The sequence below is a fragment of the Stomoxys calcitrans genome, chromosome 1, assembly GCF_963082655.1.
Source record: "Stomoxys calcitrans chromosome 1, idStoCalc2.1, whole genome shotgun sequence".
Classification (NCBI taxonomy): domain Eukaryota; kingdom Metazoa; phylum Arthropoda; class Insecta; order Diptera; family Muscidae; genus Stomoxys; species Stomoxys calcitrans.
In genome coordinates, this window is record NC_081552.1 from 52189801 (window position 1) to 52261889 (window position 72089).

Here is a 72089-nt window from a genome sequence, read left to right on the forward strand (position 1 = left end):
GCCAAGTATGGTTCAAATCGGTGCATAGCCTGATATAGCTGTCATATAAACCGATCTTGGGTCTTGACTTCTTGAGCCTCTAGAGTGCGCAATTCTTATCCGATTTTGCTGAAATTTTGTACGACGGATGACCATCAACATACGTGTTTATTATGATCTGAATCGGTCTATAGCCCGATACAGCTCCCATATAAATCGATCTCTCTATTTTACCTTTTGAGCCCCCAAAGGGCGCAATTCTTATTCGAATTGGCTGACATTTTACACAGGTCTCCAACATACAATAATATAATAATAGCAGAGCAAATCTTTTCTTATATCCTTTTTTGCCTAAGAAGAGATGCCGGGAGAAGAACTCGGCAAATGCGATCCATGGTGGAGGGTATCTAAGATTCGGCCCGGCCGAACTTAGCACGCTTTTACTTATTAAAGACTGTAGCGTGATTTCAATAGACAGACGGGCAGACATGGCTAGATCGCCTTAGATTTTTGGATGGATATTTCGATGTGTTGCAAACGGAATGATAAAATAAAATGAATATATCCCCATCCAAGATTCTTTACAACTTTCTACTGCAAAAGTATTTTCAATATACCAATTTCATTTTTCCCATTTAAACAGTTCATTTCTAAATGTTTGTTAACATATATTTTACTTGTGAATAGCTAGTGTGTACTATAGAAACAATATTTACAATGGTTACCACAAATAATGAAAACAGCAACGCAATCAATAACTTTGGCTCAACGATAGCCAGATAGAACTCAAGCAAAAACAGAAATAACATTAGGGGATTTCATTTGAAATACAAAACAAGTAAAAGCGTGCTAAGTTCGGCCGGGCCGAATCTTATATTCCCTCCACTAGATCGCATTTGGCGAGTTCTTTTCAAGGTATCTCGTTTTAGGCAAACAAAGGTTAAAAGAAAAAAATTGCGAGCTGTATCAAGTTATGGTCCGATTCGGACCGTAATTGAATTGGTTGTTGGAGACCATAGTAAATGTCATTGTGTTAAATTTCGGCCTATTCGAATAAGAATTGCACGCCTTAGGGGCTCAAGAAGCAAAATAGGGAGATCGGTTTATATGGGAACTGAATGGAGCTATAGACCGATTCATATTGAAGGACTAGCCGTTGTAAAAATTTTCAGATCGATTTTCGAGTATATGACAGGTATATCAGGTTATCGACCGATTTCAAGCATACTTAGTAAGTTGGAAACCATAACAAAACACGTCATGCAAAATTTCAGCCAAATATGTTAAGAATTGCGACCTCTAGTGACTTAAGAAGTCAAGATCCAAGATTAGTTTATATGGCAACTAATTGAAAATATGGACCGATATTGCCCATTTACACTCCCAACCTACCTGCACTAATAAGAAGTATTTGTGCAAAATTTCGAAAGTTAGCATGCTTTCGACAGACAGACGGACGGACACGGATAGATCGATTTAAAATGTCATGATGATCAAGAATATTTATACTTATGAGACGAATATTTCGAGGAGTTACAAACGGAACGACGCAATTAGTATAACCCCTTCATATGGTGGAGAGTGTTAAAATAACAACAGCAGCTACACCACCAGAGCCGATGACCATAACAAAAGAGGATTTGAAACCCAAAAGTATTTTTGGCAGGCTGACTACAGCTACTGTATAGGGATTTAAAAAAATCACACATCACCTTGCCATATTTGTATTCTCGAACATCCCAATAATCATGCAGCCAGCTACCCATCCGTTCAACCATTCGCACTTAAACGTAATTCCATGTGTCAACAAATAAAATGAAACCACTTGAGTTTTGTTCAAAGTTTAGGCATCCAATAGCAGGGGCTACATTTTGTATTGCGTAATTGTCATTAGAATCAATGCATACTGTAATCCCCTATATGTTAAGGGTATGAATGAATTCTTCAATTCCGGATTTCTCACAATGTGACGTAGGTTATTTAATTTCATACATCTGCATACGAAATATTATGAGGCCTTAATAACAATGGCAAATATTTGCAGTTATGATTAGTTTACATAATTTACTAGCCGAACCGGGCCCGCTCCGCTGCGCCATCTTTTACTTTGTATGAAACAAAATTATCCTTTGAATATTTATTTTCGACAATTAAAGAGCTTCTAGTGAAATACCATACTACGAAAATAGTATATGTATATCGCAAAAGCATAACAATAGAAATGCCTTTATCTGAATCCCATATGATCCTTACTGGTCTATGAACTCGCTCGAAGGGTTTTGGGTCATTAACGTTTGGGTGTTAGATATACTCCATTATCAAAAGTCTTTATTTCAGCTCGATTTTGTCATGATGTCCGACTTAGGGGGGTTTTCGGGGGTGAGGAGGTCCCTTAGACTCTTGGCCCAGAAAAAAATATCTGCATCGTGCTCTTCTCTCAAATACCATTTATTTAAACCCCATATTGCCATTGGTTTAAGGGGAGTTAATGGGATGAGGCGTCCTCAAATATTTGGCCCCAAAATTTGTACTCTTTGGGGGATGTTTTGGAAAAGGGGCGGTGCCCCAAATACATGGTCCCACATTTGGATATCAGATTCGCATTCTACTCTCAAATACCTTTATTTGAGCGCCATATTGCGATGGTCAGTAAATTATTCTTGTTTCTGGGGTGTTTTAGGGAAGGGGTAGATCCCCAATACCTTCTATTTCAGCCCCACATTGACGTGGTTGGTAAATATGCCCGATTTAGTGGTGTTTTGGGGAGAGGGATGGTCCCTTAGACTCTTTGTCCAGAAAAAAATATCTGCATCGTGCTCTTCTCTCAAATATCATTTATTTGAACTCCATATTGCCATTGGCCTCATAATCTCGTTTTATAATCTCAAATACCTTTCATTTAAACACCACTGGCTCCACACAAACTCGCTCCACTGAGCTTTCGCTTTCAAAACGTAGAAAACTGTCACCTCTGTAACGTAACCTACTATAACCTACTACTACCTACTACAAAAGCTCTGATTCTGTGTACGTTCGTTGAGCCTTCCGTTCTAACAGTTTAACACAAACTTGGATATTCGCACTAAATTCCAAATATTCGCACTCTACTAAATAAATTTTTATACCCTCCACCATAGGATAGGGGGTATACTAATTTCGTCATTCTGTTTGTAACTACTCGAAATATTCGTCTGAGACCCCATAAAGTATATATATTCTTCATCGTCGCGACATTTTATGTCGATCTAGCCATGTCCGTCCGTCTGTCTGTCGAAAGCAAGCTAACTTCCGAAGGAGTAGAGCAAGCGGCTTGAAATATTGCACAAATACTTCTTAACAACTGTGCCAAGTAGGGTTCAAATCGGTCCATAACCTGATATAGCTGTCATATAAACAGATCTAGGGACTTGACTTCTTGAGCTTCTAGAGGGCGAAATTCCTATCCGATTTGGCTGAAATTTTTCATGACGTATTTTATTCTTACTTTTAACAACCATGTCAAATAAAATTCAAATCGGTCTATAACCTGATATAGCTGCCATATAAACCCATCTGGGATTTTGACTTCTTGAGCCTCTAGAGGTCGCCAATATTATCCGATTTGCCTGAAATGTTGTACCACGTATTCTCTCATGACCACCAGCATACGTGTTTATTATGGCCTGAATCGGTCTATAGCCCGATACAGCTCCCATGTAAATCGATCTCTCTATTTTACATCTTGAGCCCCCAAAGGGTGCAATTCTTATTCGAATTGGCTGACATTTTACACAGGTCTCCAACATATAATTTTATTGTTTTCACTTTATATTTTTTAAAGGTTTCGGTCATTTAATATGGAATTTTGAGCATATTTTCTTCAATATATTAAAGTAGCCGAACCGGCCGCGCACCGCTACGCCTTCTTTAACTCTCTTATATCTTTTTTGGGTGGGAACACTTCGCCCTGAATGCGGATATCGAATTCGTGCCATTGTAGCCCATGACGCTGAACGGGTATTTGAACCCAAATTTTAATACCATATTCGCGTTCTGGTCTCCAATGCCTTTCATTTGATACCCTTATTGTGCCCATCGGACCACTTCCGGATATTGGTGGCGTTTTTGGGGTAAAGGGGAGGGTCCGCCTCCACCCGATATCTAAAAATTATATAGACTATGTTACCTTCCAGACAAACATACATAATCTATGAATATTTTAAGAAAATCGGTTCAGCCAAGTATCATATAGTCAAAATGAGTCTAATAGGGTTTTTGAGGTGTGGCATGACCCCCTATGCCTCGATCTGATTTTATATGCCAGATTCGAAATTTTAAATTTACCTTTCTTTGAGCCCCATATTGATATGAACATCCAATATGTCTGTTTGGGGGAGTTTTGGGGTTGGGGCGGCCCGGTGGGTACTTAGACTCAAGTCTTTATACCCTATTCGTATTTTACTCTCCAATAAATTTCATTTGATGCCTATATTGTCCCAATAGGTCTACTTTTGATTTTGGGTTTTGTTTTTGGCATAAGGGGGAGGGTCCGTCCTCCTTCCGATAGCGAAAAATTATAAAGCCTATGTTTCCTTCCAGACCAACCTACGCAATATGCGAAAATTTCGAGAAAATCGGTTCTGCCATTTTTCAGTCTATACGAAACAAACAAACCGAGTCCCATATATCCGTGATTGGCTAATCTGCCCATTTTGGGCCTTTTTGTGGGGGTGAGGTAACCGACATGAATTTGTATGCCAGATTCGTTATCTACTCCCGCATACTTTTCATTTGATACCCATATTGTCCTTATCGGTATACTTTTGGTTTTGAGTGGTGTTTTCGGGGTAACAAGGGAGGGTCCGCCCCCTTCCGTTCTAAATAAATTATAATTCCCATTCCTACTTCCTGAGAATATTCGTAATTTACTCCCGAATACCTTTCATTTGAATCCTATATTGTCATGATCGTCACGATCATGGGGCTGGGGTGGTCCCCAGGTACTTGGACCCTAATTTTATTATGAAATTCGTACTCTACTCTTGAATGCCTTTCATTTGAATTCCATATTGCCTCGATCGGTTAATTTTTATTTTTGGATAGTACTTTGTGTGTAAAGGGGAGGGTCCGCCCCCCCTCCCGATATCAAAAAATTATAAAGCCTATGTTTCCTTACAGACCAACCTACACAATATGTGAAAATATCAAGGTAATCGTTTGAGTCTATACGGAACAAACAAACAAATACAAATTGAATTTTATATGTAAGACTAGCTGGACAGGGCCCGCTCCGCTGCGCTTTCTTTCACTCTCTTATTTATGTAAGCCCTATACGGTCACGTCAGGGAATAAGTCCTGTTTGAGGGTACTGGTACGGCCTTTCAGATATTTCGCGCCAATGTGGATATGCCCAAATGTGGGTTGCCCAAAAAGTAATTGCGGATTTTTAAAAGAAAGTAAATGCATTTTTAATAAAACTTAGAATGGACTTTAATCAAATATACTTTTTTTACACTTTTTTTCTAAAGCAAGCTAAAAGTAACAGCTGAAAGAATGCAATTACAGAGTCACAAGCCGTTAAAAAAATTTGTCAACGCCGACTATATGAAAAATCCGCAATTACTTTTTGGGCAACCCAATATATTGGTGCTCTTCTCCCAAATACCTTTCATTGGAGCCTTATATTGCTATGGTCGGTAAATATGTGCGGTACGGGGGTATTTTGGGTGTGAGCCGGATCCTCATATATCAGATTCGTGCTCTAGCCTCATGTACTTTTGATTTGAGTCCCATATTGTCAGTATTGGTTTATATATCATTTGGCTGGTGGCTTTGGAGGTGGGGCAGCCCCCTAGAAATCCCACCCTATTATTATATTTTATTATTATTATAAACGAACTAAATTTCGCTTAAATCGCCCCACCCATCTAGATCTGGCGTTTTTGAAAATAGGGTATCATTCTCTTGGATTTGGTGGTGGATTGGAGTAGCCAAACTCTTTGCCCCGAAAGTGGATATCTGATTCATATTCCACTCCCAAAAACCACATTGAAGCTGCATATTGCTATAGTCGGATAAATGTGTGGTTTAGGGGGAGTTAATGAGTTGAGGCGTCCCTGAAACATTTGGCCATGAAATAGATACAGATTTCAGCCCCTTTTTGACATAATCCAGTTTGAGGGGTATGCAGGGTGGGGCGGCCACCATGTACTTAGCCCTGAAAAATATCAGCATCGTGCTCTACTCTCAAATTTCTTTGACTTGAGCCCCAATTGCCATTGGTTTAGGGGGACTTTATGAGCTTACACGACCCCCAAACATTTGGCTTTAAAATTGGTTATCAAATTCGATTTCTACTACTAAAAAGTGTACTCTACTACCAGAGCCTTTTATTTCTGTCGTATTCTATCCTGATCGGCCTTCATATATTATGTAATACTATTTACATATTATTATACCCTCCATAGGATGGGGGTATACTAATTTCGTCATTCTGTTTGTAACTCCCCGAAATATTCATAAAGTATGTATATTCTGGATCGTCATGACATTTCGCAATTCTTACCAGATTTGTCTGAAATTTTATACAAAGACTTCTACTATGGTCTCCAATATTTAGTTCAATTATGGTCCGAAATGAACCATAACTTCATATTGTTCCAATAGCATAGCAATTATTTTCTTTTATCCTTTGTTTGCCTAAAAAGAGATACCGTGGCAAGAGCTCGACAAATGCGATCCATGGTGGAGTGTGTATAAGATTCGGCCCGACCGAAATCAGCAAGCTTTTATTTGTTTTTAATTCCTTTTTATACCCTCCACCATTGGATGGGGGTATACTAATTTCATCATTATGTTTGTAACACCTCGAAATAAGCGTCTGAGACCCCATAAAGTATATATATTCTTGGTCGTCATGTAATTTTTAGTCGATTTACCATGTCCGTCCGTCCGTTTGTCCGTCTGTCCGTCCGTCTGTCTGTCGAAAGCACGTGTACTTTCGAAGGAGTAAAGCTAGCCGCTTGAAATTTTGCACAAATTCTTCCTATTAGTGTAGCTCGGTTGGGATTGTAAATGGGCCATATCGGTCCATGTTTTGATATAGCTGCCATATAAACCGATCTTGGGTATTGACTTCTTCAGCATCTAGAAGGCGCAATTCTTATCCCATTGGAATGAAATTTTGCACGACGTGTTTTGTTACGATATCCAACAACTGAGTTTAGAATGGCGCAAATCGGTCCATAACCTGATATAGCTGCCATATAAACCGATCTTGGGTCTTGACTTCTAGAGTGCGCAATTCTTATCCGATTGGAATAAAATTTTGAACGACGTGTTTTTGTTATGACATCCAACAACTGTGCCGAGTATGGTTCAAATCGGTTCATAATCTGATATAGCTGCCATATAAACCGATCTTGAGTCTTGACTTCTTGAGCCTCTAGAGTGCGCAATTCTTATCCGATTGGAATGAAATTTCGCACGACGTGTTTTGTTATGATATCCAACAACTGTGCCAAGCATGGTTCAAATCGGTTCATAATCTGATATAGCTGCCATATAAACCGATCTTGGGTCTTGACTTCTTGAGCCTCTACAGTGCGCAATTCTTAACCGATTGGAATGAAATTTCGCACGACGTGTTTTGTTATGATATCCAACAACTGTGCCAAGCATGGTTCTAATCGGTTCATAATCTGATATAGCAGCCATACAAACCGATCTGGGATCTTGACTTCTTGAGCCTTTAGAGGGCGCATATCTCATCCGATTTGAATGAATTTTTGCACATAGTATTTGGTTATTATACCTTCAACATTTGTGCCAACTATGGTTCAAATCGGTTAATAACCTGATATAACTGTCATATAAACCGATCTTGGGACTTGTCTTCTTGAGCCCCTAGAGGTCGCAAATATTATACGATTATGGTCTGAATCGGTCCAAATTTTAAGCGCCAAGCTTTATACCTTCAAAATCTAGCGTGCTTTCAACAAATGGACGGACTTGGCTCAAATGACTTAGAAGGTCAAGACGATCACAAATATATATATTTCGTTGTGTCTTAGATTAATATTTCATTATGTTACAAGCAGAACAATAATACTTTGTGGATTGTTATCATAAAAATCAATTTTTAATTTTGTTAAGAATTCTTCAGTTCTCCAATCCTCTTAAGCAGGATTTCAGCTACTTATTTTAATTCCATAAAAAAATTATCCATGGCCGTTTCATTAATATAACCAAATTTCCATTTTTGCTGTATTCTAGTCAAATCACAATAATTTACAAAAATCTCCCTGGTCTTGCTATCCACCTCCAAACAGCGTTGTGTATACTCCTTCTCACCCTGTATCAACATTTGAGTGGTTCGATCATAATACCACCATTGATTACCGCCACTATTGTGACAAGGCCACAACCAAATGGGGGCATGAGAACCCCAGGCTTGTACCTCCAAGCAATTGCCATGGTGTTGCAAATCCCTACGAAAGCCCAAATACCATTTTTGAGAGTCATAGGGATATTTTAGATCAGGGGAGCAGGGTCTTAATACATCCTCAAGCTTAAGGCGAGTTTTCTTATTATCAACATCCAAACAGTAATCTGGAAGAGCTAAACTTTTAATGGCACCACTGGCAAAATCTGGAGGCTTTATAGGGGGATAGATCTTTAGCAAATCAAAGGCAATATGCTCCATGAACCATTTGAAGGGTTTGCATTGCAGCCGTTGTCTCAGCAATTTTTGCTTGGTTAGATCGCCAGCTTCAATTTGATTGAGTTTGGGTATGTGCTCATATAGGAAATCCTTGTACTCATCCATCCAGACCTCAGCTACTCGTTTGTAATTCTGAGAATGTAATCGAAAAGCTTAGAAATTGTAAAATTGCATTCTGTTAAAAATGTTCATTACCTTTGATATGAAATCATCCTTGCGTTTCGTATAACTCACAGCAAATTCGGGAGACCTATACAAATGACCTATACGGGAGCAGGGGACTTCCAGTAGTTTCCCACCACATAACCATATTTTAAAGCTTAGCTCATATTGTTCGGCACCCCAAATCTCCAGACCTTCATCATAAGCACCCAAATGCCAAAAGAATTTTTTCGTAATGGCAAATAAGCCGCCATTCATAACAGGATTATTATGAGGCCTGGGGATGAGTCGCTCCTCTTCCTTGAGCAAAGGCAGTTGAACATAATTAAATTGCCAATTGAAACCCCCTCTGGAAGGCATGGCTCCCTGATACTCAAAGGTATCATATTTTATGATATCTATTATAGGAGTAGTTGAGGTTGTGGAATCCTTAACTATGGGTGCCAGTAAGGGGGGTAACCAATTAACATTGACTTCAATATGGGCATCTAAGAATACCAAAACCTCTGCTTTGGCTCTTCGCGCACCTTCCAAACGAGCTCTTATCAAGCCTTCTCTCTGCTTAAGGTGTACCATTTGTATTTTGTCTCCGAAATTGTTTTTCATATAAATTTGTAGCCCTTCATCATCATCTTGAGGATCACTATAATCATCGACTAAAATGATCTCTTCCAGCAATTTCTCAGGTGTTCTGTCCAGGAGACTGTGTAAAGTTCGTAAGAGGACAGACGCTTGTTCATTGCGATAAACTACAATTATGCTACATTTTGGTAAAAGGGATGGGTAACGCATACGTTGGCATCTGAAACGGAAGAGGAAGCATTATTGTTAATTTTTTCCAGACAGTTAAATTTTTTTTTTTAATTCTAGGGGTTTGAATCAAATCCTAAGATTTTCAACTTCTTCCCAAAGAGGTGTCGCACAGCGGCACGCCGTTCGGACTAGGGTAAAAAGGAGGCCCCTTATCATTCATTTAAACTTGAAACGGACAGCACTCATTGATATGTGGGAAGTTTGCCTTAGTTCCTTAGTGGAATGTTCATGGGCCAATTTGCATTTGTGAGATTTTCAACTATTCCAGGGATTTTCAAGACGTTATGGAATTTTTGAAAAAATGCTGCATTTTTAACACGTGATTAGCAAATCTTTGGATTCTAATTAATTTTGTTTTTTATGTATTTTTTTATTTTCTGGAAATCTCCAAAAATTTAAAATTTTTTAAAATTCTGAGATTTTTAAATAATTCTCCATTTTTTTTGTCAAAATTATGAAATTTTTAACAAATTCTTGAATATTTGACTTATTCTGGTATTTTTAACATATTCCAAGATTCCTGCAATTTCAAACAAATCCTAGGATTATTAAAAAATTTTGGGATTTAAAAAAAAAATTGAGACTGTTTACAAATTTTCTGGGTCTTTTGATAGATCACAAAAATTTAAAAATTTTTCAAAAATTCCGAGATTTCAACCAGTTATGGGACTTTTAATATAAAAATTCGGCGATTGTTACAAAATTCTGGAATATTTAAAACAAGTAAAAGCGTGCTAAGTTCGGCCGGGCCGAATCTTATATACCCTCCACCATGGATCGCATTTGTCGAGTTCTTTTCCCGGCATCTCTTCTTAAACGATATCAAGATATAGTCCGGTTCGGACCACAATTAAATTATATGTTGGAGACCTGTGTAAAATTTCAGCCAATACGTATAAGAATTGCGCCCATTGGGGCTCACGAAGTAAAATAGAGAGAACGATTTATATGAGATCTGTATCGGGCTAAAGACCGATTCAGACCATAATAAACACGTTTGTTGATGGTCATGAGAGGATCCGTCGTACAAAATTTCAGGCATATCGGATAATAACTGCGACCTCTAGGGGTCAAGAAGTCAAGATCCCAGATCGGTTTACATGGCAGCTATATCAGGTTATGAACCGATTTGAACCTTATTTGACACAGTTGTTGAAAGTAAAAATAAAATACGTCATGCAAAATTTCAGCCAAATCGGATAGGAATTGCGCCCTCTAGAAGCTCAAGAAGTCAAATCCCCAGATCTGTTTATATGACAGCTATATCAGGTTATGGACCGATTTCAACCATACTTGGCACAGTTGTTTAATATCATAACGAAATACCTCGTGCAAAAATTCATTCAAATCGGATAAGGATTGTGCCCTCTAGAGGCTCAAGAAGTCAAGACCCAAGATCGGTTTATATGGCAGCTATATCAGGTTATGAACCGATTTAAACCATACTTGGCATAGTTGTTGAATATCATAACAAAACACGTCGTGCGAAATTCCATTCCATTCGGATAAGAATTGCGCACTCTAGAGGCTCAAGAAGTCAAGACCCAAAATCGGTTTATATGGCAGCTATATCAGGTTATGGACCGATTTGAACCATACTTGGCACAGTTGTTGGATATAATAACAAAACACGTCGTGCAAAATTTCATTTTAATCGGATAAGAATTGCGCACTCTAGATGCTCAAGAAGTCAAGACCCAAGATCGGTTTATATGGCAGCTATATCAGGTTATGGACCGATTTGATCTATACTTGACAGAGTTGTTGGATATCATAGCAGAACACGTCGTGCAAAATTTTATTCCAATCGGATAAGAATTGCGCACTATAGAGGCTCAAGAAGTCAAGACCCAAGATCGGTTTATATGGCAGCTATATCAAAACATGGACCGATATGGCCCATTAACAATACCAACCGACCTACACTAATAAGAAGTATTTGTGCAAAATTTCAAGCGGCTAGCTTTACTCCTTCGGAAGGTAGCGTGCTTTCGACAGACAGACGGACGGACGGACGGACAGACGGACGGACATGGCTAGATCGACATATGGGGTCTCAGACGAATATTTCGAGTAGTTACAAACAGAATGACGAAATTGGTATACCCCCCATCTTTTCGTGAAGGGTATAAAAATTGTGGGATTTTCATCTTCCTTAGATTTGTATACCCACCACCGAAGGATGGGGGTATATTCATTGTACCCACCACCGAAGGATGGGGGTATATTCATTTTGTCATTCCGTTTGCAACACATCGAAATATCCATTTCCGACCCTATAAAGTATATATATTCTTGATCAGCGTAAAAATCTAAGACGATCTAGACATGTCCGTCCGTCTGTCCGTCTGTCTGTTGAAATCAAGCTACAGTCTTTAAAAATTGAGATATTGAGCTGAAATTTTGCACAGATTCTTTTTTTGTCCATAAGCAGGTTAAGTTCGAAGATGGGCTATATCGGGCTATATCTTGATATAGCCCCCATATAGACCGATCCGCCGATTTAGGGATTTCTATGGGATTTCTAAAAAAAAACTGAGAGTTTAAACTAATTCTGGAATTCCAGGAACCCTTGGCAAATTCAGATTTTTTTAAACTAATTCTAGGATTTTTTTAATCAAATTCTGCGAATTTTTAGAAAAATTTAGGATTTTCTACAAATTCTGAGAATTTCAAAATTTAACAAATATTTTTACACCTTCTGGGATTTTTAACAAATCCCTGCTTTTTTTAGACATGCTGGGATTTATCAGAAATCCTCGGATATAGCCTGGAATTTTTTACAAAATTTTTGGAGTTTACACAAATCCTGGGTTTTTAAAAATTATGCTATTTTTTAGAAATCATGGATTTTCCAGATGTCATGTGAGTTTCCAGAAGTCATGGCATTTTGAACTAATTCTGAGATTTTTAACCAATCCTGGTATTCCTGGAACCCTTGACAAATTAAGATTTTGTTTTTTAAATTCTGGTAGTTTTTTTTTATCAAAGTCTGCGTATTTTTACAAAAACTTCGGCTTTTTAAAAAAACTGGGTTAATTAACAAATACTGGTATTATAGCATCTTTTAGGATTTTTCAGAATTACTGGGATTTTTCAGGAATCCCGAAATTTTTCCGAAATACTGGAATTTCTAACAAATCATGTGATTTTTGGGATTTCATGGGATTTTTTAGAAATCATTGGATTTTTAGCAAATCATGGGAGTTTGAACAAATCCGAATGTATTTGGAAGCTTTGGGAAATTTCTTGTTTGTGTTTCATAATTTTTGATGGTATCATTGAATCACGTCCAAGTTTTTTCGTCAACAATGATTTATTTATAATTGCATTCTCTTTAAGACGACAAAGCAAAGAGTCTTTCATTGGTATGACTACAAAGTGGTTAATCAATTATCACGTTTTATGGAGTATCACCTCAACGCCATTCTGATGATGGGCCGAATTTAGATTTTTCATGCATAAACAATGTTTGCCATAACAAGTAAAAGCGTGCTAAGTTCGGCCGGGCCGAATCTTATATACCCTCCACCATGGATCGCATTTGTCGAGTTCTTTTCCCGGCATCTCTTCTTAGGCAAAAAAGGATATAAGAAAAGATTTGCTCTGCTATTAGAGCGATATCAAAATATGGTCCGGTTTGGACCACAATTAAATTATATGTTGGAGACCTGTGTAAAATGTCAGCCAATTCGAATAAGAACTGCGCCCATAGAGAGAACGATTTATATGGGAGCTGTATCGGGCTATACACCGATTCAGACCATAATAAACACGTTTGTTGATGGTCATGAGAGGATCCGTCGTACAAATTTCAAGCAAATCGGATAATAATTGCGACCTTTAGGATCAAGAAGTCAAGATCCCAGATCGGTTTATATGTCAGCTATATCAGGTTATGGACCGATTTAAACCATACTTAACAGTTGTTGGATGTCATCACGAAATACTTCGTGCAAAAATTTATTCACATCCGATAAGAATTGTACCCTCTAGAGGCTCAAGAAGTCAAGACCCCAGATCGGTTTATATGGCAGCTATATCAGGTTATAAACCGATTTGAACCATACGTGGCAGTTGTTGGGTATCATAACAAAATACTTCGTGCAAAATTCCATTCCAATCGGATAAGAATTGCGCACTCTAGAGGCTCAAGAATTCAAGATCCCAGATCGGTTTATATGGCAGCTATATCAGGTTATGGTCCGATTTGAACCATACTTGGCACAGTTGTTGTATATCATAACAAAACACGTCGTGCAAAATTTCATTCCAATCGGATAAGAATTGCGCACTCTAGAGGCTCAAGAATTCAAGACCCAAGATCGGTTTGTATGGCAGCTATATCAAAACATGGACCGATATAGCCCATTTGCAATACCAACCGACCTACACTAATAAGAAGTACTTGTGCAAAATTTCAAGCGGCTAGCTTTACTCCTTCGGAAGTTAGCGTGCTTTCGACAGACAGACGGACGGACGGACGGACAGACGGACGGACGGACATGGCTAGATCGACATAAAATGTCACGACGATCGAGAATATATATACTTTATGGGGTCTCAGACGAATATTTCGAGTAGTTACAAACAGAATGACGAAATTAGTATACCCCCCATCTTATGGTGGAGGGTATAAAAAGTGCATTAAAATAGAATTCACGTTGCACTTGGAGGGGGCTGTAATATGTTTTGTCTCTGTAATTCCTAGCACGATTTTATTAAAAATACAACAAACTTGGCACCTCTTGACTTATATTGCAAAAACACGCAAACAGATTGATGCCAACACCAACCCAGTCAACATGCTCCTATTGTTATTTAAACGCTTACTTACTTTTTATGTCGAGTATCGGGAAGTGAACGCTGCAGCGGTAACCCCCGTGAAATGTTGACATTAAAACCGGTTAAACGCAGACCATGTTCGCTGTTACCGCCAATAAACTCAGGCTGCAAGTTATTCGTTGTGGCCCTCTGACCAATTTCATCCACACCTTCTGGCCCCTTATGCCAATCACGTAGCTGACGATTTGTGCTAACGGCGATGTGTTCTTTCAATGAGTTCTCGCTAATTTGTCGTTTGAAAAATTTTAAGACGGCAACATTTTTTTGACTGATAATGCCGTGCCCATAAAGAATAATCAGTCCAATGCTGAGGCCACACAAAGAGAGTAATAGCAGCAGCAATTGATACGTCACTTTATTGTTAAATTGATAACGCAGTAGAGAGTAAGAGTGTTTGGAGCGAACCATAACGCAAGACTGATTGTTGGTGGCAATGCATATGAGAGAAGATAGCAAAAGATTAAAGCCATTTATGGCATTTTGGTTGCTGCAAGCAGAGACAATTTGAAAAAAAGCTTTTTTAAATGCAGCCTCCAAAAAAAGTTCAAGCGATGTTTGTTGTAGAAAATTTGTGGAATAAAACTTTTCTACTTTTAACCGTTAAATTTTAAACGAATCGCATTGGGAAGTGTGAAATAAATCGCTATGACAAAATTTTCAAGAAATTTTTGACAAGTATTTTTATACCCTCCACCATAGGATGGGGGGTATACTAATTTCGTCATTCTGTTTGTAACTACTCGAAATATTCGTCTGAGACCCCATAAAGTATATATATTCTTGATCGTCGTAACATTTTATGTCGATCTAGCCATGTCAGTCCGTCTGTCTGTCGAAAGCACGCTAACTTCCGAAGGAGTAAAGCTAGCCGCTTGAAATTTTGCACAAATACTTCTTATTAGTGTTGGTCGGTTGGTATTGTAAATGGGCCATATCGGTCCATGTTTTGATATAGCTGCCATACAAACCGATCTTGGGTCTTGACTTCTTCAGCCTCTAGAGTGCGCAATTCTTATCCGTTTGGGATGAAATTTTGCACGACGTGTTTAGTTATGATATCCAACAATTGTGCTAAGAATGGTTCAAATCGGTCCATGTTTTGATATAGCTGCCATATAAACCGATCTGGGGTCTTGACTTCTTGAGCCGCTAGAGTGCGCAATTCCTATCCGATTGGAATGAAATTTTGCACGAAGTATTTTGTTATGATATCCAATAACTGTGCCAAGTATGGTTCAAATCGGTTCATAACCGGATATAGCTGTCATATAAACAGATCTGGCGACTTGACTTCTTGAGTTTCTTGAGGGTGCAATTCCCATCCGATTTGTCTGAAATTTTGCAAGACGTATTTTATTCTTACTTTCAACAACTATGTCAAATAATGTTCAAATCGGTTCATAACCTGATATAGATGCCATATAAACCGATCTGGGGACTTGACTTCTTGAGCCCCTAGAGGTCGCAAATATTATACGATTATGGTCTGAATCGGTCTATAGCCCGATACAGCTCCCATATAAATCGATCTCTCTATTTTACTTTTAGAGCCCCCGAAGAGCGCAATTCTTTTTCGAACTGGCTGACATTCTACACAGGTATCCAACATATAATTTAATTGTGGTCTAAACCGGATCATATCTTTATATCGCTCTAATAGCAGAGCAAATCTTTTCTTATATAACTTTTTGCCTAAGAAGAGATGTCGGGAAAAGAACTCGACAAATGCGCTCCATGGTGGAGGGTATATAAGATTCGGCCCGGCCGAACTTAGCACGCTTTTACTTTTTCTTTTTTTTAATCTAGAAAACATTTTGGCTAAGTTTCTTTTTATATTATAAAAATATTCTTTTGACAACATTTATAAAAATTAAATGTTGGCAACATTTTCGATGAGATATCGATGAGATTTTATCAATGAATTTTGGTGCTGTACGTACGCACAGCTATAAGTACGGTTTAACATGTTGACAAAATTTTCTACTCACAAAAAAAAAAAAATAAAATTAAGACAAAATTTTTCATAGAACTAAAACGTTCACAGAATGCTCAAATTTAGATTTTGACAAAATTTTCTAAAGAAATGAATTTTCGACGTAAACTCAGACCTTTATGCAAGGAAGTTTTCTTAATGACTATCGGAATTTCGTTAGCACCCCAGAGAGTGCCAGACATCAGAAATCATAAATATGTTTACGAAATATCCGGCTCCTGCTGCCTTGTTGTTCTTTAGTCGGGTCTCCACTACTTGGACCTCATTCTGACTAGGAGGTAAACATTCTATACCATCATCATTGATTGGATCTAAGGTATCTCTCTAAGGATCTCTTCGCCGCCAACGTCAGACAGGAGCAGTTGGGTAAAATGTTCTTTCCATATCCTCATCATGCTATCTGTGTCAGTTACCTGATTTCCTTCTTTGTTTCTGCAGAAGGATGTGCCTGCACCAAAGCCATCGGTTTTATGGTTCATTCTTTGGTAGAATTTCCTCCTCTCTCCTTTTCTCCCGATACCTCGCCTTCATCTGGCGCGTTGCTACTGATTGCAGGGTTGCTCTATATACCGCATTGTAGACTTCAGTAGCATCTCGACACTCTTGGTCGTAACATGGGTTCTTGGAGGAGGCTTTCGGTACCCAAGTACGGATTTCGCGGCAACAAGGTAATGATCCGAATCTATTGGTTGCCCAAAAAGTAATTGCGGATTTTTTAAAAGAAAGTAAATGCATTATTAATAAAACTTAGAATGAACTTTAATCATATATACTTTTTTTACACTTTTTTTCTAAAGCAAGCTAAAAGTAACAGTTGATAACTGACAGAAGAAAGAATGCAATTACAGAGTCACAAGCTGTGAAAATATTTGTCAACGCCGACTATATGAAAAATCCGCAAATACTTTTTGGGCAACTCAATATATTCGCTCCACGGATCTATCGTACATCTAACACGCTGGATGAATGCCTTCCATCTGGTAATCGAAGCACGCTACCAACTCGGCTACATTGGTGCCTTGTTATATCTACCATACAAACCGATCTCGGATCTTGATTTCTTAAGCCTCTAGAGGGCGGAATTCTTATCCGATATTGCTGAAATTTTGGAATATGTCGTCTCCTTCAACATACGTGTCCAATATGGTCGGCATTGATTTATAGCCTGATACAGCTCCCATATAAGCCGATCTCTCGATTATGCTTCTTGAGCTCCTACAAGGCACAATTCTTAACTGAATGAACTGAAATATAACTCAATGACTTTTCCTACAGTCTTCAACATTCAATTCACTTATGTTACGAATCGGACTATAACTTGATATATCTCCAATAGCATTACAATTCTTATCCATTATTCTTAGTTTGTCTAAAAGGAGATACCGCTCAAAGAACTCTACAAATGCGATCCATGGCGGAGGATATACAAGATTCGGCCCGGCCGAACTACGATCGCTCTTACTTGTTCACTTTTAAATATTTTATTTTGCTTGCAATTTCCATTTTTTTTTAAAATATTCACCTTATTGGGGAAATTTTATAAGTAAAATGAGTATATTTATATTTTAAACATTTTTTCATAACTTTCCAAATATATCTTCTTCGGTGAGACCATGTAGTGCCAAATATTTTCTAGACCAGTTATCAATTTGTGCCTGTAATGCGGGGGACATTTCGTCTCTATACGAACCCACTATGCCACGACGCATGAATCTGCAATAAAGTAAAGTATTGTATTAAATATTTTAAGTCATTTTGAAAATTTTAAATTTAAAAAATCTCACTGAAAATCTTCACTTATGGTGGGTACTTGTTCTCTCATCAAAAAGGTGATATTGGTTTGTCTATTTTCTAACAAAGCAATCCATTAAAAATGTTAAAACAAATAAAAATGAAAATTTACCCTTCATTTTATCAAAGGATAAATGAATTTTTATATTTTCCATTTCCAAATTTGTCAGCTGAGGTCTTCCCAAAAATTGGCATAGCTCCCTTATGACTGCTGGCAAATCTCTTTGCATTTCTTCATAGGTGGTAAAGAATACAAAAGGCTCCTGACGCATCTTCCAATAGTCCACCACATGGGACCAAAAACTGGTATACATCACTTCGTTATTCATAAAATCCTGTGCGAATTCCTCTAGACTACTGCCACGCCACGAGCCAAGTTTTTTTGTAAAATGATATGAAGATATGACCACATCTTTACAATTGCGGGCCACATAAATGATCTGAAATATAATTTTGTTGTTGTTATGATTGTTTGTTGATAGATAAAATAAAATGGTATTTACAATACATTCATGGTATTTACAATATATTCATTGCTAGATTTACCTTTGTTTTGTTTTTCCATAGTTGAGGCGGCAATAAATTTGGGGGCATATGGGTTTTTATCACTCGTGGGCTGGATAGCGTCTTACACAACTTAATGGCGTTGGGGGCGGTTACATTGAAGCCATGATTACTTTAAAAAAAAGATAAGAAAATTTCAAATTTGTTTATTTTTTATTGCCTGGAAAATTTTCTTACTCCAAAAATGGACTTCTATCCCATATATGCACATTTTTGCTTTTCTCAAAATCCAAATTGTTCAGTAGCAGCCATACAGCCTCTTGCATCCAAGTGGTGCCACATTTTATAAAGGTGATTATGAAAACATCTTCATGCCTTATCTCCATATCCAATAATTCCACCAGTACCTTATCAAACTCTTGCGACAATGTACACCAAGATTCGGACCAGTTTTTCTTAAGGGGTATATTCAAACCTTCGGTGGCAAATTGTTTCATTTGAAATAATTGTCGCTTTTTGGCAGTTTCTGTATCAAGGGGTCTTGACCTGAGCATTCTGTTGAGCACTTCTACTATGTTATGATCTTTCTACTCTAAACTATTTTTGTCGACTAAATTGCAATATGTCACTTAATAAAACTTTCCAAAGATAAACCTGCACAATTTAATTGAATACAAATGCAAATTAAGACGCCAATATCAACAAAACATTTGCATTGGGGGAGATATGGAGAGAGGGTGAGAGAGAGCTTTTAAAAGTTTAAGATCATCAAAATGCATTATTGCAACATCGCAATTCTCTTACCCTATAAAGTAAACATACTCTTGATCGTAATTATACAGTTGAACCTCGAGTATCCGGCTCGCTCGGGACCGAGCTTAGCTCGGAAAATCGAAAACAATAATGAATGAAAATTGTTCTTTAACTTCATTATTTGGGCATTTTTATTGATTTCTTCTAATACCATACATAGTTCCTATGATTTCATATAAATCGGTATATAGAAAGATCGGGACCGAGCTTAGTTCGGAAAATCGAAAACAATAATGAATGAAGGTTGTTCTTTAATTTCATTATTTGGGCATTTCTATTGATTTCTCCTAATACCATACATAGTTCCTATGATTTCATATAAATCGGTATATAGAAAGCTTTTTAAAATACATAACACAATGTTGCAAAATATTTATAAAATTTATTTGTTTTTGCTCGTTTATTGTTTTTTATACCCTCCACCATGTTATGGGGGGTATACTAATTTCTTCATTCCGTTTATAACCAAAAAGTAATTGCGGATTTTTCATATAGTCGGCGTTGACAAATTTTTTCACAGCTTGTGACTCTGTAATTGCATTCTTTCTTCTGTCAGTTATCAGCTGTTACTTTTAGCTTGCTTTAGAAAAAAAGTGTAAAAAAAGTATATTTGATTAAAGTTCATTCTAAGTTTTATTAAAAATGCATTTACTTTCTTTTAAAAAATCTTTTAAAAAATTACTTTTTGGGCAACCCAATATTTATATTCTTGATCGTCTTGACATTTTAAGTCGACCTAGCCATGTCCGTCCGTCCGTCCGTGCAGGTCAGTTGGTATTGTAAATGGGCCAAATCGGTCTCTGTTTTAATATAGCTGCCATATAAACCAATTTTGGATCTTGACTTCTTCAGCTTTTAGAGGGCTCAATTGTTATCCGATGTTCCCGATTAGACTTCTTGGAGGGGATTTATTACTCAATAACTTGATATAGCTCGTTTGCATTTGAAAAAGTCATTCAAAGAACTGGACAACTGCGATCCATGGTGGAGGGTATATAATAGAGCTGGCAAACTATCGATAGTCGCAACATTTGATATATTCGATAGAGTTATTTATAAATCTAGTTTCCCATCATCTTTATTTCAAATGGAAATGAGAAGGAAAAATCTGGAGATCGATTTATAAAGAAGCAATATTAATGCACAGACCAAATGAAACCAAGATTAAAAATATCAGTTGGAAGTCATAAATCTAAGGAGCAAAGTCTTAAAGGATATATTCAGTGCAGAGCTGGCAACATATTTGTGGCACTATCGATACTAACGATATTTTATTTTTGAGTGAATATCGATTGATATGTTTCCGATGGATACTATAGGAATAGTTAATTTTTTTGCAACGATGCATTGCACCTACAGAGGGCGCAATTTTCATCCGATTAGATAAAAATTTTGTACAATGATTTCTCTCATGGCTTACAACTGTCTATATTAATTTTGGTTTTATTTGGTCTGAGCATTGTTAATCTTATATATAAGAAGTAAAAGCGTGCTAAGTTCGGCCGGGCCGAATCTTATATACCCTCCACCAAGAATCGCATTTGTCGAGTTCTTTTCCCGGCATCTCCTCTTAGGCAAAAAAGAATATAAGAAACATGTAAAAGCATGCTAAGTTCGGCCGGGCCGAATCTTACATACCCTCCACCATGGATCGCATTTGCCGAGTTCTTCTCACGGCATCTCTTCTTAGGCAAAAAAGGATATAGGAAAAGATTTGCTCTGCTATTATTATATTATTACATGTTGGAGACCTGTGTAAAATGTCAGAGATCGATTTATATGGGAGCTGTATCGGGCTATAGACCGATTCAGACCATAATAAACACGTTTGTTGATGGTCATGAGAGAATCCGTCGCACAAAATTTCAGGCAAATCGGATAATAATTGCGCCCTCTGGAGGCTCAAGAAGTCAAGACCCAAGATCGGTTTATATGACAGCTATATCAGGTTATAGCCCGATTTGAACCATGCTTGGCACAGTTGTTGGATATTTCATTTCATTTCATTTCATTTATTTAACACCAAGCACAACAAGATTATATCTTATATTTTACTGTGCTGGTTCACAACAGTGCAGTTTCATCAATTAATTCTATTATAAACTATAACTTATAAAAAAATAAATAAATAATTTAATTATAACTTATACTACTAGACTACATACAATTTCTACTTATAATAATCATGTAGCTCCTTTTTGAATTCAATAGCATTGCTTATGAGTTGTATATATGATGGGAGGGTGTTCCAGAGACGAATACTGTTTACAATAAATTGCCTTTCAGTGATTTGAGATTCAAATCTAGGTTGAATCAGTTTGCGCCCTCGATTTGATCTAGCAAATTGTAGGTGTTTGTAAAGATATTCAGGTTCTTTGTTATAAATAACCTTATGTAGTAATTGCAAGCATTTAACATTTAGTAAATTTTCAACTGAAAGATCAAAAATCTGATAAACAAATTGTGATATGTGGTCATACCGTGGTCTGTTGTATACATATCGTGCAATATCATTGTAGGCAACTTTGATTTTCCTATTGTCATCAGCACTGCAACTTGCAAATAATTCACAATTATATAGAAGAGTTGGGATTAAGTAAGATTTAGCAAGAAGCATACGAATTTCGAAAGGAGTTGACAGACGAGCTGCCCACATATTCCGCAGCATACCACGAACTTTTCCCACAGCTGCATTTATATGATTCGTCCAAGTTAAGGTAGAGTTGAATGTTAAACCCAAGTTTGTTGCTGCTTGAACACGGTTTACAATCGTGTTCTCAATCTTTACTTCAACTTGGTCAGGGATTGTTACACTTCTTTTGTGTATGATGATCAGCTTAGATTTGGTAGGATTTAAACGTAAGGCATTATTAACAGCCCAACAATATATTAAATTCAAATCATTATTTACATTAGAAATACATGTTTGAAAGTCATTCAGTTTCGTGCAGGTATACAGTTGAACGTCATCAGCATACATTTGTATCTTACATGATAAAGGTACATCGGGCAGATCATTAATGTACATGGTGAATAACAATGGGCCCAGGGTTGAGCCTTGGGGCACACCATTTGGAACATGAAGCGTATTTGACCAGATATCATTACAATATACGGACTGAGATCTTTGAGACAGGTACGATGATATCAGTTGACAGGCAGTTCGGGAAAAATTAAATAGTTTTGAGAGCTTGACTACAAGAATTTGATGGTTTACAGTATCAAATGCTTTACTGTGATCCAATAGAAGGAGAAAAGATACCATCTTGTTGTCCATATTTTGTCTAATATTTTCAACAACGTCTATTAAGACAGATGTGCAACTTCTCTTTTTTCTAAAACCAGATTGCCATTCTGATAATAGATTTTGAGTGCACAGGAATTGTTCGATTTGATTCGCCATTATGCATTAGCGCTTTGGATAAGAACGGTAAGATTGCAATGGGGCGGTATTCATTATTCGATTTTCTAGTCGGTATGATTTTAGCGAGCTTCCATTCATGCGGAAAGGTGGACTTGGTCAGAACAGTATTGAAAATATATGTTACATATGGTAGCAATTTTGGCATGATAATTTTGATAAATCTTGGATTTATTCCGTCAGTTCCAGTTGCATCAGATTTTATTGAGAGTATGCTGTTCAAAACGTCAGTTTGGTCTACACAGCAAAAGGAAAATGGATTTTCCACTTGTACAGTGTTCATATTTTCATATATATTTTCATGGGGACATATAGAGCAAACAGATACAAAATGCTCATTCAGTTCATTGATGTTTAGATTGGGCGGAAAGTTGGTGTTGGTTTTCGCTCCTATGCCAATTTTACGAATTTCCTTCCATTTAGATCTGCTGTTAACAGCATTCAGAAATTTTTTCAGAAAGAATAGCGTTTTGGCCTCGTTTATGCTTTTCCCAACATTTCGCCTGGCACACTTAAAGCGCTCATGCAGTTGTGTTGTTCTGTATCGTTTCCATCGTTTGTATGCAATATTTCTTTCATCGATTAGTGCACGTAACTGTTCATTAAACCATGGGGGTTGCTGATTTTTTATGGTAATGGTTTTTTCAGGAACACATTGACTATATATTAAGCTAATATAATGCTGCAAAAATGCTGTTTGGTCATCCACAGAATTTAGCTGATATATAGAATCCCATTCGACATTATCAGTAAGGCTATTAAGAAGATTATAGTTCAGTTTTTTAAAATCACGGAATGTAATTGCCTCGTCTTGTTGATTTATGTGATAGTCATACACAAGAAATATCAAGTCATGTTTAGAAAAAGCCGGTGCAGCAATTTGGTCATATAAAAGAACCTTTGACTCACAGTTCACAAAGAAAATGTCCAAAAGAGTAGACGAATGATTAGTAAAATGGGTTGGAACAGAGCGGTTAGTAGGTACCAGATCAAGAAGTTCCATAGCATCAGAAAATTGCGTTTCAATTAAAATATTGCTGTTAAAATCTCCCGCAATAACAATATCATTATATCGTAATGATATTCTTTCAAGGCACGATATCAGCATGTCAAACGGTGTGCTGCTGTTGGGCCTATATACACATCCAATAAGCATTGACGAGTTAGAAATGCCAGTTATTTCAACAAAGAGGTATTCAATACAGTTGCTTTGCTCAGACTTCAGTTTTATAGTACCGTGGATACAGTTTTTTAAATATATTGCAACTCCACCAGCATGGGAGTGCCTATCATCTAATTCATCTAATTTATTATTTAGACTTTGGGCATTGATGTGGACAATCGTTAATCCTGATTTCTGGTTTTTAAGAATTCTAATCATACAGTTTAGATTATCTCTGGAACCATAAGCAGTATTACTTGGCATCACAAGTCAATTGGATAAGCAATGCTGGTAATGTATATATTTGTTCTTCGTAGTTATGAGCTCTATTAAAGTTAGCATTAATAAATATAGTTGTACAACACATATAAAATTTTTGAGTATAATAAAAAATTCTTAATAACAAGAAGAAACATAAAATTAACAAAACTAATTGGGACTTATTATAAGATATTGCAAGATTCATTTCAGTTATCGTTGATGGTGCGATCTGGTGTTTCTCGAAAAAGTTGTGTTAACTGCTCGTTATTCTCTATTAGAGTAGGAGGATCTGTTCCAGTACGTTTAACATAAACAAATCCACGAAGTGAAAAAACGGACTCCAAGTGCTTCTGTCGTTTCAATTTCAATGCATTTTGAAAAATCTTGTAGTTGTGACTCGTAAGATTTTCATTTACATAAAATGGTTTATTTGAATCAAAACCGGCATGAGTTAAAATCAGTTTCGAATTATTCGATTTTCTAAAACGTGCAATGTTTTTCAGGACAAAATTTTTGTCAGACGGAGTAGTTAGATTCACAATAATCACAGGATCTGCCGCACTATTTTGGTTACGAATATTATTCATACGATACATCGCCTTTATCGTAGGAATAGAAATATTTATTGTATCACATATATTTGCAAAAATTTGATAAAGGTTTTCACCGTTATCATACGGTATACCATTTATCCGCAGGTCGCACGCTACCTGTTGATTCTCAAATTTATGCTGATTAGCCTTCGTTGCATACATCTCATTACGCAGATCAGTAATTTCACTTTGCTTATGTTCAATTTTATCCGCCAGTGTCTCAAGCTTTTGAACCCTGTCATCCAGTTTGACATATTTTTCATTCAGTTTGCCAATCTCTTCTTTTATGTCAACCATACTCTTATCAATGACACTTAAAAGACGAGATTCACTCTCTTTTAACAGAGATTTAAGAAGCTCTGTTTGTTTCTCAAATCTCTTGTCAATCAGATGAATTATGCGCTGAGGGGAATCGTATTGGAAGAGTCGCGGAGTGGCATTTCAGACATGATCAATATTTCTATTACCTTGTTGTTGTTGTATGGTATTTAGCTTTTATCTGTTTTACTTTGCTTGGTTAAAATTTCTTTCGTTTTTGTTTTTTGTTTTGTTCACAAACCAGATGAATATTCCAACAATATCTAGTATACATTGCACAACAGTAATTTTTATTAATAAATAAACACAAACAAGTGGAATTTATATAATAAAACAATCAGTTTAATTAATATTTATTTGGAGCTATTTTGAACACGACCGTACTCTAAGAGAGCCAAATGTTACAAAACACGTCGTGCAAAATTTCATTCCAATCGGACAAGAATTGCACCCTCTAGAGACTCAAGAAGTCAAGACCCAAGATCGGTTTATATGGCAGCTTTATTAGGTTATGGACCGATTTGAACCAAACTTGGCACAGTTGTTGGATATCATACTAAAACACGTCGTGCAAAATTTCATTCCTATCGGACAAGAATTGCATACTCTAGAGGCTCAAGAAGTGAAGACCCAAGATCGGTTTATATGGCAGCTATATCAGGTTATGAACCGAGTTGAACCATACTTGGCACAGTTTTTGGATATAATAACAAAACACGTCGTGCAAAATTTCATTCCAATCGGATAAGAATTGCGCACTCTAGAGTTTCAAGAAGTCAAGACCCAAGATCGTTTGATATGGCAGCTATATCAGGTTATGGACCGATTTGAACTATACTTGGCAAAGTTGTTGGATATCATAACAAAACACGTCGAGCAAAATTTCATTCCAATCGGATAAGAATTGCGCACTCTAGAGGCTCAAGAAGTCAAGACCCAAGATCGGTTTATATGGCAGCTATATCAAAACATGGACCGATATGGCCCATTTACAATACCCACCGACCTACACTAATAAGAAGTATTTGTGCAAAATTTCAAGCGGCTAGCTTTACCCTTATTTTCAAAAACGCCAGATCTCGGAGATGGGATGTGCGATTTAAGCGAAATTTTGTGTGCCCTCATATAGTACCCTAATAATAAAAATTTGGTATTCAAATTTCGGATGGGGTACCTAGGGGGGCGGCCCCACCCTAAAACCTACAAAACATATATTTAGACTAATAACGACAATATGGGACTCAAATAAAAGGTATTTCGGATAAGAAAATGTATCTGATATCCAATTGTCGGACCAAGTGCTAGGGGGACCACCCCAAGCCCTAAAACACTCCAAAGTCAGACATATTTACCGACCATGGCAATATGGGACTCAAATGAAAGGTATTTGCGAGTAGAATACGAATCTGATATCCAAATGTCGGACCACGTTTCTGTGGGTCCGAAACGTGGACTTATTAACTAACCATGGGACCAAACAGGACTTATTAACTAACCATGGGAATATGGGGCTTAAATAAAAGGTATTTGAATGTAGAATACGGATCTGATATCCAAATATGGGATCAAGTGTTTGGGCCTCTCACAAAAAACATCCCCCAAAGGGGACAAATTTACGACCATAGCAATATGGGGCTCAAATGAAAGGTCTTTGGGGGTAAAGCACGAATTTGAAATCAATATTAGGGAAAAGTGTATATGGGGCCACCCCACTCCCACAACACCACTCATATAGTAAGCATTTTCTGGCTAATGCAATATGAGGCTCAAACAAGAGGGTTTTTAAGGTGGAACACGAATCCGATATACATTTTCAAGGCAACTCACTGAGTGGCAACCCATCCCCCAAGCCGGTCATGTTTGCCCACTATGGAAATATGGGGCTCAAATTAAAGTATATGGGAGTAGACCACGTATCTGATATCAACATTAGGGACCAACTGTGAAGGGGACGTCCCACCACCATAACAACCCCCAAATAGGACGTATTTGCTCACCAAGACAATTTGGGTCTTAAAGAGAGTGAACTAAATATTTATAGTTTTTGGGGCCAATACTCCAAACCGGACATATTTGCTGACTTTTGCAATAAGGAGTTTAAATGATATTAGAAATCAAATTTGATATCCAATTTTGAGGCCAATGGCAATATGAGGTTTAAATAAATTATATATAGAAATGTGAGAATAGAGCACGTTGGTGATATATTTTCCGGGCTTAGTGTTTGGGGGATCAACCCAATCCCCAAAACACCCCTAAATCGGACATGTTTACCCACCTTGGCAATAATGGACTCAAATGAAAGGTATTTGCGAGTAGAATACGAATTTGGTACTCAAATGAGAGACCAAGTTTTTGGGGGTGCACCCCTTCCACAGAACACCCCCAAAAATGACTTATTTACTGATCATGGCAATATGGGGCTCAAATAAAAGGTATTTAAGTGTAGAATACGAATCTGATATCCAAATATGGGATCAAGTCTTTGGGGGGCCGCCTCTCACAACAAACATCCCCCAAAGGGGACCAAATTAACGGCCATAGCAATATGGGGCTCAAATGAAAGGTCTTTGGAAGTAAAGCACGAATCTGATATCAATATTCGGGAAGTGTCTATGGGGCCACCCCACCCAAATAGGAAGTATTTGCTGACTATTGCAATATGAGGCTCAAATAAGAGGGTTTTTAGAGTAGAGCACGAATCCGACATATATTTTCAAGGCCAATTCACTGAGTGGCCGCCCATCCCCCAAAGCACCCACCAAGCCGGTCATGTTTGCCGACTATGGAAATATGGGGCTCAAATTAAAAGTATATAGGAGTAGACCACGTATCTGATATCAACATTAGGGACCAACTGTCTAGGTGAAGTCCCACCACCATAACAACCCCCAAATAGGACGTATTTGCTCACCACGACAATTTGGGACTTAAAGAGAGTGGAACTAAATATTTATAGTTTTTAGGGCCAATACTCCAAACCGGACATATTTGCTAACGTTTGCAATAAGGAGATTATATGAGATTAGAAAACTAATTTGAAATCCAATTTTGAGGCCAATGGCAATGTGGGGTTCAAATAAATGATATATAGATATATGAGAATAGAGCACGTTTCTTATATATTTAAATCGAGAATAAATCGGCCATATTTACCGACCATGTCAATGTGGAGCTTAAATGAAAGGCATTGGAGTAATGATACCCACTTTCGGGCCCATTTTTCTGGGGGTCTACCCCTTTCCCAAAATACCCCACAAACAGCAATTTTTTTACGGACCATCGCAATATGGGGCTCAAATAAAAGCTTTTGGGGGTAGAAAACGAATTTGATATCCAAATGTAGGACCGTGTATTTACGGCGTCACCCTTTCCCCAAAACACCCCCCAAAGGGAAAACATTTTTCAACCATGCCAATATGTGGCTCAGATGAAAGGTATTTGAGATTAGAAAAAGAATTTGATAACCTATTTTGGGGCCATGTGTTTGGGCGACGCCTCATCGTGTAAACTCCTATAAACCAATGCCAATATGGGGTTTAAATAAGTGGTATTTACCATCCACCCCCGAAAACATCCCTAAATCAGATATCATGAGGTATCGGGCTGAAATAAAGTCTTTTTAGAATGTAGTACACCTTACACCCAAACTTGAATTTGTAGACCAATAAAGATCATATGGGATTCAGATAAAGGCACTTATATTGTTAAACTGTTTGTCAAGCGAAATACTATTTTCGTAGCATGGTATTTCACTAAAAGTTTTTAATAGTCGAAAATAAATATTCCAAGGAAAGTTTTGTTCCATATAAAGTAAAAGAAGGCCCAGCGGAGCGGGCCTGAGTCAGCTAGTGCTTCTCCTCCAAAGGATAGGAGTATACTAATTTCGTCATTCTCTTTGTAACTACACGAAATATTCGTCTCAGACCCCATAAAGAGTATATACTCTTGATCGTCATGACATTTTATGGGTTGCCCAAAAAGTAATTGCGGATTTTTCATATAGTTGGCGTTGACAAATTTTTTCACAGCTTGTGACTCTGTAATTGCATTCTTTCTTCTGTCAGTTATCAGCTGTTACTTTTAGCTTGCTTAAGAAAAAAAGTGTAAAAAAAGTATATTTGATTAAAGTTCATTCTAAGTTTTATTAAAAATGAATTTACTTTCTTTTAAAAAATGGCAGCGGCATACTCCACTCGACTGACCCAACTGCTTGATGAAAGTACTCCTTGTTCCGATGATATAATGGCGCAGTGGCAAACTATTCCACACTCCATTGAAAGGGACATCCTCCTGCAGAGACATAGAAGGAAATCATCATGCTATCTGACGTAGATATCATGATGAGGATATGGAAAGAACATTTTACCCAACTGCTCCTGTCTGACGTTGGCGGCGAAGAGGATACCTTAGATCCAATCAATGATGATGGTATAGAATGTTTACCTCCTAGTCAGAATGAGGTCCAAGTAACAGTGACCCGACCAAAGAACAACAAGTCAGCAGGAGCCGACGGATTAACCGCTGAACTATTTAAGACCGGAGGCGACACGCTGATAAGGCGTATGCATCAGCTTACCTGTGCAATCTGGCTAGAAGAACGCATACCCGATGATTGGAACCTCAGCATACCAAGTCCCGTACACAAGAAAGGAGACAAGACGGAATGTGCCAACTACAAAGGAATAAGTCTCCTCCCCATCGTATACAAGATACTCTCGAGCGTACTGTGTGAAAAATTAAAACCTAAAGTCAATGAGATAATTGGGCTTTAGACCTGGTAAATCCACCTTGGACCAGATATTCACACTGCGCCAAATCTTGGAAAAGACCCGAGAAGGACATATCACCACCTACCATCTCTTTCTTGACTACAAAGTCGCTTTCGGTATTCCTTTACGTTCAAAGGTATTTCAAGCCATGTCTGAGTTTGGTATCCATACAATATTGATAAGACTCTGCAGGCTGACACTTGCTGATACGCCTTCCTTAGTAAGAATAGGAAAGAATCTCTTGGATAGTTTCAACCCCCGAAACGACCTGTACAACCGAGCAGATAAAAAATATGGATAAAGTTTGGAACCACTACTTTGGTATAGTCAGTAACTTTATCTACGTCGGCACCGCCGTAACCGAAACGAATGACACCAAAGATAAAGCGAAGAATAATACTGGCAAAAAGATGCTACTTTGGACTAAGTAAGCAGTTTAGAAACAAGGCCACCTCGGGACAGACGAAGCTAACACTATACAAGACACCGATACTACCCATGCTGTTATATGGTTCTGAAGCATGGGTACTTGTTAAAGCAGATGAGGCAGTGCTTGGACTATTTAGAGAAATATTCTTCGTAAAATAAATATATGGACCAGTTTGCGTTAATGGAGAATATAGGCGACGTATGAACCACGAGCTGTATGACGACGATAGCAAAGTTACTCGCATCAAAATACAATGGCAGCGTTGGCTATGTCATGTTGTCAGAATGAAAAAGAATAAATCGATCCCCAGATTTTGTTTTATCATTTTTGTTTTGAAATAAAAGAGATGGGAAAATAACGATGGTATCGATACTATCGATATTTATTGTTAAAACTATCGAAAATATCGAATGTTGCGATTATTAATAGTTTGCCAGCTCTAATTCAGTGTCGAAAAAATCTATAGTGCCATCGATATTTTGCCAGTTCTAGTATATAAGCTTCGGCCCGGCCGAACTTAGCACGCTTTTACTTGTTCATAAATCAGAACTGTTATATCTGTTTGTGCCCTCCTTATCGAAGCCAATGTTTTGTAGATGCTGCCTTTAGCATCTACTTTAGGTATTTTTTTTTTCATACCATACACAGATTCACTTCCTTTTTTAAACCCACAACCATTGGATTGGGGTATACTAAACTAGTCATTCCGTTTGTAGCACCTCGAAATATTTGTCTAAGACCCCATAAAGTATATATATTTTTGATCGTCTCGGCTTTCTGATTCGATCTAGCCATGTCCGTCCGTCGAAATCACAATAGCGGTCGAATGCGTAGAGCAAGCCGCTTAAAATTTTGCACAGATACTTACTATTGATGTAGATCGTTGCGGATAGCAAATGGGTCATATCGGCTTAGATTTATATATAGCTCCCATATAAGCCGATTTCCGATATAACTTCTTAAGCCCCTGGCAACAGCATTTTTATCCGATTTGGCTGGAATTTTGCATGTAGCGTTCTGTTAAGACTTAAAACAACTTTGCAAAGTACGGACCAAATGGGTTTATAATCTGATATAGCTCTCATAAAAAAAGCGATCTCCCGATTTAACTTCTTGAACCCTTACAAGCCGCAATTTTTGTCTCATTTAGCTGAAATTGAGCAAGTAGTGTTTTGTTATGACTTTCAACAACTGTGTCAAATATGGTCTAAATCGGTCGGTAACCTGATATAGCTCGATTTGGCTAAAATTTTGCATGTGGTGTTCCGTTATGACTTCCAACAACTGTGCCAAGTATCGTCCTAATCGGTGTATAACCTGATATTGCTCCCATGTAAACCGGTCTCTCGATCATCCTTGTGCCGTTCCCAGAAGCTTTAATTTATGCTGGTTTGACAGAAGTTTGGTATGTAGAATAAAATTATGCCCTTCAACTAAATTTATTTTGTATAAATTTTTAGTAGAATCCATGGTGGTGGGTTTTCAAGATTCGGCCCGGCCGAACTTAGCACGCATTTATTTGTTTTTTTTTTTTTTTTTTGTTGAAATCTGGAGCTGTTTTTTGCTACGGCGAAATCTTTTATCCTTAACCCATTATTATTCAGTTATTTCAAAAATTAATATTTGTAGATTTGTTTTAGTATTTAGAAAGTAAATGAAATTGCTATGAATTTCGTTTTTCTCAAGATATTATTTATTCTTACGTTAAGTCTTAAGGATCTTTTTTCTAATGTTTTTCAAAGTTCCCCAAAAATATCCTTCTCGGTTAGATCATGTTGGGCTAATTGTACTTTCGACCAATTTTCGATTTCAATACAAAGTTCAGGAGTCATTTCATCCTTGTGGGAGCCCACGATGCCACGTCTCATAAATCTGTTATAATACAATACGAGTCATTATTGTCTCAAAAATAAGCCTCCCAAGCTCTCCCAAAACTTACTGAAATTCTTCTTTGGCCCCTGGTACAGTTTCTTTCAAGGTATCAGTTAGGTTGGTTTGATCATTGCCTTCAAATGAATACAAAATTAAAGGGAGACATCTTAATTGTGTTCTATTTGCAACTCACTTTTCATACTCTCAAATGTTAAATGCTTGAGCGTCTCCTCCAACTGTTCTGGACTGAGCTGTGGCCTTTCTAGAAAGCTGCATAATTTTTGTATCACCCCTCCTAAATCTCTTTGCATCTGCTCATAGGTGGTAAAGAATATGTAAGGCTCATTGTGCATTTTCCAAAAGTCCACCACATGATCCCAATAGCTGGTATAAAGAATTTCATTATTCATAAAATCGTGGGCAAAGTCCTCAATATTTTCGCCACCCCAAAGGCCGAGATTTTTCACGAAATGATAAGAGGAGACTATGACATCTTTACAATTGCGGGCCACATAGATGATCTAGGGTAAAATATGTTTTTAGAAAAAATATTCTCATTAATAAAATGGCAAAGCTTATATATAGCAATCCTCTGTTCACAATTTCAGCGAAATCGGGTAACAAATGCGACTTTTATGGCCTGTTAACCCTGAATCTGCAGATCGGTCTAAACAGCAACTATTGTGTATCCAGCTATGACCGGAATTTGCCCGTTACTTAATCTTAGAAACTTAACCAGAGTATAAAAGAAATACGGATCTGTGAACAAACAAAAATACATCGGGTGGACGGACATGACTAGATCGTCTTAGATCTAGCTTAAATAAAAGGTCATAAGAAGTGGAGGAGGTATCTGTTATCAATATGTATAATCTAAGAGTCTTGGAAGCCGCCCCAAACTCCCCAAAACTGACATGTAGGTTGAACATTGAACAATATGAACTTAAATGAGAGGTCTTTGAAATACTTAGAGTACAAACATTAGGGCCCATGTGTTTTTTCCCAAATGCAGAGCGACCGAGACAGACTTAAATGAAAGGACTTTGGGAGCTAGTGTACTCCCAAAGTCCTTTCATTTAAGTGTTCGTGAAAATTTCAAACGCATAGCCTTACTCGTTCGAAAGAAAGCGTGCTTTTGACAGACGTCTAAACGTAGAAAGCAAGCTTACTACTGTTAGGGCTAAATCGACGTAGAAAGTCAAGACGATCGGAAATAAATGTACTTTGTTGGGTCTAAGATGAATATTTCGATGTGTTGCAAATGGACGAATTGACGAATTAAGTATACCCCTATGCTATGGTCGTGGGTACAAAAAGGGTTATACAGTCGAAACCGCATAACTGCAAAACGCTTTAGTGAAAAAATCCCGGTTAAGTGAAATATGATGGCGAGAATCACTAATTTTTATACCCACCACCGAAGGATGGGGGTATATTCATTTTGTCATTTCGTTTGCAACAAATCGAAATATCCATTTCCGACCCTATAAAGTATATATATTCTTGATCAGCGTAAAAATCTAAGACGATCTAGACATGTCCGTCCGTCTGTCCGTCTGTCTGTTGAAATCACGCTACAGCCTATAAAAATAGAGATATTGAGCGAAGATTTTGCACAGATTCTTTTTTTGTCCATAAATTCGAAGATGGCCTATATCGGACTATATCTTGATATAGCCCCCATATAGACTGATCGGCCGATTTAGGGTCTTAGGCCCATAAAAGCCACATTTATTATTCGACTTTGCTCAAATTTGGAACAGAGAGTTGTGTTAGGCCCCCGAACGTCCTTCGTTAATTTTGCCCAGATCGGTTCATATTTGGATATAGTTGCCATATAGACCGATCCTCCGATTGATGGTCTTAGACCCATAAAAGCCACATTAATTATGCGATTTTGCTGAAATTTGGGACAGTGAGTTTTGTTAGGCTCTTCGACATTTTTCGTCAATTTGGCTTAGATCGGTCTAGATTTGGATATAGCTGCCATATAGACCGATCCTCAGATTTAGGGTCTTAGGCCCATAAAAGCCACATTTATTATCCGATGTCGCCGAAATTTGGGACAGTGATTTAAATTCAACTCCTTGACATACTTCTTAATTATGGCACAAATCGGTCCAGATTTGAATTTGTCATATAGACCGATCTTTCGACTTAAGGTTTTGGGCCCATAAAAGGCGTATTTATTGTCCGATTTCGCCGAAACTTGGGATAGTGAGTTTAGTTAAGCCCCTTGACATACTTCTGCAATTTGGCTCAGATCGATCAAGATTTGCACATAGCTGCCATATAGACCGAAATTTTTCTGCAACTTGGCCCAAATCAGCCCAGATTTGGATATAGCTGCCATATAGACTGATATCTCGATTTAAAGTCTTGGCCCCATAAAAGGCGCATTTATAATCCGATTTCACTGAAATTTGACACAGTGACTTAGTTAGGCTTTTCGACATCTATGTTGTAGATGGTTCAAATTGGTTTATTTTTGGATGTAGCTACTGAAAAGATCAAAATTTTGTTGTACACAATTGAACAATGGCTTGTTAGTATTAGTATTTGGTCCAAATCGGAACATATTTCGTTATAACTGCTATGGGACATAAGGTATAAAATTTTTACCGGATTTTGATGAACGGTGGTTTACATATATTCCCGAGGTGGTGGGTATCCAACGCCTTTTTACTTGTTGGTGTTATTCAATTCAATTCCCTTAAGTGAAACTCGCTTATGGAAATACTGCTCAACTGAAAAAGTTGGTACACCCTAAATTTCGTTTTTACATGAAAAGTTTATTTCTATAGAAAACTACTTGAGATTTTGAAAATTCGCGTCATCTATAAAATTCGAAAATACACACTTTGATATATCGCTTATAATTGCCTCCGACTTTTAAAGAATTCTACTGAGCATTTCTAGAGATTAGTTTCTGCCGGGTAAATAAGCAACGTTTGTGTATTTATTGGGTAAATACCCAATAAATACCTTTTTTGAGTATTTATAAATTTGCAGATATCTTGGGCATAAAAAAGTTTCTAAATAATTTTTGATGTTTTTGTATTCTTTGTATATAAACCTGACCTTCTGATCGCATAAAGTCGGATTTTAGTTATATAGAGAGCGATTTCCCGACTTAAAGTTTTGAGGCAATAAATTGGTAATTTTTCATCCGATTTCGATGAAATTTGGCACAGTGAGTTCTGGTTGACCCCTATTCATTTCTGTGGAATACAGTTCAGATCGGACTATATTTGGATATAGCTGCCCTATAGACCGACCACCCGACAACCCAATCTCACGATGTAGGGTATTGAGGCCATAAAATATCCATTTTTTACCCGAATTCGATTAAATTTGGCACAGTGTGTTCTGGTAGATCCTTACCCATTTCTGACAAATGTGGTACAGATCGGACCATATTTGGATATAGCTGCCATATAGACTGTAACACCTCAAAATATTCGTCTAAGACCCCATAAAGTATATATATTCTTGACCGTCTCGACGTTCTGAGTCGATCTAGCCATGTCCGTTTGTCTGTAACAATCACAATAGCGGTCAAACGCGTAAAGCTAGCCTCTTGAAATTTCGCACAGATACATAACATTGATGTAAGGCGTTGGAGATTGCAAATGACCCATATCAGTCCAGATTTAGATATAGCTCCCATACAAATCGATTTCTTGAGCCCTTGGAAGCTTAAATTTTTGTCCGATTTGGCTGAAATTTGTCATGTAGTGTAGTGTTTCGTTATAACTACAAACAGCTGTGCCAAGTACGGTCTAAATCGGTCTGTAACCTGATATAGCTCACATATAAACCGGTCTACCGATTTGACTCCTTAAGCCAATGGACACCGCACTTTTTGTCAGATTTGGCTGAAATTTTGCATGTAGTATTCTGTTATAACTGTGCCTGATACCGTTTAAATCGGTCTATAACCTGATTTAAACCGATCTCCTAATTTAACTTCTTGAGCCCCTTACAAGCCGCAATTTTTATCCGATTTAGCTGTAATTGAGCATGTAGTGTTTTGTTGTGACTTCCCACAACTATGCCAAGTACGGTCCGAATCGGTCTACAACCTGATATAGCTTCCATGTAAACCGATCTCCCGATTTGATTTCTTGAGTCCTTACTGACATTTTGCATGCGGTGTTCTGTTATGAATTCCAACAACTGTGCCAAGTACGGTCCAGCTCCCATGTAGACCGGTCAATCCATCATCCTATTTCGATTATCCTTGTTCGGTTTATAGAAGCTTTAATTTTTAATGGTTTGACAGAAGTTTGATTTGTAGAATAAGATTATGCGCTTCAACTAAACTTATCTTATATATAACCTTCTAAAAGCGTGTTAAGTTCGGCCGCCATGGATCGCATTTGTCGAGTTCTTTTCCTGGCATCTCTTCTTAGGAAAAAAAGGATATTAGAAAAGATTTGCTCTGCTATTAGAGCGATATCAAGATATGGTACGGTTTGGAGCACAATTAAATTATATGTTAGAGACCTGTGTAAAATGTCAGCCAAATGTCGGAATAAGAATTGCGCCCTTTGGGGGCTCAAATAAATAAGTAAAATAGGGAGATCGATTTACATGGGAGCTGTATCAGGCTATAGACCGATTCAGATCATAATAAACACGCATGTTGATGGTCATGAGAGGATCCGTCGTACAAAATTTCAGCCAAATCGGATAATAATTGCGACCTCTACAGGCTTAAGAAATCAAGATCCCAGACCGGTTTATATGGCAGCTATATCAGGTTATGAATCGATTTGAACCTTATTTGACACAGTTGCTGAAAGTAAAAATAAAAAACGTCATGTAAAATTTCAGCCAAATCAGTCGGAATTGTGCCCTCTAGAAGGTCAAGAAGTCAAGTCCCCAGATCTGTTTATATATGACAGCTATATCAGGTTATGAACCGATTTGAGCCATACTTAGCACAGTTGTTGGTTATCATAACAAAACACGTTGTGCAAGATTTCATTCCAATCGGATAAGAATGGCGCACTCTAGAGGCTCAAGAAGCCAAGACCCAAGATCGGTTTATATCGCAGCTATGTCAAGTTATGGACCACTTTGGACCATACTTAACACAGTTGTTGGATATAATAACAAAACACGTCGTGCAAAAGTTCAGCCAAATCGGATAAGAATTGCGCGCTCTAGAGGCTCAAGGAGTCAAGACCCACGATCGGTTTATATATCAGTTATATTAGGTTATGGACCGATTTGAACCATACTTGGCACAGTTATTGGATATCATAACAAAATTTCATTCCAATCGGATGAGAATTGCGCACTCTAGAGGCTCAAGAAGTTAAGACCCAAGATCGGTTTTTATGGCAGCTATATCAAAACATGGACCGATATGGCCCATTTACAATACCAACCGACCTACACTAAGAAGAAGTATATGCGCAAAATTTCAAGCGGCTAGCTTTACTCCTTCGGAAGTTAGCGTGCTTTCGACAGACAGACGGACGGACAGACGGACGGACATGGCAGGATCGACCCTCCCCCTTACCCTAATTTTCAGAAACGCCAGATCTCGGAGATGGGTGGTGCTATTTAAGCGAAATTTTGTGTGATCTCATATAGTACCCTAAAAATAAAAATTTGGATTTCGGATGGGGTACCTAGGGGGGCCGCCCCATCCTAAAATCTACCAAACGTATATTGAGACCAATCTCGACAATATGGGACTCAAATGAAAGGTATTTAGGATAACAAAAAGTATCTGATATCCAATTGTCGGACCAAGTGCAAGGGGGACCACCCCAAGCCCCAAAAAAGCCCTAAATCGGACATATTTACCGACCATGGCAATATGGAACTCAAATGAAAGATATTTGCGAGTGGAATACGAATCTAATATCCAAATGTGTGACCACGTTTCTGGGGGTCCACCCCTTTTTTCAAGTCCAACTCACTGAGTGGCCGCCCATCCCCCAAAACACTCCCCAAGCCGCTCATGTTTGCTGATTATGGAAAAATGGGCCTCAAATTTAAGGTATTTGGGAGTAGACCACGTATCTGATATCAACATTAGGGACCATCTGTCTAGAGGACGTCCCACCACCATAACAACCCCCAAATAGGACGTATTTGCTCACCAAGACAATTTGGGTCTTAAAGAGAGTAGAACTAAATATTTATAGTTTTTGGGACCAATACTCCAAACCGGTCATATTTGCTGACTTTTGCAATAAGGAGTTTAAATGATATTAGAAATCAAATTTGATATCCAATTTTGAGGCCAATGGCAATATGAGGTTTAAATAAATGATATATAGATATGTGAGAATAGAGCACGTTGGTGATATATTTTCCAGGCTTAGTGTTTGGGGGATCAACCCAATCCACAAAACACCCCTAAATCGGACATATTTACCGACCATGGCGATATAGGACTCAAACGAAAGGTATTTGCGAGTAGAGTACGAATCTGATATGGAAATATGGGACAAAGTTTCTGGGGGTCCACTCCTTCCCTAAAACACCCCCCAAACAGGACTTATTTACTGACCATCGCAATATGGGGCTCAAATAGACGGTATTTTAGTGTAGAATACGAATATGATATTCAAATGTGGAACCTCCCCAAAAACATCCCCAAAGAGCTCAAATTTACGAGCATAGCAATATGGGGTTCAAATGAAAGGTCTTTATAAGTACCCCACGAATCTGATATCAATATTCGCGATATAGTTTCTATGGGCCCAACGCACCCCACAACACGACCCAAATAGGAAGTATTTGCTGACCATTGCAAAATGGACTCCAATAAGAGGAACTTTAGAGTAAAATACGAAGCTGATATATATTTTCAGAGAAAGTCACTGAATGGCCGCCCATCCCCCAATCGGCACATGTTTGCCGACTATACAAATCTGATATCAACATTCGGGACCCACTGTCTAGGCGACGTCCCAACCCCATAACAAACCCCAAATAGGACGTATTTGCTCACCATGGCAATTTGGGTCTTAAAGAGAGTGGAACTCTCCACAAAGCGGACATATTTGCTGACTTTTGCAATAAGGGGTTTAAATGAAAGGTGTTTGAGATTAGAAAACGAATTTGATATCCAACTTTGAGTCCAAAGGCAATATGGGGTTCAAATAAATGATATTGAGAGTAGAGCACGATGCTGATTTATTGTCAGGGCTAAGTGTTTGAGGTACCGCTCCACTTCCCAAAACATACCTAAGTCGGTCATATTTACCGATCAGGTCAATGTGGGGCTCAAATGAAAAGTATTGGGGAGTAGAGCACGAAATTGATACCCCTTTTCGGGGCAAATTTTCTGGGGGCCTACCCCTTCCCAAAAACACACCACAAACAGCAATTATTTATTGAATACGAATCTGATATCCAACTGTGGGATGTATTTTGGGCATCGCCCCTTTTCCAAGAGTACAAATTTACCGGCCAAATGAAAGGTATTTGTGATTACAAAACGAATATGATAACTAATTTTGAGGCCAAGTGATTGGCCGCATCCCACAAACTTCCCTCTAACTAATGACAATACAGGGTTAAAATAAATGGTATTTGAGAGAAGAGCACGATGCGGATATTTTTTTCAGGGCCAAGTGTCTGGGGACCAACTCACCCCGAAAACACCCATAAATCCGACATACACATTTACGGGTCAAGGCAATATGGGACTCAAGGGTATTTGGAAGGTATAATACCAACTTTCGGGACCACGTTTTTGTGGGTCCACACCACCCCCTAAACCCACCAACCGCCACCCTGGGAGCCTTCTTACTCCCATAATCCCCAAGAGAATATCGGGCTCAAATAAAGTCTCTTAAGAATGGAATACAACTAACATCCAAACTCAAATGACCCTAAACCCGTTTCGCGTATTCATATATCAGTAAAGGGATTCAGATAAAGGTGTTTACTTTTTTTAATGTTAGCCAAGCGATCTACATACAAATACTTTTTTCGTAGCATGGTATTACACTAAAAGCTCTTTAATTGTCAAAAATAAATATTTAAAGGATAATTTTGTTCCATATAGAGTAAAGGAAGGTGCAGCGGAGCGGGGCCGGTTCAGCTAGTTTTGTATAAATTTGTAGCAGAATCAATGGTGGTGGGTTTCCAAGATTCGGCCCGGACGAACATAGCATGCTTTTAGCATTTATTAGTGAGATACCGGCAGAAATTTTGGAGAGAGTATACCAAAATTGGACCAAACGGATGTGCTATTTGAGACGCAGTCACGGTCAACTTTTGCATGAAATAATCTTCAAACATTAAATTATATGGACCGTTCTATCGAATCAAATAAAGATTTCATGAATCTTTCTAAATGTTATGTTTTTTTTTGAAAAACTTTCCTACAGCTCTAAAAAATAAGTAAGAGCGTGCTAAGTTCGGCCGGGCCGATTCTTATATAACCTCCACCATGGATCGCATTTGTCGAGTTCTATGCGCGGTATCTCTTTTTAGGCAAACTAAGAATATAGAATAAGAACTGTTATGCTATTGGAGCTTTATCAAATTATAGTCCGATTCGGATCATAAATAAATGCTGAACATTGTAGAAGTCGTTGTGTAATATTCCAGTTCATTCAGATAAGAATTGCGCCTTGTAGGGGCTCAAGAAGCAAAATCGGAAGATAGATTTATATGGGAGCTGTATCAAGCTATTGATCGATTCAGACCATATTAGACACGTGTGTTGAAGATCATTGAGAAGCCGTTGTACAAAATTTCAGCCAAATCGGATGAGAATTGCGCCCTTTAGAGGCTCAAAAAGTCAAGATCCCAGATCGGTTTATATGGCAGCTATATCAGGTTATTTATCGATTTACGCCATACTTAGCACAGTTATTGAAAGTCATAATAAAACACCTCATGCTAAATTTCAGCCAAATCGGATGAGAATTGCGCGCTCTATTGGCTCAAGAAGTCAAGATCTAAGATCGGTTTATATGACAGCATACCAGAATATGAACCGATTTGAATCGTAAATGGCACAGTTGTTCCAAGTGATACCAAAACAAAATACCACTCGCAAAATTTCAGTTAAATTGGACGATAATTGCGCCCTCTAGAGGCCCAAGATCGGTTTATATGACAGCTATATCAAAACAAGGACCGATTTGAACCATACTTAGAGCAGTTGTTGGAAGTGATACTAAAACACCACATGCAAAATTTCAGTCAAATCGGGCGAGCATTGCGCCCTGTAGAGGTTCAAGAAGTCAAGTCCCAAGATCGGTTTATATGGCAGCTATATGAAAACATGGACCGATTTGGCCCATTTACAATACCAACCAACCTACACTAATTAGAAGTATTTGTGCAAAATTTCAAGCGGCTAGCTTTACTCCTTCGAAAGTTAGCGTGCTTTTGACAGACAGACGGACGGACATGGCTAGATCGACACAAAATATCCAGACGATCAAGAATATAAATACCTTATGGTGTCGCAAATCAATATTTCGAGGTATTAAAATGTAACGACTAGGTAAGTATACCCCCTATCCTATGGTGGCGGGTATAAAAATGAAAGTGTAGCGCTTTGTTTGTTTGTTTCGAGGAGACTTAAAAACCTTTGAGCCGATTTTCATTAATGCAATTATCGCGGATTGCCCTACCCTGCCCTTACGAGATAAGTGCATTGATTTCAGCGAAATTTTGTAGGCTCTCTTATGGTAACCCCAAAACCGCGGGGGAAGTCCTAACCCAAAACCGATTGGGACAATATGGGTATCAAATGAAAGGTTTTAAAGAGTAGAATGCGAACTTAATATAATAATTTGATACCATGTGTTGGGTTTCCTGCCATACACCAAAAACCCGGCAAAAAATTACATGTTTATCGATTGGGGCAAATACGAAACTTTAAATATTTCGGATCAAGTTCAAAAGGGCCACCCCACCACAAAAAATATACCTTAACAGGCGTGTAGGCTGATCAGAAGGATATGGGATTCAAACGGAAGTTACTTGAGAGTAGAATACGACATTTAAGGATGTAGTGAAACACACCGGGCTAGCTTGTTACATATAAATCAATAATGATTCCTATACTGTTGAACTCAACAACAGATATTATGTAATTATTTTCAGAGAACACTTCGAACTTTATGGCCCAGCAAAGAACAGCATCTTCTTGTTCACTTCTTACAATTCTGACCAACTGTAATTTAAGTTGATTTTTATGATTCGTCATTTAGTTTAAAGTACAGTTATGGCAGTATAAGGTTCTTCGTTTCCTTATTTCTTATATATATCGTACCTTTGGTTGACGTTCCCATATTTGAAGAGGCAATAAATTGGCTGGCATATGAGTTTTCAGCAGTCTTGGACTTGGCATAGTTTTACTGAATTCCAAACCATTGGGAGCCCCAGGAAGAATGCCATGAAAACTAGAAGAAAGAAATTTTAGAAAGTTAAGTTATTTACCTAGTTGGCACACAAATATAAATATCAATAAACAATTTGTGTACCCACCACTATAGGATGGGGGTATTCTAATCTAGCCATTTCGTTTGTGACGCCTCCAAATATTTATCTGCTAACCCATAAAGTACATATATTCTGGATCGTCTCGACATTCTGAGTATATCTAGCCATTGTTTGTAGGTTTGTTAGTTTGTGTGTTTCTTCTAGACTCAGAAACGGCTAAACCGGTTTTCTTGAAATTTTCACCGATGGTGCATAATGATCCCATGGTGAAAATAGGGTACTACATTTTTTGATATCTGAAGGGGGAGCGCACCCTCACCCTAAATTTCAGAAACGCCAGAGCTCGGAGATGGGTAGTGCGATTTAAGCGAAAATTGTGTGCTTCCTTATAGTAACCCAAAAACAAAAATTTTGTATCCAAATTTCGGATGGGGTACATAGGGGGGCCGCCCCACCCTAAAACCTACCAAACATTTATTTAGACCAAGCACGGCAATATGGGACTCAAATGAAAGGTATTTAGGATAAAACAAGTAAAAGCGTGCTAAGTTCGGCCGGGCCGAATCTTATATACCCTCCACCATGGATCGCATTTGTCGAGTTCTTTTCCCGGCATCTCTTCTTATGCAAAAAAAGGATATAAGAAAAGATTTGCTCTGCTATTAGAGCGATATCAAGATATGGTCCGGTTTGGACCACAATTAAATTATATATTGGAGACCTGTGTAAAATGTCATCCAATTCGAATAAGATTTGCGCCCTTTGGGGGCTCAAGAAGTAAAAAAGAGATATCGATTTATATGGGAGCTGTATCGGCCTATAGACCGATTCAAACCATAATAAACACGTATGTTAATGGTCATGAGAGAATCCGTCGTACAAAATTTCAGGCAAATCGGATAATAATTGCGACCTCTAGAGGCTCAAGAAGTCAAGACCCAAGATCGGTTTATATGACAGCTATATCAGGTTATGGACCGATTTGAACCATACTTTGCACACTTGTTGGATATCATAACAAAATACTACGTGCCAAAACTCAATCAAATTGGATAAGAATTGCGCCCTCTAGAGGCTCAAGAAGTCAAGACCCCAGATCGGTTTATATGGCAGCTATATCAGGTTATGAACCGATTTGAACCATACTTGGCATAGTTGTTGGATATCATAACAAAACACGTCGTGCTAAATTTCATTCCAATCGGATAAGAATTGCGCACTCTAGAGGCTCAAGATGTCAAGACCCAAGATCGGTTTATATGGCAGCTATATAAGGTTATGGGCCTATTTGAACCATACTTGGCACAGTTGTTGGATATCATAACAAAACACGTCGTGCAAAATTTCATTCCAATCGGATAAGAATTGCGCACTCTAGAGGCTCAAGATGTCAAGACCCAAGATCGGTTTATATGGCAGCTATATCAAAACATGGACCGATATGGCCCATTTACAATACCAACCGACCTACACTAATAGGAAGTATTTGTGCAAAATTTCAAGCGGCTAGCTTTACTCCTTCGGAAGTTAGCGTGCTTTCGACAGACAGACGGACGGACGGACGGACAGACGGACGGACATGGTTAGATCGACATAAAATTTCACGACGATCAAGTATATATATACTTTATGGGGTCTCAGACGAATATTTCGAGTAGTTACAATCAGAATGACGAAATTAGTATACCCCCCATCTTATGGTGGAGGGTATAAAAAACGTATCTGATATCGAATTGTTGGACCAAGTGTTTGAGGGACCACCTCAACCCCCAAAAACACCCCTAAATCGGACATATTTACCGACCATGCAATATGGGACTCAACTGAAAGGTATTTTCGAGTAGAATACAAATCTGATATGCAAATTTGGGACAAAGTTTCTGGGGATCCACTCCTTCCCCAAAACACCCCCCAAACACGACTTATTTACTGACCATGGCAATATGGGTCTTTAATAAAAGGTATTTGAGTGTAGAATACGAATTTGATAACCAGATGTGGGACCAAGTGTTTGAGGGGCCGCCCCTAGAACATCCCCAAAGAAGACAAATTTACGACCATAGCAATATGGGGCTCAAATGAAAGGTCTTTGGAAGTAAAGCACGAATCTGATATTAATGTTCGGGAAAAGTGTCTATGGTGCCACCCCACCCCCATAACACCACCAAATAGGAAGTATTTGCTGACCATTGCAATACGTGGCTCTAATAAGAGGTATTTTAGTGTAGAACACGAATCTGATATATATTTGCAAAGCCAATTCACTAAGTGGCCGCCCTTTCCCCCAAAATACCCCACAAGCCAGTCATGTTAGCCAAGGAGCTTAAATGAAAGGTATATGGGAGTAGGATATGAATCTGACATCAACATTCGGGACCAACTGTCTAGGCAACGTCCCACCACCATAACATCCCCCAAATAGGACGTATTTGCTCACCAAGACAATTTGGGCTTTCAAGACAGGGGAGCTCGATATTAATAGTTTCTAGGGCCCATACCCCAAACCGTACATATTAGCAGACTTTTCCAATAAGGGGTTTAAGTAAATCTAATTTGAGATTAGAAAACAAATTTGATATCGAATTTTAAGGCCAATGGCAAAATAGGGTTCATATATATGAGAATAGAGCACGTTGCTGATATATTGTCAGGGCTTAGTGATTGGGGGACAAGCCCTAAATCGGGCAAATTTACCGACCATGTCAATGTAGGGATTAAATGAAAAAAATTGGGGGGAAGAGCAAGAATTGATATCCACTTTCGGGACCAATTTGCTGAGGGTCTACTTTGCCCAAAATACCTCACAAACAGCAGTTTTTTACTGGCCATCGTAATATGGGGCTAAAATAAAGGTATTTGGGAGTAGAATACGAATTTGATATCCAAATCTAAGACCATGTATTTAGGACATCACCCCTTCCCCAAAACACCCACAAAGGGTAAAAATTTTTCGACCATGGCAATAAGTGGCTCAAATGAAAGGTATTTGAGATCAGAAAACGAATTAGATAAGCTGTTGTGTTTGGGGGACGCCTCATCGTATAAACTCCCCTCAAAACCAATAGCAATATGGGTATTTGGTATTTAACGAGAAGTGCATGATGCAGAGGTTTTTTCAGGGGGACCATCTCACCCCCGAAAACATCCCAAAATCAGACATCATGAGAATATCGGGCTGAAATAAAGTATTTAAAGAATGGAGTACACCTTACATACAAACTTAAATTCGTAGGCCAATAGAGATCATATGGGATTCAGTTAAGGGCACTTATATTGTTAATCTGTTTGTCAAGCGAAATTTTGTTCCATATAATGTAAAGGAAGGCGCAGCGGAGCGGGCCCGGTCCAGCTATATATATATATATATATATATATATATATATATATATATATATATATATATATATATATATATATATATATATATATATATATATATATATATATATATATATATATATATATATATATATATATATATATATATATATATATTTATTTATTTATATATATATAACATATACATCTGAACCGATTTTTATGAAATTATCCAAACATATTGCTACATCATATAAAACATCTCTGACCAAAATGTTGGTTCCTTCTGCCTTCATAGGTCATATCGCATGAAAGAAAATTGTGGTTTCTATAGCCTTCAAAGGCCACATCGGATGGAACATACATATGGGAGCTATATCTAAATCTGAACCGATTTTTATGAAATTGTGCACACGTATCAAGACGTCGAGAAAAACATATAATGCATAGTTTTGTTAAGATTAAACCAAAATTGTCGCTTCTGCAGCCTTTATAAGCCATATCGGAGGAGAGATATATATGGGAGCTATATCTAAATCTGGACCGATTTTTTTCAAAGTAAATTGTACAAACAACACAACTGTACTTTGATTACAAAAATACATGGACAGACAGATGGACCAACGGATAGACGGACATAGCTAAATCGAATCAGGATGTGTTTCTAAGCCGATCGGTATACTAATGAAAAGTTCTACCTCGTCTCCTTCTTTGCGTTGCAAACAAATAAACAAAGTTATAATACCCTGTACCACAGTGGTGGTGTAAGATATAACAAGTAAAAGCGTGCTAAGTTCAGCCGGGCCGAATCTTATATACCCTCCACCATGGATCGCATTTGTCGAGTTCTTTTCCCGGCATCTCTTCTTAGGCAAAAAAGGATATAAGAAAAGAGTTGCTCTACTATTAAAACGATATCAAGATATGGTCCGGTTCGGACCACAATTAAATTATATGTTGGAGACCTGTGTAAAATTTCAGCCAATTCGTATAAGAATTGCGCCCATTGGGGCTCACGAAGTAAAATAGAGAGAACGATTTATATGGGATCTCTATCGGGCTATAGACCGATTCAGACCATAATAAACACGTTTGTTGATGGTCATGACAGGATCCGTCGTACAAAATGTCAGGCATATCGGATAATAATTGCGACCTCTAAGGGTCAAGAAGTCAAGATCCCAGATCGGTTTATATGGCAGCTATATCAGGTTATGAACCGACTTGTACTTTATTTGACACAGTTGTTGAAAGTAAAAATAAAATACGTCATGCAAAATTTCAGCCAAATCGGATAGGAATTGCGCCCTCTAAAAGCTCAGGAAGTCAAATCCCCAGATCTGTTTATATGACAGCTATATCAGGTTATGGAACGATTTCAACCATACTTAGCACAGTTGTTGGATATCATAACAAAACACGTCGTGCAAAATTTCATTCTGATCGGATAAGAATTGCGCACGCTAGAGGCTCAAGAAGTCAAGACCCAAGATCGGTTTATATGGCAGCTATATCAGGTTATGGACCGATTTTAACTATACTTGGCGCAGTTGTTGAATATCATAACAAAACACGTCTTGCAAAATTTCATTCCAATCGGATAAGAATTGCGCACTCTAGAGGCTCAAGAAGTCAAGACCCAAGATCGGTTTATATGGCAGCTATATCAGGTTATAGACCGATTTGAACCATACTTAGCACAGTTGTTGGATATAATAACAAAACACGTCGTGCAAAATTTCATTGTGATCGGATAAGAATTGTGCACTCTAGAGGCTCAAGAAGTCAAGACCCAAGATCGGTTTATATGGAAGCTATATCAAAACATGGACCGATTTGAGTCATACTTGGCGCAGTTGTTAGATATCATAACAAAATACTACGTGCAAAAATTCATTCCAATCCGATAAGAATTGTGCCCTCTAGAGGCTCAAGAATTCAAGATCCCAGATCGGTTTATATGGCAGCTATATCAGGTTATAGACCGATTTGAATCATACATAGCACAGTTGTTGTATTTTATAACAAAACACGTCGTGCAAAATGTCATCCCAATCGGATAAGAATTGCGCACTCTACAGGCTCAAGAAGTCAAGACCCAAGATCGGTTTATAAGGCAGTTATATCAAAACATGGACGGATGTGGCCCATTTACAATACCAACCGACCTACACTAATAAGAGGTATTTGTGCAAAATTTCAAGCGGCTAGCTTTACTCCTTCGAAAGTTAGCGTGCTTTCGACAGACAGACGGACAGATGGACAGACGGACGGACATGGCTTGATGGACATAAAATGTTGCAACGATCAAGAATATTTATACTTTATAGGGTCTCGGACGAATATTTCGAGTAGTTACAAACAGAATGACGAAATTAGTATACCCCCTATGGTGGAGGGTATAAAAATGAATTTGTGTTTGTTTGTTTGTATGTATGTTTGTTTGTTTGTAGATTTGTGAATTTCTTTGTTCCTTATAGACTCAAAAACGGATGAACCGATTTCTTTCAAGATTTCACAGATTGTGGGGAGTGGTCCGGACGGAGCAATAGGCTATATAATTTATTGATATCGGTAGAAGGGCGGATCCTCCCCCTTACCTCAAAAGTACGACCCCAAACTGAAAGAAAACAGATCGGGACAGTATGGGATTCAAATGAAAGGTATTCATGAGAAGTCTGCGAGTTGCATATTAAAATGTGGATCCAAATTACTGGGGGGCCGCCCCAATTACAAAACCCGCTTAAATGGGTTTATTGGACAATAATGACAATATGGGACTCGGATGAAAGGTATTTGGGAGTAGATTACGAAAATGGTCAGGAAGGAGGAAAAGGCTTTTTAGTTTGTTGTATTGGAAGGGGGCGGACCCTCCCCCATTACACCAAAAACACCACTTCAATTAAAAGTGGACCAATAGGGATAATATGGGTATCAAATGAAAGGTATTGGGGAGTAGAATACGAATATTGTATTAAAAATTGGGATAAAGTATGCGAGGGGTCGTCCAACCCTAAAAACTCTCCCAAGACAAACATATTGGACGTAAATATCAATATGTGACTCAAATGAAAGGTATTCGGGACTAGACTATGAATACGACATAAAAAATGAGGTCCAAGTAATTGAGGGTCTTCCCACCTTCAAATGGGAATATAATTCGATCCTAGCTAGATGAGCCTCAAATTAAAAGCATTTGGTAGCAGATTACGAATATGAAATTAAACTTTGTGTCCATGAATCTAGGTGGTGCTTTATCTCCCCATTAAAACAATGGGAGATCAAGTGATAGATATTTTTAAGTGGAGTGCGTCATTCAAATTTGCGCTCAAGAGGCAGATGGAGTGAGACGCCACCCACGAAACGGCTGTGTACACCAATTATGACAATATGGGGTTAAATTCAAAGTATAAGGCTGTGGACTGCGAATATGATATATTTATTCTGCTCATATATTTAGAGGACAACCTCACCTCGAAACTTAAGAATTTAAATGGGGAGATATGGGAGCTATATCAGGTTATGGATCCATTCAGACCATATTTGGCATGTATGTGGATGAGCATATGAGAAGTCGTTAAAATAATGTTTAGCCAAAACGCATAAGAATTGCGCCCTCCAGAGGATCAAAGAATCAAATTAGGAGATCGGTTTATATGGGCTATATCAAATTTTAAACTGGTTTGAAGCATACATAGCACAGATGTTAAAAGTCATAACAAAATATCTTATATAAAATTTGACACAATACGGATAACAATTACGGCGTTTAGGGGCCCAAGAGGTAAAGATCCAAAATCAGATTATATGGCAGTTATATCAAAACAAAAACCAATATGACCCATTTAAAATCCCAACTGACCTACACTAATAGGAAGTATTTGTGCAAAATTTCATGCGCCTAGCTTTATTTCTTCGAAAGTTAGCATGCTTTCGACAGATGTCAAGACGATCAAAAATATACATATATACATTGTTGGGTCTCAGATGAATATTTCGATGCTTTACAAACGGAAACAAATTTAGTGGTCTAGGCCGTAAGTTTTTGTACTGAAGTCAAAAATGGTTAATGATTATTTTCACAACTCAACGGTGACATTAGATAGGCCCAAAAAGGTGGAATTTAAAAATAGGCGAAATTCATCAATGTGATTGGAATCAACAGCGAGCATCACCAACAACAAATTCAGCGCCATCTATTGGGAGATAGAAATTATTTGAATAGCCAAGCAAACCCGAACAAAGAAAGAGCGCAAGAGGTATTGGAGAGTGTGTTCAAAGTTGATCATATGGTTTTCACTACTGTTTTGAAAAGTTTTCTGTAATTCGAATAAATAAAATAAAGCAACTAACCTTCGACTGTTTTCGGTATTATTTGTTTAACACTCCTACCCTGGGACAAGCTTCCACAATAGTCCAAAAGTTCAATTAAAACATGGCCGTAAAATATATACGTAACATAGTGGAAGCAAGGAAGAGTAATTGAAAATAAATTTATAATTCATATGGTGTAAAACGAAGCGCAGCGAAGTGGGCCGGATTCAGCTAGTCTTATATATAACAAGTAAAAGCGTGCTAAGTTCGGCCGGGCCGAATCTTATATACCCTCCACCATGGATCGCATTTATCGAGTTATTTTCCCGGCATCTCTTCTTAGGCAAAAAAGGATACAAGAAAAGATTTGCTCTGCTATTAGAGCGATATCAAGATATGGTCCGGTTCGGACCACAATTAAATTATATGTTGGAGACCTGTGTAAAAAATTCAGCCAATTCGAATAAGAATTGCGCCCATTGGGGGCTCAAGAAGTAAAATAGAGAGAACGATTTATATGGGAGCTGTATCGGGCAATAGACCGATTCAGACTATAATAAACACGTTTGTTGATGGTCATGAGAGGATCCGTCGTACAAAATTTCGGGCATATCGGATAATAATTGCGACCTCTAGGGATCAAGAAGCCAAGATCCCAGATCGGTTTATATGGCAGCTATATCAGGTTATGGACCGATTTGAATGTTATTTGACACAGTTGTTGAAAGTAAGAATAAAATACGTCATGCAAAATTTCAGCCAAATCGGATAGGAATTGGGCCCTCTAAAAGCTCAGGAAGTCAAATCCCCAGATCTGTTTATATGACAGCTATATCAGGTTATGGACCGATTTCAACCATACTTGGCACAGTTGTTGGATATCATAACGAAATACTTCGTGCAAAAATTCATTCAAATCGGATAAGAATTGTGCCCTCTAGAGGGTCAAGAAGTCAAGACCCAAGATCGGTTTATATGGCAGCTATATCAGGTTATAAACCGATTTAAACCATACTTGGCACAGTTGTTGGGTATCATAACAAAACACGTCGTGCAAAATTTCATTCTGATCGGATAAGAATTGCGCACGCTAGAGGCTCAAGAAGTCAAGACCCAAGATCGGTTTATATGGCAGTTATATCAAAACATGGACCGATGTGGCCCATTTACAATACCAACCGACCTACACTAATAAGAAGTATTTGTGCAAAATTTCAAGCGGCTAGCTTTACTCCTTCGGAAGTTAGAGTGCTTTCGACAGACAGACGGACGGACGGACGGACATGGCTAGATCGACATAAAATGTCACGACGATCAAGAATATATATACTTTATGGGGTCTCAGACGAATATTTCGAGTAGTTACAAACAGAATGACGAAATTAGTATACCCCCCATCTTATGGTGGAGGGTATAAAAATCAATTTGTGTTTGTTTGTTTGTTTGTGTGTTCCTTATAGACTCAGAAACGGCTGAACCGATTTTCTTCAAATTGTCACAGATAGTGCATAATGATCCCGTAGTGAAAATAGGAAACTACATTTTTTGATATCTAAAGGGGCGGTAGGGGCGGACGATCCCCCTTACCCTAATTTTCAGAAATGCCAAATCTCGGAGATGCGTGCTGCGATTTAAGCGAAATTTTGTGTGCTCTCATGTAGTACCCTAAAAGTAACAAGTAAAAGCGTGCTAAGTTCGGCCGGGCCGAATCTTATATACCCTCCACCATGGATCGCATTTGTCGAGTTTTTTTCCCGGCATCTCTTCTTAGACAAAACAGGATATAAGAAAAGATTTGCTCTGCTATTAGAGCGATATCAAGATATGGTCCGCTTTGGACCACAATTAAATTATATGTTGGAGACCTGTGTAAAATGTCAGCCAATTCGAATAAGAATTGCGCTCTTTGTGAGCTCAAAAAGTAAAATAGAGATCGATTTATATGGGAGCTGTATCGGGCTATGTACCGATTCAGACCATAATAAACACGTATGTTGACGGTCATGAAAGAATCCGTCGTACTAAATTTCAGGCAAATCGGAAAATAATTGCGACCTCTAGAGGCACAAGAAGTCAAGATCCCATATCGGTTTATATGGCAGCTATATCAGGTTATGAACCGATTTGAACCTTATTTGACATAGTTGTTGAAAGTAACAATGAAAAACGTCTTGCGAAATTTCAGCCAAATCGGATAGGAATTGCGCCCTCTGGAAGCTCAAGAAGTCAAGTCCCCAGATCTGTTTATATGACAGCTATATCAGGTTATGAACCGATTTAAACCATATTTGGCACAGTTGTTGGATATCGTAACAAAACACGTCGTGCAAAATTTCATTCAAATCGGGTAAGAATTGCGCACTCTAGAGGCTCAAGAAGTCAAGACCCAAGATCGGTTTATATGGCAGCTATATCAGGTTATGGACCGATTTGAACCATACTTAACACAGTTGTTGGATATAATAACGAAATACGTCGTGCGAAATTTCATTCCAATCGGATTAGAATTGCGCCTTCTAGGGGCTCAAGAATTCAAGACCCAAGATCGGTTTATATGACAGCTATCCCAGGTTATAAACCGATTTGAACCATACTTGGCACAGTTGTTGGATATCATAACAAAACACGTCGTGCTAAATTTCATCCCAATCGGATAAGAAATGCGCACTCTAGAGGCTCAAGAAGTCAAGACCCAAGATCGGTTTATATGGCAGCTATATCAAAACATGGACCGAAATGGCCCATTTACAATACCAACCGACCTACACTAATAGGAAGTATTTGTGCAAAATTTCAAGCGGCTAGCTTTACTCCATCGGAAGTTAGCGTGCTTTCGACAGACAGACGGACGGACGGACGGACGGACAGACGGACAGACAGACGGACATGGCTAGATCGACATAAAATTTCACGACGATCAAGAATATATATATATTTTATGGGGTCTCAGACGAATATTTCGAGTAGTTACAATCAAAATGACGAAATTAGTATACCCCCCATCTTATGGTGGAGGGTATAAAAATTTGGTATCCAAATTTCGGATGGGGTACCTAGGGGGCCATAAAATTTCACGACGATCAAGAATATATATACTTTATGGGGTCTCAGACGAATATTTCGAGTAGTTACAATCAAAATGACGAAATTAGCATACCCCCCATCTTATGGTGGAGGGTATAAAAATTTGGTATCCAAATTTCGGATGGGGTACCTAGGGGGGCCACCCCACCCTAAAATCTACCAAACGTATATTTAGACCAATTACGACTCAAATGAAATGTATTTAGGATAAAAAAAAGCACGAATCTTATATAAATTTGCGGGAAAAGTGTCAATGGGGCCATCCCACCCCCACAACACCACCCAAACAGTAAGTATTTTCTGACTATTGCAATATGAGACTCAAATAAGAGGGTTTTCAGAGTAGAACACGAATCCGCTATATATTTTCAAGGCCAACTCACTGAGTGGGCGCCCTTCCCACAAAACACCCCCCAAGCCGGTCATGTTTGCCGAATATGGAAATATGGGGCTCAAATTAAAAGTATTTGGAAGTAGACCACGTATCTGATATTAACATTTGGGACCAACTGTCTAGGGGATGTCCCACCACCATAACAACCCCCACATAGGACAGAGTTGCTCACCAAGACAATTTGGGTCTTAAAGAGAGTGGAACTAAATATTTGCAGACTTTTGCAATAAGGAGTTTAAATGAGATTAGAAAACGAATTTGATATCCAATTTTGAGACCAATGGCAATATGGGGTTCAAATAAATGATATATAGATATATGAGAATAGAGCACGTTGCTGATATATTTTCCGGGCTTAGTGATTGGGGGACAACCCCAATCCCAAAAACACCCCTAAATCGGCCATATTTATCGACTATGTCAATGTGGAGTTTACAAGAAAGTTAGGGGGGTAGAGCAAGATTTGATACCCATTTTCGGGACCAATTTTCTGGGAGTCAACCCCTTTCCCAAAATACCCCACGAACAGCAATTTTTTACTGACCATCGCAATATGGGAGTAGATTTGGGAGTAGATTACGAACTTTATATACAAATGTTATGGGGTTTAAAGAAATAGTAATTGAAAGAAGAGCACGATGCTTATATTTTTTCAGGGCCAAGTGTCTGAAGGACCACCTCACCCCCGAAAACACCCCTAAATCAGATATCATGAGAATATCGGGCTGAAATAAAGTATCTTAAGAATAGAGTACACCTTACATCCAAACTTTAATTGGTAGACCAATAGAGATCATATGGGATTCAGATAAAGGCACTTATATGGTTAAACTGTTTGTCAAGCGATATACCATTTTTGTAGCAAGGTATTTGACTAAAAGCTCTTCAGTTGTCGAAAATAAATATTCCAAGCAAACTTTTGTTCCATATGAAGTAAGTAAAAGAAGGCGCAGCGGAGCGGGTCAGCTAGTAATGCATTATAATTAAAATCGAACAACAAATGCCTTCGTAAATTGCAAACTAGAAAGCAGATCTTGTAAAAAATTACAACAACAACAAGTAAGAAGGCGTTAAGTTCGGCAGGGCCGAACTTTGGATACCCACCACCTCGGGTATATATGTGAACCACATTTCGTCAAAATCCAGTGAAAAATGCATACCTTAAGCCCCATAGCAGCTCTATAGATATCATCCCATTTAGACCAAATGCTTGTAAGTACAAGTCATTGTTCAACCGAGAGATCGGTCTATATGGCAGCTATATCCAAATCTGGACCGATCTGAGCCAAATTGAAGACAAATATCGAAGGGCCCAACACAAGTCATTGTCCCAAATTTCGGCGACATCGGACAATAAATGCGCTTTTTATGAGCCCAAAACCTTAAATCGAGAGATCGGTCTATATGGCAGCTATATCCAAATCTGAACCGATCTAGACCAAACTAAAGAATGATGTCGAAGGGCCTAAGGCAAATCACTGTCCCAAATTTCAGCAAAATCGGATAATAAATGCCCCTTTTATGGGCCTAAGACCATAAATCGGAGGATCGGTCTATATGGAAGCTATATCCAAATTTGGACCGATCTGAGCCAAATTGACGAAGAATATCGAAGGGCTCAACGCAACTCACTGTCCCAAATTTCAGCAAAATCAGATAATAAATGTGGCTTTTATGGGCCTAAGACCATAAATCGGGGGATCGGTCTATATGGCAGCTATATCCAAATTTGAACCGATCTGGACCAAATTGACGAAGGATGTCGAAGGGATCAACGCAATTCACTGTTCCAAATTTCAGCAAAATCGGATAATAAATGTGGCTTTTATGGGCCTAAGACCATAAATCGGAGGATCGGTCTATATGGCAGCTATATCCAAATCTGAACCGATCTGGGCCAAATTGACGAGGAATGTTGAAGGGCCTAACACAACTCACTGTCCCAAATTTCAGCAAAATCGGATAATAAATGTGGCTTTTATGGGCCTAAGACCCTAAATCGGCGGAACGGTCTATATGGGGGCTATATCAAGATATAGTCCGATATAGCCCATCTTCGAAATTAACCTGCTTATGGACAAAAAAAGAATCTGTGCAAAATTTCAGCTCAATATCTCAATTTTTAAAGACTGTAGCGTGATTTCAACAGACAGACGGACAGACGGACGGACATGTCTAGATCGTCTTAGATTTTTACGCTGATCAAGAATATGTATACTTTATAGGGTCGGAAATGGATATTTCGATGTGTTGCAAACGGAATGACAAAATGAATATACCCCCATCCTTCGGTGGTGGGTATAAAAATGAAAAGTTGAATATCTTCAAAATCGGTGGAGATATTGTGTATCTCAAGCAGACTTTCTTGTATGGATTTTTGAGCAATATTCAGCAAAAGAAGATTTTTTAAATTCGGACCCCAAATGAAAATTTAGCAGGCCCAACAATTTTTCGGAATACCGAGGTGACCTATTTTGAGGACCGCCAAGAGGCGTCAGGACCACCTAGGACCTTGAAACTTTGCACAGAAACTCGCCAACACCTCAGCTCTTGCCATACCAAAGATATCTCTACCCGCTCTCACACGATTTTCTCTTCCAATATTCGGGTTTTGCTTATATTATTTTTATACCCAACACCATAGGATAGATGTTGTCATTCCATTTGATCTTTTCAACGTTCTGAGTCGATCTAGCCGTGTCCGTCCGTCCTTCCGTCTGTCGAAATCACGATAACGGTCGAACGCCTCTTGAAATTTTGCACAGGTACTAACTATTGATGGAGGTCATTGGGAATTGCAAATACGCCATATCGGCTAAGATTAAGATGTAGCTCCCATTTAACCGATATCCCGATCTGATTTCTTGAGCACCTGGAAGCCGCAATTTTTGTCCGATTTGGTTGAATGTTTGCATGTTGTGTACCGTTATGACTCTTAACAATTATGCCGAGTGCGATCTAAATCGATGTAGCTCCTATATAAACCGATCTCCCGTTTTGAAATCTTGAACCCTACCAAGCGGCATTTTTGTCCGATTTGGCTGAAATTTTGCAAGTAGTGTTCTGTTATGACTTCCAACGACTTTGCCTAGTACAATCCAAATATAACCTGGTATAACTCTCTCGATCATCCTTGTTCGGTTCCTGGAAGCTTTGATTTTTGCAGGTTTTACAGAAGTTTGGAATGTAGAATAAAAGTATGCCCTTCAACTATAGGTAGTTTGTATAAATTCGTAGAAGAATCCATGGTGGAGGGCTTCCAAGCTTTGGTCCGGCCAAATTTAGCACGCTTTTACTTGTTAATCCTTTTTTCAGGATTTTAATTATATATTTACTTTTTTCGCTTTTTCTTACTCTAAAAACGGCGATCGATTCATTTGAGGTACTTGTTTGGTTTTCTCATAATCCAAGTTATTCATTAGCAGCCAGGCGGTTTCTTGCATCCAAGTAGTCCCACATTTAATAAAAGTCACTACAAAAACATCGTCTGGACGAACTTCATAATTAAGAATATCAACAAGAGCTTCATCGAAGCCCTTGGGCAATGTACACAACGAAGTACTCCAGTTTTTCTTCAACGGTATATTTTTACCCTCTGTAGCATATTGTCTCATGGGAAGTGTCATGCGTTCTTTGGAAACTTCTCTAGTAATTTGGCAAGATCTTAACATATTTATTAAATATTTTTTAATTTTTGTAGGCACTTATTTTGTATCCAAATGTTCTATTTATTAATTTAGCACTTTGTTTGCACACTGCATATGTGACTTTCCTTAATGAATCTTCACTTCAAACTGTTGATATTCAGTTATGATGGCATGCATTAATATATGAAGTTGCATTTTACAAAAGACAAAAGCAACTCGCTTATCTTTGCCTGCATTGTAATGAGAGGAAATGGGACTTTTTAGATATTTATATACATAATACAATTTATCGCTAAAAATATTTATTGGTTATTGTTTTTGTTGTCTTTTTAAAACAAACATATACATTTTGGCACTTACAATATTATTGTATGAACCGATAAATTTGAGAAGTGTACTATGTCAAGTTAGGTGAATTAGGTGAATTTTCCACAATACTCACTAATACTCACTAAAACTATTGCTTTCCTCTACCTACACTATAGGTAGCAAACAATTTTAGCTCCTTCAACAGCTTCTCCCTAACTTATCTAATAGGACAATGACACTACATTTCATCTTTCAGCCACATATCTGGGTAATAAACTCTGTAAGGTTATTATTAGCCAACAACATGATCAACCAACTTCAATTGTTCCTTGTCACAGCAGCTTTATGAGCTTTGGTTTTGTAATTTGTTTGTAGAAATTTAAATTCGGGCAGATAGCACTTGAAAACAAAAAAACAAGTAAGAGGTTGCTAAGTTCGGCCGGGCCGAATCTTATATACCCTCCACCATGGATCGCATTTGGCGAGTTCTATGCGCAGCATCTCTTTTTAGGCAAACAAAGAATAATGAATAAGAATTGTTATGCTATTGGAGCTATATCAAGTTATAGTCCGATTTGGACCACAAATGAATGCTGAACATTGTAGAAGTCATTGTGTAATATTTCAGTTCATTCGGATAAGAACTGCGCCTTGTAGGGGCTCAAGAAGCAAAATCAGGAGATCGGTTTATATAGGAGCTGCATCAAGCTATTGATCGATTCAGACCACATTAGACACTTATGTTGAAGGTCATGAGAGAAGGCGTTGTACAAAATTTCTTCCAAATCGGATGAGAATTGCACCCTCTAAGTCAAGATCCCATATGGGTTTGTATGGCTGCTATATCAGGTTATGTACCGTTTTGCGCCATACTAAACTCAGTTCTTGAAAGTCATAACAAAACACCTCATGCAAAATTTCAGTCAAATCGAATGAAAATTGCGCCCTCTAGAGGCTCAAGAAGTCAAGACCCAAGATCGGTTTATATGACAGCTATATTAAAACATGGACCGATTTGGCCCATTTATAATCCCAACCGACCTACACTAATAAAAAATATTTGTGCAAAATTTCAAGCGGCTAGCTTTACTCCATCGACAGACAGACAGACGGACGGACATGGCTAGATCGACTTAAAATTATATAACGATCAAGAATATATATACTTTATGGGGTCTCTGACGCTAATTTCGAGGTGTTCCAAACAGAATGACGAAATTAGTATACCCCCATCCTATGGTGGAGGGTATAAAAAGCTAATAAAACAAAACACAGTGACAGAGTAGCAAATTCATCAGGCAGTCAAAATACAGCAATAACAACACGTGTTCACAATAAAACAAGTAAGGAAAGGCAAAAGTCGGGCGGTGCCGACTTTATAATACCCTACACCTACCCTTTTAGTGGAAATTGGGAACAATTTTTAACTCTGAAACATTTTCGACCAAAATCTTTAGATATGGGAGCTATATCTAAATCCGAACTGATTTTTGTAAAATTCACCAGTAATGTCGAGAGCCATAAGTAAATAAATGCTAAGCATAAATGCTTCCAGCCGAATGATCCCTCCTGCAAATGACCACATTATTGCAATATTATTTAGTACAGATCGGAAGAAAGTACATGTATATAGGACCTATACGTACAACTGAAATGATAGTCAAATTCGTTTTCTAATCTCATTTAAACTCTTTATTGCAACAGTCAGCAAATATGTCCGGTTTGGGGTATTGGCCCTAAAAACTATATATATTTAGTTCCACTCTCTTTAAGTCCCAAATTGTCTTGGTGAGCAAATACGTCTTATTTGGGGGTTGTTATGGGGTGGGACGTCCCCTAGACAGTTGGTCCCTAATATTGGTATCAGATACGTGGTCTACTCCTAAATACCTTTAATTTGAGCCCCATATTTTCACAGTCGGCAAACATGACCGGCTTGGGAAGTGTTTTGGAGGATGGGCGGCCACTAACGGTTGGTGGCCTTAAAATTATATATTCTTACAACCCTCTTATTTGAGCCTCATATTGCAATAGTCATTAAATGCTTCCTATTCCGGTGGTGTTGTGGGGGTGGGGTGGCCCCATAGACACTTTTACTGAATATTGATATCAGTTTCGTGCTTTACTCGCAAAGACCTTTTATTTGAGCCCCATATTGCTATTGTCGTAAAGTTGACCCCTTTGAAAAATGTTTTTGGGAAAAGGCGGCCCCCCAAACACTTGGTCCCATATTTGGATATCACATTCGAATTTTACACTTAAATACCTTTTATTTAAGCCCCATATTCCTATGGTCAGTAAATACAATAGGTGCTGTTTGGGGGGTGTTTTTTGGGGAAGGGGTGGACCCCCAGAAACGTGGTCCCACATTTGGATATTAGATTCGTATTCCACTCGCAAATATCTCTCATTTGATTTCCATATTGCCATGGTCGGTAAATATGTCCGATTTAGGGGTTTTTTGGGGGTTGGGGTGGTCCCCCTAGCACTTGGTCCGACATTGGGATATCAGGTACTTTTTCTTATCCTAAATACCTTTCATTTGAGTCCCATATTGTCGTGATTGGTCTAAATATATGTTTGATAGGTTTTAGGGTGGGGCGCTTTCGCTTAAATCGCACCACCCATCTCCGAGATCTGGCGTTTCTGAAAATTAGTGTAAGGGGGAGGGTTCGCCCCTCCTTCAGATGTCAAAAAATGTAGTACCCTATTTTCTCCATGGGATCATTATGCACCATATGTGAAAATTGCAAGAAAATCGGTTCAGCTGTTTCTGAGGAACACAAAATCAAACAAACAAACCCAAATTGATTTTTATACCCTCCACCATAAGATGGGGGGTATACTAATTTCGTCATTCTGTTTGTAACTACTCGAAATATTCGTCTGAGACCCCATAAAGTATATATATTCTTGATCGTCGCGACATTTTATGTCGATCTAGCCATGTCCGTCCGTCTGTCCGTCCGTCTGTCTGTCGAAAGCACGCTAACTTCCGAAGGAATAAAGCTAGCCGCTTGAAATTTTGCACAAATACTTCTTATTAGTGTAGGTCGGTTGGTATTGTAAATGGGCCATATCGGTCCATGTTTTGATATAGCTGCCATACAAACCGATCTTGGGTCTTGACTTCTTGAGCCTCTAGAGTGCGCAATTCTTATCCGATTTGAATGAAATTTTGCACGACATATTTTGCTATGTTATCCAACAACTGTGCCAAGTATAGTTCAAATCGGTCCATAACCTGATATAGCTGCCATATAAACTGATCTTGGGTCTTGACTTCTTGAGCCTCTAGTGTGCGCAATTCTTATCCGATCAGAATGAAATTCTGCACGACATGTTTTGTTATTATATCCAACATTTGTGCTAAGTGTGGTTCAAATCGGTTCATAACCTGATATAGCTGCCATATAAACCGATCTTGGGTCTTGACTTCTTGAGCCTCTGGAGGGCGCAATTCTTATCCGATTTAAATGAAATGTTGCACGACGTGTTTTCTTATGATATCCAACAACTGTGCCAAGTATGGTTCAAATCGGTCCATAACCTGATATAGCTGTCATATAAACCGATCTTGGGTCTTGAATTCTTGAGCCTCTAGAGGGCGCAATTCTTATCCAATTTGAATGAATTTTGGCACGTAGTATTTTGTTATGATATCCAACAACTGTGCCAAATATGGTTCAAATCGGTTCATAACCTGATATAGCTGTCATATAAACAGATCTGGGGACTTGTTATATATAAGATTGGCAGGCCTTGTGTTGCAATCTGCTAACTGACAGCTCTATCGTATAGCTTGACAGTTTTTGAAGTTATACGTTCTCAGAACGTTTTGACATACGAGCGCTTTTTGTGTTGTTTACAGTAACATAAAAGATTCATCTCGCCCAAAAAATAGAATTAAATCGTGAACATTTTAGTGCGATTATTTTTTACAACTTTTGACGTGGGTTAATTCAACAACAGTTTATCGATGGTATGATGAATTCAACCGAGGCCGTAATTCACTCCAATACGAATTTCTTGAAGGTTGTCCAAAATCAGTTGTTGTCCAAAAAACCATCGATGCTGTGCGCCAACTGATATTGCGAGATCGTCATGTGACTTATCTTGAGATTGAGACAACCTTAGGCATTAGTGGGACCAGCATACATTCAATATTGCATGAACATATGACCGTCAAACAAGTAAAAAGGCGTTAAGTTCGGCCGGGCCGAAATTTGGATACCCACCACCTCGGGTATATATGTGAACCACATTTCGTCAAAATCCAGTGAAAAATGCATACCTTATGCCCCATAGCAGCTCTATAGATATCATCCGATTTAGACCAAATGCTTATAAGTACAAGTCATTGTTCAACCGAGAGATCGGTCTATATGGCAGCTATATCCAAACCTGGACCGATCTGAGCCAAATTAAAGACAAATATCGAAGGTCCCAACACAAGTCATTGTCCCAAATTTCGGCGACATCGGACAATAAATGCGCTTTTTATGGGCCCTAAGGTTTTGGGCCCATAAAAAGCGCATTTATTGTCCGATGTCGCCGAAATTTGGGACAATGACTTGTGTCCCAAATGGCAGCTATATCCAAATCTGAACTGATCAGGGCAAAATAGAAGAAAGATGTCGAAGGGCCTAAGGCAAATCGCTGTCCCAAATTTCAGCAAAATCGGATAATAAATGTGGCTTTTATGGGCCTTAGACCATAAATCGGAGGATCGGTCTATATGGCAGCTATATCCAAATTTGGAACGATCTGGGCCAAATTGACGAAGGATGTCGAAGGGCGCAACGCAACTCACTGTCCCAAATTTCTGCAAAATCGGATAATAAATGTGGCTTTTATGGGCCTAAGACCATAAATCGGAGGATCGGTCTATATAACAGCTATATCCAAATTTGGACCGATTTAGGCCAAATTGACGAAGGATGTCGAAGGCCAAATTTTATCCAAATCGGATATTAAATGTGGCTTTTATGGGCCTAAGACCCTAAATCTGAGGATCGGTCTATATGGCAGCTATATCTAAATTTGGACCGATCTGAGCCAAATTGACGAAGGATGTCAATGGGCCCAACGCAACTCACTGTCCCAAATTTCAGTAAAATCGGATAATAAATGTGGCTTTAATGGGCCTTAGACCATAAATCGGAGGATCGATCTGTATGGCAGCTATATCCAAATCTCGACCGATCTGGGCCAAATTGACGAAAAATGTTGAAGGGCCTAACACAACTCACTGTGCCAAATTTCATCCAAATCGGATATAAAATGTGGCTTTTATGGTCTTAAGACCCTAAATCTGAGGATCGGCCTATATGGCAGCTATATCCAAATTTGGACCGATCTGAGCCAAATTGACGAAGGATGTCAAAGGGCCCAACGCAACTCACTGCCCCAAATTTCAGCAAAATCGGATAATAAATGTGGCTTTTAATCGCCTAAGACCCTAAATCGGCGGATCGGTCTATATGGGGGCTATATCAAGATATAGTCCGATATAGCCCATCTTCGAACTTAACCTGCTTATGGACAAAAAAAGAATCTATGCAAAATTTTAGCTCAATATCTCAATTTTTAAAGACTGTATCGTGATTTCAACAGACAGACGAACAGATGGACAGACGGACGGATATGTCTAGATCGTCTTAGATTTTTACGCTGATCAAGAATATATATACTTTATAGGGTCGGAAATGGATATTTCGATGTGTTGCAAACGGAATGACAAAATGAATATACCCCCATCTTTCGGTGGTGGGTATAAAAAATTTATTAGCGTTGGATCCCACACAATTTGTCAATCTCTTAAAAAAAGGCTCGTGTCGATTGATCGAAAGAAATGCTCCAAAAATACGAAAGAACTGAATTTTTGAGCACTCAAAACATCGATTTGATGAGTCATCCACAGTATAGTCCTGACTTGGCACCAAATGACTTCTTTTTATTCCAGTACATAAAAAATAAATTGAGAGCTCAACGTTTTTCGAACCTGAAGAAGAGGTTGATGCGTCTAGAATTTCATGTCTTGGAGATACCTAAATCAGAGTGGCAAAAGTACTTCGACAATTGGTTTAAACGCATGCAAAAGTGTATAGATCTTAATGGGGATTATTTTGAAAATCAATTAAGCTATTTTCGATGGTTAATATTTGTTTTTGTGTTCTCTAATTGCGAAGTATAAAAGGAAACCCTCGTATCTAAATCTGAACCGGTTTCCGTGAAATTCATCAACAATATCGGGAGTCATGCCAACTATCGAGTGAAACGGTTAACAATTGACCACTTTAAAATAATATAAGTCTAAATCAGACGAACATATATATGGGAGCTATATTCAATCTCTCTTCCTTTTTGGGTATAACAAACAAATGCACTAAATGATAAAATCCTGTACCACAGTAGTGTCGTAGGGCATACAAAGCAATCTCACGGCAGCCAGTTGTACGTACTGCATTGACCCGATGATGTCCAACATCGGTAAGGGCTGCAGACTCAGTGTACGTGTTTGTCTTTTTTACGTCATGAGAGAGGCACATCTCGGAGTGCCTTCTCCGCATCGGAGCAAAATTCGGACCACAAACAAAGATTTGGCAGAAAAACCGTGGTAACCAAATTTAAGGGCCCGCCAAAAGGCTGTCCGGTCGCCTTTTGGCGGGCCCTAGAGCCACGATCTCGCTAACACCTCAGCTCTAACCACCACTGTGGTACAGGCGATGTTCTGTTACGACTTTCAACAATTGTACTAAGTAGGTTAGGTTAGGTTAGTTTGAACAAGTAAAAGCGTGCAAAGTTCGGCCGGACCGAATCTCATATACCCTCCACCATGGAGCGCATTTGTCGAGTTCTTTTCCCGACATCTCTTCTTAGGCAAAAAATTATATAAGAAAAGATTTGCTCTGCTATTAGAGCGATATAAAGATATGAGCCGGTTTAGACCACAATTAAATTATATGTTGGAGACCTGTGTAAAGTGTCAGCCAATTCGAATAAGAATTGCGCCCTTTGGGGGCTCAAGAAGTAAAATAGAGAGATCGATTTATATGGGAGCTGTATCGGGCTATAGACCGATTCAGACCATAATAAACACGTATGTTGATGGTCATGAGAGGGTCCATCGTACAAAATTTAAGTCAAATCGGATGAGAATTGCCACCTCTAGAGGCTCAAGAAGTCAAGATCCCAGATCGGTTTATATGGCATCTATATCAGGTTATGAACCAATTTGAACCTTATTTGACACAGTTGTTGAAAGTGAGAATAAAATACGTCATGCAAAATTCAGCCAAATCGGATAAGAATTGCGCCCTCTAGAGGCTCAAGAAGTCAAGACCCATGATCGGTTTATATGGCAGCTGTATCAAAACATGGACCGATATGGCCCATTTACAAAACCAACCGACCCACACTTATAAGAAGTATTTGTGCAAAAATTTCAAGCGGCTAGCTTTACTCCTTGGGAAGTTAACGTGCTTTCGACAGACAGACGGACGGACAGACGGACGGACATGGCTAGATCGACATAAAATGTCGCGACGATCAATAATATATATACTTTATGGGGTCTCAGACGAATATTTCGAGTAGTTACAAACAGAATGACGAAATTAATATACCCCCCATCCTATGGTGGAGGGTATGAAAATCATTATTATGGCAATTATATATTTGATTAAAGTTCATTCTAAGTTTTATTAAAAATGCATTTACTTTCTTTTACAAAATACGCAATTACTTTTTAGGCAACCCAATATATCTAAATCTGAACCAATTTCGAGCCAATTTATAGATGTTGTTGAAGTCGTCGAGAAAGCGTTGTACAAAGTTTTGGGAAGATTGGTCAATAGAAGCGCTTGCAGTGGCTCTAGAAATGAAAGTCGGGCGATATATATATATATATATATATATATATATATATATATATATATATATATATATATATATATATGGCATGAAGCATGGCATACTGTTTCATGGGATCTTTAGCAGCAGACGTGGATTTTGGGCGTGACATAAACATTTTCAATTTCTTCGTGAATCTCTTACCTAAATTATAGTTGTGCTCTCCTTGCGCTGTGGTCTAAAACTAAATTGCTATCTTAACCTTAAGCAGCCATAAAAGCTTATATATTCTCTAGGAGTTGCTAATAGTTTTTTGGAGGTGTTGGCAATAACAACACGTGGAAATGTGGTAATCTCAATATTATACAAATAAAAAAGTGTTAAGTACGGCAGTGCCGAACTTTGGATACCCACCACCTTGGATACATTAATCAAATCATATCAATAAATACATCTAAATAGGGGCTGGTCTGAATCATAATTGATTCAGGTCAAGATAACTCTTATAGTTTCATCGAAATCTAGCAAAAATTCACTTTTCATGGGTTGAAGACCACAAATTGGACAAGTAAAAGCGTGCTAAGTTCGGGCGGGACGTATCTTGAGAACCCACCACCATGGATTCTGCTAAAAATGTATACAAACTAAATTTATGTAATTGAATTTATTTTATTAAATTTAATTTTATTATATTGTACATACCAAACTTCTGTCAAACCTGAAAAATTAAATCTTCTAAGAACCGAACAAGGATGATCGAGAGACCGGTTTATATGGAAGCCAGCGACGTAGGGCCTAATCTAATCAAAGTTTATTGACACTTTTCTTAAGACAAAATTTCAGTGTAATATTGTCTAGTGACAAAACATCAGCACGGGCCGGACCCCCTCGAAATCATTTTTAAAAACAAAATATTTTTCAAATTTTTTCTAAAGACAAAATTTTTATAAATAAAAATTTCAATAAAATTTTTTAGTGGAGTTTTGAAGGAAAACATTTCAGCGAAAAACTCTCTAAATACAACCTAACCTCGAGATTATTCTTTAAGGGAAAAATTTCAATGAAATTTTGCACGTTGTCCCAAAAAACATTTTCCTAAAATTTTCTATAGGCAAATTTCAATATATATTTTTAAGGACAAAATTTTAACCCATTACGCTGATCGTAGATTCTGTTGCCGATTTTGATGAAATTTTTCATAATTTAAGGAATTTATATTGACGTTGCAATTTCTTTAGATATTTAAAATTTTAAAAATTTTTGGGAAAAAAATTTTATATTTCCTAAGCCTCTACAACAAAGAAAAAAACATTTTCTTAATATTTTGTGACCATTTAGCGAAAAAAAGCTGGATTTGCAGTGATAATGCAATAAAATGCTCATTTGTTAACCGATACTTTCGAAATTTGGCAAGGGATTTTCTTATGACTCTCGACATTACTGGCGAATTTCATAGAAATCGGTTCAGATTTAGATACAGCTCTCATATATATATTAATATCGCCCGATTTTCACATCTAGGGCAACTGCAAGCGCATATATTGACCAATCTTCCCAAAACTTTGTATAACGCTTTCCTCGATGACTACCACAATATTTAAAAAATTTGCTCGAAATCGGTTCAGATTTAGATAGAACTCCCACATATATGTTCGTCATATATATAACAAGTAAAAGCGTGCTAAGTTCGGCCGGGCCGAATCTTATATACCCTCCACCATGGAGCGCATTAGTCAGTTCTTTTCCCGGCATCTCTTCTTAGGCAAAAAATGATATAAGAAAAGATTTGCTCTGCTATGAGAGCGATATCAAGATACGGTCCGACTTGGACCACAATTAAATTATATGTTGTAGACCTGTGTAAAATGTCAGCCAATTCGAATAAGAATTGCGCTCTTAGGGGGCTCAAAAAGTAAAATAGAGAGATCTATTTATATGGAAGCTGTATCGGGCTATAGACCGATTTAGACCATAACAAACACGTATGTTGATGGTCATGAGAGAATTCGTCGCACAAAATTTCAGGCAAATCGGATAATAATTGCGACCACTACTGGCTCAAGAAGTTAATATCCCAGATCGGTTTATATGACAGCTATATCAGGTTATGAACCGATTTGAACCATACTTGGGACAGTTGTTGGATATTATAACAAAACACGTCGTGCCAAAATTCATTCAAATCGGATAAGAATTGTGCCCTCTAGAGGCTCAAGAAGTCAAGACCCAAGATCGGTTTATATGACAGCTATATCAAAACATAGACCGATATGGCCCATTTACAATACCAACCGACCTACACTAATAAGAAGTATTTGTGCAAAATTTCAAGCGGCTAGCTTTACTCCTTCGAAAGTTGACGTGCTTTCGACAGACAGACGGACGGACGGACATGGCTAGATCGACATAAAATGTCGTGACATCAAGAATATTTATACTTTATGGGGTCTCAGACGAATATTTCGAGTAGTTACAAACAGAATGACGAAATTAGTATACCCCCCATCGTATGGTGGAGGGTATAAAAATCAATTTATGTTAGTAGGTTTATTTGTTTGTATGTTTGTGTGTTCCTTATAGACTCAGAAACGGCTGAATCGATTTTATTAAAATTTTCACAGATGGTGCATAATGATCCCGTGGGGAAAATAGGGTACTACATTTTTTGATATGTAGTACCCTTCCCCCTCACCCTAATTTTCAGAAACGCCAGATCTCGGAGATGGATGGTGCGATTTAAGCGAAATTTTGTGTGCTCTCATATAGTACCCTAAAAATAAAAATTTAGTATCCAAATTTCAGATGGGGTACCTAGGGGTCTGCCCCACCCTAAAACCTACCAAACATATATTTAGACTAATCACTACAAAATGGGACTCAAATGAATGGTATTTAGAATAAGAAAACGTATCTGATATCCAAGTATCACCCCAAGCCCCAAAGCATTCCTAAATCGGACATATTTACCAACCATGGACATATTTACCAATATGGGACTCAAATGAAAGGTATTTGCGAGTAGAATACGAATCTGATATCCAAATGAGGGACCACGTTTCTAGGGTTCCATCCCTTTCCGAAAACACCCCCAAACTGGACTTATTTACTGACCATGGGAATATGGGGCTTAAATAAAAGGTATTTGAATGTAGAATACGAATCTGATATCCAAATATGGGTTTAAGTGTTTGGGGGGCCGCCTCTCACCAAAAACATTCTCCAAAGGGGACAAATTTACGACCATAGCAATATGGGGCTCAAATGAAAGGTCTTTGGGAGTAAACCACGTATCTGATATCAACATTAGGGCCAACTGTCTGGCGGACGTCCCACCACCATAACAACCCCCAAATAGGACGTATTTGCTCAACAAGACAATTTGGGTCTTAAAGAGAGTATAACTAAATATTCATAGTTTTTGTGGCTAATACCCCAAACCGGACATATTTGCTGACTTTTGCAATAAGGAGTTTAAATGAGATTATTAAACGAATTTGATATCCAATTTTGAGTGCAATGGGGTTCAAATAAATGACATATGAGAATAGAGCACGTTGCTGATATATTTTCAGGGCTTAGTGTTTGGGGAGAGCACTCCAATCCCAAAAACACCCCTAAATCGGGCATATTTACCGACCATGTCAATGTGGAGCTTAAATAAAAGGTATTGGGGGGTAGAGCAAGAATTGATACCCATTTTCGGAACCAATTTTCTGGGGGTCTACTGCTTTCCCAAAATACCCCACTAACAGCAATTTTTTAGTGACTATCGCAATATTGGGCTCAAATAAAGCCATTTGGGAGTAGAATACGTATTTGATATCCAAATGCAGAACCATGTACTTAGGTCATCACACCTTTTCCAAAACACCCCCAAAGGGAAAAAATTTTTCGATCATGCCAATATGTGGCTCAAATGAAAGGTATTTGAGGTTAGAAAACGAATTTGATAACCTATTTAAGGGGAATGTATTTGGCAAATTTCGGAGAAATCGGCAAATAAATGCGCCTTTTATGGCCCCAAAACCTAAAATCGAGAGATCGGTCTATATTGGAGCTATACATAAATCTGGACCGATCTGCGCCATATTGCAGAAGTATGTCAGGGGAGCTTATCTTAACCTACTGTCCCAAATTTCGGCTACATCGGACAATAAATGCGCCATTTATGGGCTCATACGGCAGCTATATCCAAATCTAACCCGATCAGGGCCAAATTGAAGAAAGATGCAAATGGCCTAAGACAACTCACTGTCCCGAATTTCAGCAAAATCGGATAATAAATGTGGCATTTATGGGCCTAAAACCCTAAATCGGCCGATCGGTCAATATGGAGGCTATATCAAGATATAGTCCGATATATTCCATCTTCGAACTTAACCTCCTTATGGACAAAAAAAAGAATCTGTGCAAAGTTTTAGCACAATATCTCTATTTTTAAAGACTGTAGCGTGATTTCAACAGACAGATGGACAGACGGACGTACATGTCTAGATCGTCTTAGATTTTCACGCTGATCAAGAACATATGTACTTTATAGGGTCGGAAATGTATATTTCGATGTGTTGCAAACAGAATGACAAAATGAATATACCCCCATCCTTCCGTGGTGGGTATAAAAACAACTCACTGTTCAAATTTTCAGCGAAATCGAGTAATAATAGTATTTTAGGATCGTAAGACCCTAAACAGGTCTGTCTATATGGAAGCTATATCTAAATATAGTCCGATTTAGCCCTTGCTGCAAAAAGACGTAGGTGTGCCAAATATCAGCCTTGTATATTTCGATGCGAAATATATGTAGTTTTTGGGGTCGGAAATGGATATTTCAATGTGTTGCAAATGGAATGACTAAATGAATGTACCCTCTATCCCATGGTGGTGGATATAAAAACTGTGCTTGTTAATTAATTAACCAAATAATGATCTTGAACTCTGTCTTTTTATTTTGGTTAACAAATTTTGCGAAAATACTCTGTTGATTGTGAAAGAAAATAGAAGACACGTGCATTGGCGTTTTGAAAGTTCATCACACAAGGTAACCGAAAAAGGCGGGACAAGTTTTCTTTGATTGCGATGATTTTCATACCCACCACTGTAGAATGGGGGTATATTAATCTAGTCATTACGTTTCTAACAACTCCAAATTTTCGCCCAAAACCCCATCAAATATACATATTCTTGATAGTCTCCACGTTCTAAGTCGATATAGCCAAGCCATGCCATTCCGCCTGTCCGTCTGTCGAAATCACGATAGAGGTCGAACGCATAAAGCTAGCCGCTTGAAATTTTGCACAGATACTTAATATCGATGTACAATAGATCGTTGGGGGATGGGCCATCTGGGATCTTGACTTCTTGAGCCTTTAGAGGGCGCAATTCTCATCTGATTTGGAAGAAATTTTGTGCAATGGCTTCCCTCATGACCTTAAAAATACGTGTCTAATAGGGTCTGAATCGATCAATAGCTTGATACAGCTCCTACTTAAACGAATCTCCCGATTTTACTTCTTGAGCCTTTACAAGGCGCAATTCTTATCCGAATGAACACAATGACTGGTCCCAATCGGATTTTAACTTGATATGACTCCAATAGCATAACAGTTCTTATTCAATATTCTATGTTTATCTAAGTATCTCTTACTGCGCATAGAACTCGACAAATGCGATCCATGGTTGAGGGTATATAAGATTCGGCCCGGCCGAACTTAGCACGCTCTTAATTGATTTTATTTATTAAAGATACAATTTTAACAAAATTTCTATTGAAATTTAAATAATTATATAATTTTTAAAATATAATTTTGAAAATTTTTCTTTATAACTAACATATTGACAAAAATTTCTTTAGAAATGAGGTTATGAGAAAATTTATATTGTAATAAAATATTTTGCAAATTTTTTTGAAGAAATAGGATTTTATATTTTTTTTCCGAATGCGCCAATATAAAATTTTCTATAGAAATTAAGTTATGATCAAATTTTTAATGAAATTAATTTTAATCAAATTTTTTTTAATGAAAAATTAATTTCACAATTTTTTTGTGCAGAAAATGCCAATATAAAAGGTTTCGATATTTTTGTTTTCACACATCTGTCATTTGCTACCGAAAATTCATATATCTAAATTTAACTTCAAATAATGCGGCGGAAAACTAACTCCTTGATGGCATTTTATTGTAGCAGAAAACGATAGCATCTAAAATTAAGATTAAAATTGCAATTTGATTGATGAAAATGAGAAACAAGACCTTTTTCAATATTAAGGTCTTGTAGAAAAACCAAAAATATAAAAAAAA

General features: G+C 38.1%; 4 protein-coding genes across 6 annotated transcripts; all 4 read right to left on the bottom strand.

Annotated features, from left to right (window-relative positions):
* Positions 1–7953: 7953 nt before the first annotated feature.
* LOC106095060 (polypeptide N-acetylgalactosaminyltransferase 8-like) lies at positions 7954–17647 on the bottom strand. The gene is made up of 4 exons (XM_013262303.2): positions 17628–17647; positions 14493–14987; positions 8876–9644; positions 7954–8812 (listed from the first exon to the last, which is right to left on the bottom strand). Exons 1-4 carry the CDS (start codon positions 17645–17647, stop codon positions 8156–8158), a joined length of 1941 nt encoding a protein of 646 aa, XP_013117757.2. The 3' UTR covers positions 7954–8155.
* A 304-nt stretch (positions 17648–17951) lies between these two features.
* On the bottom strand, positions 17952–19415 carry LOC106095059 (luciferin sulfotransferase-like). 3 transcript variants are annotated; one of them, XM_013262300.2, is made up of 5 exons: positions 19026–19415; positions 18831–18960; positions 18397–18724; positions 18278–18344; positions 17952–18206 (listed from the first exon to the last, which is right to left on the bottom strand). In XM_013262300.2, exons 1-5 carry the CDS (start codon positions 19340–19342, stop codon positions 18071–18073), a joined length of 978 nt encoding a protein of 325 aa, XP_013117754.2. In that variant the 5' UTR covers positions 19343–19415; the 3' UTR covers positions 17952–18070. The 3 variants fall into 3 exon arrangements, with proteins under 3 accessions (XP_013117754.2, XP_013117756.2, XP_013117755.2); XM_013262301.2 differs by having other exon boundaries at positions 18117–18206; positions 18278–18337; XM_013262302.2 differs by lacking the exon at positions 18278–18344 and having other exon boundaries at positions 18095–18206.
* A 3521-nt stretch (positions 19416–22936) lies between these two features.
* Positions 22937–24403, bottom strand: LOC131995848 (uncharacterized). The gene has a single exon (XM_059365047.1). The coding sequence runs from the start codon at positions 24401–24403 to the stop codon at positions 22937–22939; it is 1467 nt and encodes a 488-aa protein (XP_059221030.1).
* Positions 24404–32294: 7891 nt separating this feature from the next.
* LOC106095543 (sulfotransferase 1 family member D1-like) lies at positions 32295–57761 on the bottom strand. The gene is made up of 5 exons (XM_059365052.1): positions 57335–57761; positions 42701–42830; positions 32624–32951; positions 32498–32564; positions 32295–32430 (listed from the first exon to the last, which is right to left on the bottom strand). Exons 1-5 carry the CDS (start codon positions 57649–57651, stop codon positions 32295–32297), a joined length of 978 nt encoding a protein of 325 aa, XP_059221035.1. The 5' UTR covers positions 57652–57761.
* Between the last annotated feature and the right edge of the window lie 14328 nt (positions 57762–72089).

What these genes read in the sequence shown, in the direction of transcription:
- LOC106095059 (XM_013262300.2), bottom strand. Translation starts at nt 19,342, where the DNA reads ATGCTCAGGTCAAGACCCCTTGATACAGAAACTGCCAAAAAGCGACAA. An exon ending in TATGGAAAAACAAAACAAAG is followed by an intron (nt 18,725 to 18,830) that starts GTAAATCTAGCA and finishes ATTATATTTCAG; the next exon opens with ATCATTTATGTGGCCCGCAA. An exon ending in ACCATAAGTGAAGATTTTCA is followed by an intron (nt 18,207 to 18,277) that starts GTGAGATTTTTT and finishes ACTTTATTGCAG; the next exon opens with ATTCATGCGTCGTGGCATAG.
- LOC106095060 (XM_013262303.2), bottom strand. Translation starts at nt 17,647, where the DNA reads ATGCCGACCATATTGGACAC. An exon ending in ATGCCGACCATATTGGACAC is followed by an intron (nt 14,988 to 17,627) that starts GTATGTTGAAGG and finishes CTCTGCTTGCAG; the next exon opens with CAACCAAAATGCCATAAATG. An exon ending in CCCGATACTCGACATAAAAA is followed by an intron (nt 9,645 to 14,492) that starts GTAAGTAAGCGT and finishes CTTCCGTTTCAG; the next exon opens with ATGCCAACGTATGCGTTACC.
- LOC131995848 (XM_059365047.1), bottom strand. Translation starts at nt 24,403, where the DNA reads ATGATTAGAATTCTTAAAAACCAGAAATCAGGATTAACGATTGTCCAC.
- LOC106095543 (XM_059365052.1), bottom strand. Translation starts at nt 57,651, where the DNA reads ATGTTAAGATCTTGCCAAATTACTAGAGAAGTTTCCAAAGAACGCATG. An exon ending in AACATTTGAGAGTATGAAAA is followed by an intron (nt 32,565 to 32,623) that starts GTGAGTTGCAAA and finishes ATTCATTTGAAG; the next exon opens with GCAATGATCAAACCAACCTA. An exon ending in GGGGCCAAAGAAGAATTTCA is followed by an intron (nt 32,431 to 32,497) that starts GTAAGTTTTGGG and finishes GTATTATAACAG; the next exon opens with ATTTATGAGACGTGGCATCG.